At 34.3% G+C, this 72089-nt stretch overlaps 1 protein-coding gene and 1 pseudogene across 4 annotated transcripts; one reads left to right on the top strand and one right to left on the bottom strand.

Annotated features, from left to right (window-relative positions):
• The first annotated feature begins 37749 nt into the window (after positions 1 to 37749).
• Positions 37750 to 48875, top strand: LOC138311589 (UV-stimulated scaffold protein A-like). Of its 4 annotated transcripts, none has more exons than XM_069252884.1 (7): positions 37750 to 38009; positions 38841 to 39011; positions 39361 to 39421; positions 40223 to 40238; positions 45722 to 45815; positions 46353 to 46445; positions 47157 to 48875. In XM_069252884.1, the coding sequence occupies exons 3-7, from the start codon at positions 39363 to 39365 to the stop codon at positions 47255 to 47257; spliced, it is 363 nt and encodes a 120-aa protein (XP_069108985.1). In that variant the 5' UTR covers positions 37750 to 38009; positions 38841 to 39011; positions 39361 to 39362; the 3' UTR covers positions 47258 to 48875. The 4 variants fall into 4 exon arrangements, 3 of the variants coding, with proteins under 3 accessions (XP_069108985.1, XP_069108984.1, XP_069108986.1); XM_069252883.1 differs by having other exon boundaries at positions 40194 to 40238; XM_069252885.1 differs by lacking the exon at positions 40223 to 40238.
• Positions 48876 to 56015: 7140 nt separating this feature from the next.
• On the bottom strand, positions 56016 to 56669 carry LOC138311588 (uncharacterized; annotated as a pseudogene).
• Between the last annotated feature and the right edge of the window lie 15420 nt (positions 56670 to 72089).

Raw genomic sequence — 72089 nt, 5'->3', positions numbered from 1 at the left:
TGACGGAGTCATGAAACTCAAAGAAGAAGACCTTAACTAGTAAGAACACAATTCCGGATATTCTTGTTCGTGTGCTGTAAGTGTGCTCGACTGTGTTTATTTGTCAGTGTGTCAAGTCCCTGTGCAATGTTGCGTGTCATCTGTCCTTGACTGTCGCCTGTAATACACGTGTTCTTTCTGTAATTTCTCGTGCAATGTTGTCTTGTTAGGTATTCTTCGTTGTGATTAGTCTATACTCTGGTGTTGAGTGTATAAGTGTTAGTGTAAAGGCGAGATTGGGGCAGAACGTTGGATAAAATTCCTGAGACTGATATTAGTATACAGGTAAATACTATGGGGAATGTTTATTGTTAGGTTTTTTAGGTAAAAATCGAATGTAACTCTATTTCGATAATGTTTATTGTTAAGTGCTGTATCCACAGTTAGCACTATCAGTTGGTCTAACGTTCTTGTAAATTGTCACGGGAACGAGTTAGGAATGAAAGAGCCAATTAATTCTAATGGTGATAATATGTCATTTAAACTTATGACAGCGACAGTAGCGAAAGTTTTGGTTTCGGTAACGAAGGTATTCACTTACCTGTGACTACAGAATTGGCGCCCAACTGAATATGCCACGGTGGTGGTGTTTGGAAGGGTCTCGTAATTATAAGTCTTCGAGGGCGAAGGCTTCGCGAAAGGAGGATTGGACTGGGTCGATCATCGGTGGCCTATGGGTTATGGGGTATGATGGGTGACATAATAACATTTCTAAATGCATTGTTGTCATTGTAACGAAATATATGCTCCCGGATTGGTCAGTATTAAGATTCGCTTTGTGGTGATGGTATTATTTTGAGATTAAATATATTTTATTTCAAAATCAAATGTAACTCCGTCAGCCTCTTTAATATTTTAGATAGATAATATTGATTTGTATCTTTTGAGACTGAGTTGCTGACAAAAAATATATTTCTTTCCAATAATTGTTTGATTTCTGATATTAATAATCTGATGATGGTGGGCTAAAAAGCGTAACAACTAGACATATGCTTTTGCGTGAAACAAATAGTTCCCTTATTAATATCAGAAATCAAACAATTATTGGAAAGAAATATATTTTTTGTCAGCCCACCATCATCAGATGGTTGGCCCTGCAGGTAGGGCGTTAGAATTGTACCTGCTGCCCCTATTGTATGATCGTAAAAGGCGACTAAATTTAGGATCTTATCTTTTCTCCTCTTCCTAACTGAACTTAATCTTTCCTAATGCCTCCCTTGGCACCACCTCACTTTTGGCCTTGAGTTGAGCGTTCGCCCCTGTGAGGAAGGCTCTGGGTTCTGTCCCCTGGCCGAGACACACCAAAGTCTGTAAAAGTGGTAGTTTCTGCTCCTGCTTAGCGCTCAGCAAAAAGGGAGTGGGACGACTGGTTCGCCCGTTGTCAGTATAATGTGACCGGGTGGGGTGTGTTGCTTGGTGTCTTCGGCGGCATGCTTCAGTGATATAGCACTATAAAAAGGGCAAAAGTTCCACTATACAAGAAGACACAACATGAATATACCGCAGTCTCCCGAAACACGCACGCACCTTACACAACATACAAGCAACACACCGCAAACATGGGAAGCCGTCCTTACATGACCATAGCTGTTAATAGGACGTTAATTAATCAAACAAACAAACAAACAAACATCAGATGGTGGGCTATTCAAATCGCCCTGCGTCCGTGGTCCGTGGTCCGTGGTCCGTCGTCTGTCCGTAAACAATGCTTGTTATCACTATTTCTTAAAAACTGCTGCAGGGATTTTGTTCAAACTTCACATGGAGGGTCCCCTTGGTCCATATTTGTGCCATACAGATTTTGAGGCTGATCGGAAAAACAAGATGGCCGCCAGGCAGCCATCTTTGATTTTGGCAGTTGAAGTTTGTTATCGATTTTTCTTGAGAACTACTGAAGGGATTTTTGTTCAAACTTCACATGGAGGTTACCCTTGGTCCCTAGTTGTGCTATACAGATTTTGAGGCTGATCGCAAAAAAACAAGATGGCCGCCAGGCAGCCATCTTTGATTTTGGCAGTTGAAGTTTGATATCAATATTTCTTGAGAACTACTGAAGGAATTTTGTTTAAACTTCACATGGAGGTTACCCTTGGTCCCTATTTGTGCCATACAGATTTTGAGGCTGATAGGAAAAACAAGCTGGCCGCCAGGCGGCCATTTTGGATTTTGATAGTTAAGGTTTGATATCCCCATTTCTCAAAAGTGCTGAAGGGATCTTTCTCAAATTTAATATGTAGGTTCCCCTAGGGCCCTTGTTGTGCATATTGCATTTTTGGACCAATCGGAGATTAAGATGGCCGCCAGGCCGCCATCTTGGATTTCGATAATTAAAGTTTGTTATGGCTATTTCTCAGATAGTACTGAAGGGATCTGTCTCAAATTTCATATGTAGGTTCCCCTAGGGACCTTGTTGTGCATATTGCATTTTGGGACCGATCGGTTAACAAGATGGCCGCCAGGCAGCCATCTTGGATTTTGTTATTCAAAGTTTGTTATCGCTATTTCTCAGAAAGTACTGTAGGGATCTGTCTCAAAATTCATATGTAGTTCCCCTAGGACCCTATTTGTGCATATTGTGATTTGGGACTGATCGGTTAACAAAATTACTGCCAGGCAGCCATCTTGGATTTTTATATTCAAAGTTTGTTATCGCTATTTCTCAGAAAGTATTGAATGGATCTTTCTCAAATTTTACATGTAGGTTCCCCTAGGGCTCTAGTTGTGCATATTGTGATTTGGGACAGATTGATCAACAAGATGGCAGCCAAGGAGTCATCTTGGATTTTGATAGTTGAAGTTGTTACCGCTATTTCTCAAAAGGTACTGAAGCGATCTGTCTCAAATTTTATATGTAGTATGTTTGAAAAAGTTTAAAAAGTAGAGAAAAGATACATCTTTCCTTTGTCAGATATAGATCATTCTTTGGTGGGCGCCAAGATCCCTCTGGGATCTCTTGTTTGTACTGTTAGGGGAAATGCGAGAATATAGTTTAATTTAACAGTATATATATATAATTTACAAAATTCTATCACTAACTATTGTTTTATCATGATGTCTATGATCAAATGAATTCACACTCATCTAGGGCAAATATTGATTTTTCTAAAAATTCTTCTGGCTACATTTCAGCCTATGAAATGCCATTTTCCAGGATTTCATTTTTTTGAAAAGGTATCTACTATAAGATTTTACTATGAACATGTATATATAGCATATTTTCAAAATGGTTCAAAAATGTGGGCAAAATCGATAACATATCAAATATTTCGACCAAACACAACATGCTCAATTTTTATCCTATCAAAAATTTGATTATTTTTTTGTACTTGAAAATCAATTTTTAGTAAAAATAAGTAATAAATATCATGATCAATGGGTATGAATAATAAAGAATGAAGTATCTTTTATTTAACATAAATTAATTAAAAATTAAAACCATGTTCAAAAGGAGGACACAAGGGGTCCCCTTGCCACATGCCCAACGTTTTGTTAGAAAACATCAATTTATGCCCTTTATGCCTTTTTGAGAATATAAACTAGATGAAGAAACACAAAGTAGTTATGTACCTAGACCTTTAACACTGCAAAATTTGAAAAAAATGGAGGGTGGGCGGATATCCAGATCGAGTTATTAACTGGAGTGTTTATTGACGTAATCTTCATTATTGAAGTAGTCATGAAACTCAAAAAAGAAAACCATAGCGAGTATCGGCACATTTCCGGATATTCTTGTTCGTGTAGCGGGGGACATATTTACTTGTAATTGATTGTGACTGAAAGTGGCTCAGATGGCGTATGATAGCTGTAAGTGTGCTCGACTGTGTTTATTTGTCAGTGTGTCAAGTCCCTGTGCAATGTTGCGTGTCATCTGTCCTTGACTGTCGCCTGTAATACACGTGTTCTGTCTGTAATTTCTCGTGCAATGTTGTCTTGTCAGGTATTCTTCGTTGTGATTAGTCTATACTCTGGTGTTGAGTGTAAAGGCGAGAGTGGGGCAGAAATTTGGATAAAATTCCTGAGACTGTCATTAGTATACGGGTAACTACCATGGGGAATGTTTATTGTTAGGTTTGTTAGGTAGGTGTTGTATCCACAGTTAGCACTATCAGTTGGTCTAACGTTCTTGTAAATTGTCACGGGAAAGAGTTAGGAGTGATAGAGCCAATTAATTCTAATGATGATAATACCGCTTTATGTCATATAAACATATGACTGCGAGATTTTTGGTTTTGGTAACGAAGGTATTCACTTACATGTGACTACAGAATTGGCGCCCAACTGAATAACCCACGGTGGTGATGTTTGGAAGGGTCTCGTATGTCTTCGAGGGCGAAGGCTTCGAGAAAGGAGGATTGGACTTGGTCGATCATCGGTGGCCTATAGGTTATGGGGTATGATGAGTGAGATAGTAACATTTCTAAATGCATTGTTGTCATTGTAACGAAATAAATGCTCCCTGATTGGTCAGTATTAAGATTGCCTTTGTGGTGATGGTATTATTTTGAGATTAAATATATTTTATTTCAAAATCAAATATAAATCTGTTTGCCTCTTTAATATTTTTGATTCAATTTGAAATAGTTTTATCTACATAAGAAAGATAGATAATCTTGATTTGTATCTTTTGAGACTGAGTTGCTGACAAAAATATATTTCTTTCCAATAATTGTTTAATTTCTGATATTAATAAGGGGACTTTTTGTTTCACGCAAAAGCATATGTCTAGTTGTTACGCTTTTTTGTACTGTTAGGGGAAATGCGAGAATATAAATGCACTATTTTTACAGTATTATATATTAGTTTACAAAATTCTATCACTAATTATTGTTTTATCATGGTGTATATGATCAAATGACTTTACAGTCATCTAGGGCAAATTTTTATTTTTCTAAAAAAATATTTGGCTACATTTCAACCTATGAAATGCCATTTTTCCAGGATTTCATTTTTTTGAAAAAGTGTCTGCTATAAGATAATACCTATGTATATGTATATATAGCATATTTTTGAAATGGTATAAAAATGTGGGCAAAACCGATAACATACCAAATATTTCGACCAAACCCAACATCCTCAATTCTTATCATGCCAAATATTTGATTATTTTTTTGTACTTGAAAATCAATTTTTAGTAAAAATAAGTAATAGATATCATGATCAATGGGTATGAATAATAAAGAATGAAGTATCTTTTATTTAACATAAATTAATTAAAAATTAAAACCATGTTCAAAAGGAGGACACAAGGGGTCCCCTTGCCACATGCCCAACGTTTTGTTAGAAAACATCAATTTATGCCCTTTATGCCTTTTTGAGAATATAAACTAGATGAAAAAACACAAAGTAGTTATGTACCTAGACCTTTAACACTGCAAAATTTGAAAAAAATGGAGGGTGGGCGGATATCCAGATCGAGTTATTAACTGAGGTGTTTATTGACGTAATCTTCATTATTGCAGTAGTCATGAAACTCAAAGAAGAAAACCATAGCGAGTATCGACACATTTCCGGATATTCTTGTTCGTGTAGCGGGGGACATATTTACTTGTATTTGATTGTGACTGAAAGTGGCTCAGATGGCGTATGATAGCTGTAAGTGTGCTCGACTGTGTTCATTTGTCAGTGTGTCAAGTCCCTGTGTAATGTTCCGTGTCATCTGTCCTTGACTGTCACCTGTAATACACGTGTTCTTTCTGTAATTTCTCGTGCAATGTTGTCTTGTTAGGTATTCTTCGTTGTGATTAGTCTATACTCTGGTGTTGAGTGTATAAGTGTTAGTGTAAAGGCGAGAGTGGGGCAGAACGTTGGAAAAAAATCCTGAGACTGATATTAGTACACAGGTAAATACTATGGGGAATGTTTATTGTTAGGTTTGTTAGGTAGGTGTTGTATCCACAGTTAGCACTATCAGTTGGTCTAACGTTCTTGTAAATTGTCACGGGAAAGAGTTAGGAGTGATAGAGCCAATTAATTCTAATGATGATAATATGTCATTTAAACTTATGACAGCGACAGTAGCGAAAGTTTTGGTTTTGGTAACGAAGGTATTCACTTACCTGTGACTCCAGAATTGACGCCCAACTGAATAACCCACGGTGGTGGTATTTGGAAGGGTCTCGTATGTCTTCGAGGGCGAAGGCTTCGGAAAGGAGAATTGGACTGGGTCGATCATCGGTGGCCTATGGGTTATGGGGTATGATGAGTGAAATAGTTTTATCTACATAAGAAAGATAGATAATATTGATTTGTATCTTTTGAGACTGAGTTGCTGACAAAAATGAATTTCTTTCCAATAATTGTTTGATTTCTGATATTAATAAGAAAACTATTTGTTTCACACAAAGGCATATGTCTAGTTGTTACGCTTTTTTGTACTGTTAGGGGAAATGCGAGAATATAAATAGTTTAATTTAACAGTATATATATTAATTTACAAAATTCTATTCACTAACTGTTGTTTTATCATGATGTCTATGATCAAATGAATTTACACTCATCTAGGGCAAATCTTGATTTTTCTAAAAATTCTTCTGGCTACATTTCAGCCTATGAAATGCCATTTTCCAGGATTTCATTTTTTTGAAAAGGTATCTACTATAAGATTATAGCTATGAACATGTATATATAGCATATTTTAAAAATGGTTTAAAAATGTGGGCAAAATCGATAACATATCAAATATTTCGACCAAACCCAACATCCTCCATTTTTATCCAACCAAAACTTTGATTATTTTTTGTACTTGAAAATCACATTTTAGTAAAAATAAATAATAAATATCATGATCAATGGGTATAAAATAAAGAATGAAGTATTTTATAAAATTACATTTAAAACCATGTTCAAAAGGAGAAGACACAAGGGGTCCCCTTGCCACATGCCCAACGTTTTGTTAGAAAACATCAATTTATGCCCTTTATGCCTTTTTGGAATATAAACTAGATGAAAAAAACACATAAAGTAGTTATGTACATAGACCTTTGAAACAGCGTAATTTGAAAAAAAAATTGGAGGGTGGGCGGGTATCCAGATCGAGTTATTAACTGAGGTGTTTATTGACGTAATCTTCATTATTGAAGTAGTCATGAAACTCAAAGAAGAAAACCATAGCGAGTATCGACACATTTCCGGATATTCTTGTTCGTGTAGCGGGGGACATATTTAACTTGTATTTGATTGTGCCTGAAAGTGGCTCAGATGGCGTATGATAGCTGTAAGTGTGCTCGACTGTGTTCATTTGTCAGTGTGTCAAGTCCCTGTGTAATGTTCCGTGTCATCTGTCCTTGACTGTCACCTGTAGTACACGTGTTCTGTCTGTAATTTCTCGTGCAATGTTGTCTTGTTAGGTATTCTTCGTTGTGATTAGTCTATACTCTGGTGTTGAGTGTATAAAGTGTTAGTGTAAAGGCGAGAGTTGGGCAGAACGTTGGATAAAATTCCTGAGACTGTCATTAGTATACAGGTAAATACTATGGGGAATGTTTATTGTTACATGTAGGTTTGTTAGGTAGGTGTTGTATCCACAGTTGGCACTATCAGTTGGTCTAACGTTCTTGTAAATTGTCACGGGAAAGAGTTAGGAGTGATAGAGCCAATTAATTCTAATGATGATAATATGTCATTTAAACTTATAACAGCGAGAGTAGCGAAAGTTTTGGTTTTGGTAACAAAGGTATTCACTTACCTGTGACTACAGAATTGGCGCCCAACTGAATATGCCACGGTGGTGGTGTTTGGAAGGGTCTCGTATGTCTTCGAGGGCGAAGGCTTCGAGAAAGGAGGATTGGACTGGGTCGATCATCGGTGGCCTATGGGTTATGGGGTATGATGAGTGAGATAGTAACATTTCTAAATGCATTGTTGTCATTGTGAACGAAATAAATGCTCCCTGATTGGTCAGTATTAAGATTGGCTTTGTGGTGATGGTATTATTTTGAGATTAAATATATTTTATTTCAAAATCAAATGTAACTCTGTTAGCCTCTTTAATATTTTTTGATTAAATTTGAACTAGTTTTATCTACATAAGAAAGATAGATAATATTGATTTGTATCTTTTGAGACTGAGTTGCTGACAAAAATATATTTCTTTCCAATAATTATTTGATTTCTGATATTAATAAGGGAACTATTTGTTTCACGCAAAAGCATATGTCTAGTTGTTACGCTTTTTTTGTACTGTTAGGGGAAATGCGAGAATATAAATAGTTTAATTTAACAGTATATATATTAATTTACAAAATTCTATCACTAACTGTTGTTTTATCATGATGTCTATGATCAAATGAATTTACACTCATCTAGGGCAAATATTGATTTTTCTAAAAATTCTTCCGGGTACATTTCAGCCTATGAAATGCCATTTTCCAGGATTTCATTTTTTTGAAAAGGTATCTACTATAAGATTATAGCTATGAACATGTATATATAGCATATTTTAAAAATGGTATAAAAATGTGGGCAAAATCGATAACATATCAAATATTTCGACCAAACCCAACATGCTCAATTTTTATCCTATTATTTTTTGTATTTGAAAATCAATTTTTTAGTAAAAATAAGTAATAAATATCATGATCAATGGGTATGAATAATAAAGAATGAAGTGTCTTTTATTTAACATAATTAATTACAAATTAAAACATGTTCAAAAGGAGGACACAAGGGTCCCCTTGCCACATGCCCAACGTTTTGTTAGAAAACATCAATTTATGCCCTTTATGCCTTTTTGAGAATATAAACTAGATGAAAAACACAAAAGTAGTTATGTACCTAGACCTTTAACACGCAAAATTTGAAAAAAAATGGAGGGTGGGCGGATATCCAGATCGAGTTATTAACTGAGGTGTTTATTGACGTAATCTTCATTATTGCAGTAGTCATGAAACTCAAAGAAGAAAACCATAGCGAGTATCGACACATTTCCGGATATTCTTGTTCGTGTAGCGGGGGACATATTTACTTGTATTTGATTGTGACTGAAAGTGGCTCAGATGGCGTATGATAGCTGTAAGTGTGCTCGACTGTGTTCATTTGTCAGTGTGTCAAGTCCCTGTGTAATGTTCCGTGTCATCTGTCCTTGACTGTCACCTGTAATACACGTGTTCTGTCTGTAATTTCTCGTGCAATGTTGTCTTGTTAGGTATTCTTCGTTGTGATTAGTCTATACTCTGGTGTTGAGTGTATAAGTGTTAGTGTAAAGGCGAGAGTGGGGCAGAACGTTGGATAAAATTCCTGAGACTGTCATTAGTATACAGGTAAATACTATGGGGAATGTTTATTGTTAGGTTTGTTAGGTAGGTGTTGTATCCACAGCTAGCACTATCAGTTGGTCTAACGTTCTTGTAAATTGTCACGGGAAGAGTTAGGAGTGATAGAGCCAATTAATTCTAATGATGATAATATGTCATTTAAACTTATGACAGCGACAGTAGCGAAAGTTTTGGTTTTGGTAACGAAGGTATTCACTTACCTGTGACTACAGAATTGGCGCCCAACTGAATATGCCACGGTGGTGGTGTTTGGAAGGGTCTCGTAAGTCTTCGAGGGCGAAGGCTTCGAGAAAGGAGGATTGGACTGGGTCGATCATCGGTGGCCTATGGGTTATGGGGTATGATGAGTGAGATAGTAACATTTCTAAATGCATTGTTGTCATTGTGGCGAAATAAATGCTCCCTGATTGGTCAGTATTAAGATTGGCTTTGTGGTGATGGTATTATTTTGAGATTAAATATATTTTATTTCAAAATCAAATGTAAATCTGTTTGCCTCTTTAATATTTTTGATTAAATTTGAAATAGTTTTATCTACATAAGAAAGATAGATAATATTGATTTGTATCTTTTGAGACTGAGTTGCTGACAAAAATATATTTCTTTCCAATAATTATTTGATTTCTGATATTAATAAGGGAACTATTTGTTTCACGCAAAAGCATATGTCTAGTTGTTACGCTTTTTTGTACTGTTAGGGGAAATGCGAGAATATAAATAGTTTAATTTAACAGTATATATATTAGTTTACAAAATTCTATCACTAACTATTGTTTTATCATGAAGTCTATGATCAAATGAATTTACACTCATCTAGGGCAAATATTGATTTTTCTAAAAAAATCTTCTTTGGCTACATTTCAGCCTATGAAATGCCATTTTTCCAGGATTTCATTTTTTTTGAAAAGGTATCTACTATAAAATTTTACCTATGAACATGTATATATAGCATATTTTTAAAAATGGTTTAAAAATGTGGGCAAAATCGATAACATATCAAATATTTCGACCAAACCCAACATGCTCAATTTTTTATCCTACCAAAAATTTGATTATTTTTTTGTACTTGAAAATCAATTTTTAGTAAAAATAAGTAATAAATATCATGATCAATGGGTATGAATAATAAAGAATGAAGTATCTTTTATTTAACATAAATTAATTAAAAATTAAAACCATGTTCAAAAGGAGGACACAAGGGGTCCCCTTGCCACATGCCCAACGTTTTGTTAGAAAACAACAATTTATGCCCTTTATGCCTTTTTGAGAATATAAACTAGATGAAAAACACAAAGTAGTTATGTACCTAGACCTTTAATGAAAATTTGAAAAAAATGGAGGGTGGGCGGATATCCAGATCGAGTTATTAACTGAGGTGTTTTATTGACGTAATCTTCATTATTGCAGTAGTCCATGAAACTCAAAGAAGAAAACCATAGCGAGTATCGACACAGTTTCCGGATATTCTTGTTCGTGTAGCGGGGGACATATTTACTTGTATTTGATTGTGACTGAAAGTGGCTCAGATGGCGTATGATAGCTGTAAGTGTGCTCGACTGTGTTCATTTGTCAGTGTGTCAAGTCCCTGTGTAATGTTCCGTGTCATCTGTCCTTGACTGTCACCTGTAATACACGTGTTCTTTCTGTAATTTCTCGTGCAATGTTGTCTTGTTAGGTATTCTTCGTTGTGATTAGTCTATACTCTGGTGTTGAGTGTATAAGTGTTAGTGTAAAGGCGAGAGTGGGGCAGAACGTTGGATAAAATTCCTGAGACTGTCATTAGTATACAGGTAAATACTATGGGGAATGTTTATTGTTAGGTTTGTTAGGTAGGTGTTGTATCCACAGTTAGCACTATCAGTTGGTCTAACGTTCTTGTAAATTGTCACGGGAAAGAGTTAGGAGTGATAGAGCCAATTAATTCTAATGATGATAATATGTCATTTAAACTTATGACAGCGACAGTAGCGAAAGTTTTGGTTTTGGTAACGAAGGTATTCACTTACCTGTGACTACAGAATTGGCGCCCAACTGAATAACCCACGGTGGTGGTGTTTGGAAGGTCTCGTAAGTCTTCGAGGGCGAAGGCTTCGAGAAAGGAGGAATTGACTGGTCGATCATCGGTGGCCTAATGGGTTATGGGTATGATGAGTGAGATAGTAACATTTCTAAATGCATTGTTGTCATTGTGAACGAAATAAATGCCTCCCTGATTGGTCAGTATATAAGATTGGCTTTGTGGTGATGGTATTATTTTGAGATTAAATATATTTTATTTCAAAATCAAATGTAACTCTGTTAGCCTCTTTAATATTTTTTGATTAAATTTTGAAATAGTTTTATCTACATAAGAAAGATAGATAATATGATTTGTATCTTTTGAGACTGAGTTGCTGACTAAAAATATATTTTTTTCCAATAATTATTTGATTTCTGATATTAATAAGGAAAACTATTTGTTTCACACAAAAGCATATGTCTATTTGTTACGCTTTTTTTGTACTGTTAGGGGAAATGCGAGAATATAAAAAGTTTAATTTAACAGTATATATATATTAATTTACAAAATTCTATTCACTAACTGTTGTTTTATCATGATGTCTATGATCAAATGAATTTACACTCATCTAGGGCAAATATTGATTTTTCTAAAAAAATCTTCTCGCTACATTTCAGTCTATGAAATGCCATTTTCCAGGATTTCATAAAATGATTTATTTTGAAAAGGTGTCTACTATAAGATTATTCCTATGAACATGTATATATAGCATATTTTTAAAATGGTTTAAAATGTGGGCAAAATCGATAACATATCAAATATTTCGACCAAACCCAACATGCTCTATTTTTATCCTACCAAAAATTTGATTATTTTTTTGTACTTGAAAATCACATTTTAGTAAAAATAAATAATAAATATCATGATCAATGGGTATGAAAATAAAGAATGAAGTGTCTTTTATTTAACATAAATTAATTACAAATTAAAACCATGTTCAAAAGGAGAAGACACAAGGGGTCCCCTTGCCACATGCCCAACGTTTTGTTAGAAAACAACAATTTATGCCCTTTATGCCTTTTTGAGGAATATAAACTAGATGAAAAAACACAAAAGTAGTTATGTACCTAGACCTTTGAATTTTTGAAAAAAATGGGAGGGTGGGCGGATATCCAGATCGAGTTATTAACTGAGGTGTTTATTGACGTAATCTTCATTATTGCAGTAGTCATGAAACTCAAAGAAGAAAACCATAGCGAGTATCGACACATTTCCGGATATTCTTGTTCGTGTAGCGGGGGACATATTTACTTGTATTTGATTGTGACTGAAAGTGGCTCAGATGGCGTATGGTAGCTATAAGTGTGCTCGACTGTGTTCATTTGTCAGTGTGTCAAGTCCCTGTGTAATGTTCCGTGTCATCTGTCCTTGACTGTCACCTGTAATACATGTGTTCCTGTCTGTAATTTCTCGTTCAATGTTGTCTTGTTAGGTATTCTTCGTTGTGATTAGTCTATACTCTGGTGTTGAGTGTATAAGTGTTAGTGTAAAGGCGAGAGTGGGGCAGAACGTTGGATAAAATTCCTGAGACTGATATTAGTATACAGGTAAATACTATGGGGAATGTTTATTGTTAGTTTTGTTAAGTAGGTGTTGTATCCACAGTTAGCACTATCAGTCGGTCTAATATTCTTGTTAATTGTCACGGGAAGAGTTAGGAATGTGATAGAGCCAATTAATTCTAATGATGATAATATGTCATTTAAACTTATGAACAGCGACAGTAGCGAAAATATTGGTTTTGGTAACGAAGGTATTCACTTACCTGTGACTACAGAATTGGCGCCCAACTGAATATGCCACGGTGGTGGTGTTTGGAAGGGTCTCGTAATGTCTTCGAGGGCGAAGGCTTCGAGAAAGGAGGATTGGACTGGGTCGATCATCGGTGGCCTATGGGTTATGGGGTATGATGAGTGAGATAGTAACATTTCTAAATGCATTGTTGTCATTGTGGCGAAATAAATGCTCCCTGATTGGTCAGTATTAAGATTGGCTTTGTGGTGATGGTATTATTTTGAGATTAAATATATTTTATTTCAAAATCAAATGTAACTCTGTTAGCCTCTTTAATATTTTTTGATTAAATTTGAAATAGTTTTATCTACATAAGAAAGATAGATAATATTGATTTGTATCTTTTGAGACTGAGTTGCTGACTAAAGATATATTTTTTTCCAATAATTATTTGATTTCTGATATTAATAAGGGAACTATTTGTTTCACGCAAAAGCATATGTCTAGTTGTTACGCTTTTTTGTACTGTTAGGGGAAATGCGAGAATATAAAAAGTTTAATTTAACAGTATATATATTAATTTACAAAATTCTATCACTAACCGTTGTTTTATCATGATGTCTATGATCAAATGAATTTACACTCATCTAGGGCAAATATTGATTTTTCTAAAAAAATTCTTCTCGCTACATTACAGCCTTTGAAATGCCATTTTCCAGGATTTCATTTTTTTGAAAAGGTATCTACTATAAGATTTTACCTATGAACATGTATATATAGCATATTTTCAAAATGGTTTAAAAATGTGGGCAAAATCGATAACATATCAAATATTTCGACCAAACCCAACATCCTCAATTTTTTTATCCAACCAAAAAAATTTGATTATTTTTTTGTCCTTGAAAATCAATTTTTAGTAAAAATAAGTAATAAATATCATGATCAATGGGTATGAATAATAAAGAATGAAGTGTCTTTTATTTAACATAAATTAAAAAAAATTAAAACCATGTTCAAAAGGAGGACACAAGGGGTCCCCTTGCCACATGCCCAACGTTTTGTTAGAAAACAACAAATTTATGCCCTTTATAGCCTTTTTGAGAATATAAACTAGATGAAAAAACACAAAGTAGTTATGTACCTAGACCTTTAATTTTGAAAAAAATGGAGGGTGGCGGATATCCAGATCGAGTTATTAACTGAGGTGTTTATTGACGTAATCTTCATTATTGCAGTAGTCATGAAACTCAAAGAAGAAAACCATAGCGAGTATCGACACAGTTCCGGATATTCTTGTTCGTGTAGCGGGGGACATATTTACTTGTATTTGATTGTGACTGAAAGTGGCTCAGATGGCGTATGATAGCTGTAAGTGTGCTCGAACTGTGTTCATTTGTCAGTGTGTCAAGTCCCTGTGTAATGTTCCGTGTCATCTGTCCTTGACTGTCACCTGTAATACACGTGTTCCGTCTCTGTAATTTCTCGTGCAATGTTGTCTTGTTAGGTATTCTTCGTTGTGATTAGTCTATACTCTGGTGTTGAGTGTATAAGTGTTAGTGTAAAGGCGAGATTGGGGCAGAACGTTGGATAAAATTCCTGAGACTGATATTAGTATACAGGTAAATACTATGGGGAATGTCTATTGTTAGGTTTTGTTAAGTAGGTGTTGTATCCACAGTTAGCACTATCAGTCGGTCTAATATTCTTGTTAATTGTCACGGGAAGAGTTAGGAATGATAGAGCCAATTAATTCTAATGATGATAATATGTCATTTAAACTTATGACAGCGACAGTAGCGAAAATATTTGGTTTTGGTAACGAAGGTATTCACTTACCTGTGACTACAGAATTGGCGCCCAACTGAATATGCCACGGTGGTGGTGTTTGGAATGGTCTCGTAAGTCTTCGAGGGCGAAGGCTTCGAGAAAGGAGGATTGGACTGGGTCGATCATCGGTGGCCTATGGGTTATGGGGTATGATGAGTGAGATAGTAACATTTCTAAATGCATTGTTGTCATTGTGACGAAATAAATGCTCCCTGATTGGTCAGTATTAAGATTGGCTTTGTGGTGATGGTATTATTTTGAGATTAAATATATTTTATTTCAAAATCAAATGTAACTCTGTTAGCCTCTTTAATATTTTTGATTAAATTTGAAATAGTTTTATCTACATAAGAAAGATAGATAATATTGATTTGTATCTTTTGAGACTGAGTTGCTGACAAAAATATATTTCTTTCCAATAATTATTTGATTTCTGATATTAATAAGGGAACTATTTGTTTCACGCAAAAGCATATGTCTAGTTGTTACGCTTTTTTTGTACTGTTAGGGGAAATGCAAGAATATAAATAGTTTAATTTAACAGTATATATATTAGTTTACAAAATTCTATCACTAACTGTTGTTTTATCATGATGTCTATGATCAAATGAATTTACACTCATCTAGGGCAAATATTGATTTTTCTAAAAAAATCTTCTTCTCGCTACATAATTACAGCCTTTGAAATGCCATTTTCCAGGATTTCATTTTTTTGAAAAGGTATCTACTATAAAATTTTACCTATGAACATGTATATATAGCATATTTTCAAAATGGTTTAAAAATGTGGGCAAAATCGATAACATATCAAATATTTCGACCAAACCCAACATGCTCAATTTTTATCCTACCAAAAATTTGATTATTTTTTTGTCCTTGAAAATCAATTTTTAGTAAAAATAAGTAATAAATATCATGATCAATGGGTATGAATAATAAAGAATGAAGTGTCTTTTATTTAACATAAATTAATTAAAAATTAAAACCATGTTCAAAAGGAGGACACAAGTGGTCCCCTTGCCACATGCCCAACGTTTTGTTAGAAAACAATCAATTTATGCCCTTTATGCCTTTTTGAGAATAAAAACTAGATGAAAAAACACAAAGTAGTTATGTACCTAGACCTTTAATTTGAAAAATAATGGAGGGTGGGCGGATATCCAGATCGAGTTATTAACTGAGGTGTTTATTGACGTAATCTTCATTATTGCAGTAGTCATGAAACTCAAAGAAGAAAACCATAGCGAGTATCGACACAGTTTCCGGATATTCTTGTTCGTGTAGCGGGGGACATATTTACTTGTATTTGATTGTGACTGAAAGTGGCTCAGATGGCGTATGATAGCTGTAAGTGTGCTCGACTGTGTTCATTTGTCAGTGTGTCAAGTCCCTGTGTAATGTTCCGTGTCATCTGTCCTTGACTGTCACCTGTAATACACGTGTTCTGTCTGTAATTTCTCGTGCAATGTTGTCTTGTTAGGTATTCTTCGTTGTGATTAGTCTATACTCTGGTGTTGAGTGTATAAGTGTTAGTGTAAAGGCGAGAGTGGGGCAGAACGTTGGATAAAAATTCCTGAGACTGATATTAGTATACAGGTAAATACTATGGGGAATGTCTATTGTTAGGTTTTGTTAAGGTAGGTGTTGTATCCACAGTTAGCACTATCAGTCGGTCTAATATTCTTGTTAATTGTCACGGGAAAGAGTTAGGAATGATAGAGCCAATTAATTCTAATGATGATAATATGTCATTTAAACTTATGACAGCGACAGTAGCGAAAATATTGGTTTTGGTAACGAAGGTATTCACTTACCTGTGACTACAGAATTGGCGCCCAACTGAATATGCCACGGTGGTGGTGTTTGGAAGGGTCTCGTAAGTCTTCGAGGGCGAAGGCTTCGAGAAAGGAGGATTGGACTGGGTCGATCATCGGTGGCCTATGGGTTATGGGGTATGATGAGTGAGATAGTAACATTTCTAAATGCATTGTTGTCATTGTGACGAAATAAATGCTCCCTGATTGGTCAGTATTAAGATTGGCTTTGTGGTGATGGTATTATTTTGAGATTAAATATATTTTATTTCAAAATCAAATGTAACTCTGTTAGCCTCTTTAATATTTTTTGATTAAATTTGAAATAGTTTTATCTACATAAGAAAGATAGATAATATTGATTTGTATCTTTTGAGACTGAGTTGCTGACTAAAGATATATTTTTTTCCAATAATTATTTGATTTCTGATATTAATAAGGGAACTATTTGTTTCACGCAAAAGCATATGTCTAGTTGTTACGCTTTTTTGTACTGTTAGGGGAAATGCGAGAATATAAAAAGTTTAATTTAACAGTATATATATTAATTTACAAAATTCTATCACTAACCGTTGTTTTATCATGAAGTCTATGATCAAATGAATTTACACTCATCTAGGGCAAATATTGATTTTTCTAAAAAAAATCTTCTCGCTACATTACAGCCTTTGAAATGCCATTTTCCAGGATTTCATTTTTTTGAAAAGGTATCTACTATAAGATTTTACCTATGAACATGTATATATAGCATATTTTCAAAATGGTTTAAAAATGTGGGCAAAATCGATAACATATCAAATATTTCGACCAAACCCAACATGCTCAATTTTTATCCTACCAAAAAATTGATTATTTTTTTGTCCTTGAAAATCAATTTTTTAGTAAAAATAAGTAATAAATATCATGATCAATGGGTATGAATAATAAAGAATGAAGTGTCTTTTATTTAACATAAATTAATTACAAATATTAAAACCATGTTCAAAAGGAGGACACAAGGGGTCCCCTTGCCACATGCCCAACGTTTTGTTAGAAAACAACAATTTATGCCCTTTATGCCTTTTTGAGAATATAAACTAGATGAAAAAACACAAAGTAGTTATGTACCTAGACCTTTAATTTGAAAAATAAATGGAGGGTGGGCGGATATCCAGATCGAGTTATTAACTGAGGTGTTTATTGACGTAATCTTCATTATTGCAGTAGTCATGAAACTCAAAGAAGAAAACCATAGCGAGTATCGACACAGTTCCGGATATTCTTGTTCGTGTAGCGGGGGACATATTTACTTGTATTTGATTGTGACTGAAAGTGGCTCAGATGGCGTATGATAGCTGTAAGTGTGCTCGACTGTGTTCATTTGTCAGTGTGTCAAGTCCCTGTGTAATGTTCCGTGTCATCTGTCCTTGACTGTCACCTGTAATACACGTGTTCCGTCTGTAATTTCTCGTGCAATGTTGTCTTGTTAGGTATTCTTCGTTGTGATTAGTCTATACTCTGGTGTTGAGTGTATAAGTGTTAGTGTAAAGGCGAGAGTGGGGCAGAACGTTGGATAAAATTCCTGAGACTGATATTAGTATACAGGTAAATACTATGGGGATGTCTATTGTTAGGTTTGTTAAGTAGGTGTTGTATCCACAGTTAGCACTATCAGTCGGTCTAATATTCTTGTTAATTGTCACGGGAAAGAGTTAGGAATGATAGAGCCAATTAATTCTAATGATGATAATATGTCATTTAAACTTATGACAGCGACAGTAGCGAAAATATTGGTTTTGGTAACGAAGGTATTCACTTACCTGTGACTACAGAATTGGCGCCCAACTGAATATGCCACGGTGGTGGTGTTTGGAATGGTCTCGTAAGTCTTCGAGGGCGAAGGCTTCGAGAAAGGAGGATTGGACTGGGTCGATCATCGGTGGCCTATGGGTTATGGGGTATGATGAGTGAGATAGTAACATTTCTAAATGCATTGTTGTCATTGTGACGAAATAAATGCTCCCTGATTGGTCAGTATTAAGATTGGCTTTGTGGTGATGGTATTATTTTGAGATTAAATATATTTTATTTCAAAATCAAATGTAACTCTGTTAGCCTCTTTAATATTTTTTGATTAAATTTGAAATAGTTTTATCTACATAAGAAAGATAGATAATATTGATTTGTATCTTTTGAGACTGAGTTGCTGACTAAAGATATATTTTTTTCCAATAATTATTTGATTTCTGATATTAATAAGGGAACTATTTGTTTCACGCAAAAGCATATGTCTAGTTGTTACGCTTTTTTGTACTGTTAGGGGAAATGCGAGAATATAAAAAGTTTAATTTAACAGTATATATATTTATTTACAAAATTCTATCACTAACCGTTGTTTTATCATGAAGTCTATGATCAAATGAATTTACACTCATCTAGGGCAAATATTGATTTTTCTAAAAAAATCTTCTCGCTACATTACAGCCTTTGAAATGCCATTTTCCAGGATTTCATTTTTTTTGAAAAGGTATCTACTATAACATTTTACCTATGAACATGTATATATAGCATATTTTCAAAATGGTTTAAAAATGTGGGCAAAATCGATAACATATCAAATATTTCGACCAAACCCAACATGCTCAATTTTTATCCTACCAAAAATTTGATTATTTTTTGTATTTGAAAATCAATTTTTAGTAAAAATAAGTAATAAATATCATGATCAATGGGTATGAATAATAAAGAATGAAGTATCTTTTATTTAACATAAATTAATTAAAAATTAAAACCATGTTCAAAAGGAGGACACAAGGGGGTCCCCTTGCCACATGCCCAACGTTTTGTTAGAAAACATCAATTTATGCCCTTTATGCCTTTTTGAGAATATAAACTAGATGAAAAAACACAAAGTAGTTATGTACCTAGACCTTTAACACTGCAAAATAAAAAAATGGAGGGTGGGCGGATATCCAGATCGAGTTATTAACTGAGGTGTTTATTGACGTAATCTTCATTATTGCAGTAGTCATGAAACTCAAAGAAGAAAACCATAGCGAGTATCGACACAGTTCCGGATATTCTTGTTCGTGTAGCGGGGGACATATTTACTTGTATTTGATTGTGACTGAAAGTGGCTCAGATGGCGTATGATAGCTGTAAGTGTGCTCGACTGTGTTCATTTGTCAGTGTGTCAAGTCCCTGTGTAATGTTCCGTGTCATCTGTCCTTGACTGTCACCTGTAATACACGTGTTCTTTCTGTAATTTCTCGTGCAATGTTGTCTTGTTAGGTATTCTTCGTTGTGATTAGTCTATACTCTGGTGTTGAGTGTATAAGTGTTAGTGTAAAGGCGAGAGTGGGGCAGAACGTTGGATAAAATTCCTGAGACTGATATTAGTATACAGGTAAATACTATGGGGAATGTCTATTGTTAGGTTTGTTAAGTAGGTGTTGTATCCACAGTTAGCACTATCAGTCGGTCTAATATTCTTGTTAATTGTCACGGGAAGAGTTAGGAATGATAGAGCCAATTAATTCTAATGATGATAATATGTCATTTAAACTTATGACAGCGACAGTAGCGAAAATATTGGTTTTGGTAACGAAGGTATTCACTTACCTGTGACTACAGAATTGGCGCCCAACTGAATATGCCACGGTGGTGGTGTGTTTGGAATGGTCTCGTAAGTCTTCGAGGGCGAAGGCTTCGAGAAAGGAGGATTGGACTGGGTCGATCATCGGTGGCCTATGGGTTATGGGGTATGATGAGTGAGATAGTAACATTTCTAAATGCATTGTTGTCATTGTGACGAAATAAATGCTCCCTGATTGGTCAGTATTAAGATTGGCTTTGTGGTGATGGTATTATTTTGAGATTAAATATATTTTATTTCAAAATCAAATGTAACTCTGTTAGCCTCTTTAATATTTTTTTTATTAAATTTGAAATAGTTTTATCTACATAAGAAAGATAGATAATATTGATTTGTATCTTTTGAGACTGAGTTGCTGACTAAAGATATATTTTTTTCCAATAATTATTTGATTTCTGATATTAATAAGGGAACTATTTGTTTCACGCAAAAGCATATGTCTAGTTGTTACGCTTTTTTGTACTGTTAGGGGAAATGCGAGAATATAAAAAGTTTAATTTAACAGTATATATATTAATTTACAAAATTCTATCACTAACCGTTGTTTTATCATGAAGTCTATGATCAAATGAATTTACACTCATCTAGGGCAAATATTGATTTTTCTAAAAAAATCTTCTCGCTACATTACAGCCTATGAAATGCCATTTTCCAGGATTTCATTTTTTTGAAAATGTATCTACTATAAGATTATAGCTATGAACATGTATATATAGCATATTTTCAAAATGGTTTAAAAATGTGGGCAAAATCGATAACATATCAAATATTGCGACCAAACCCAACATGCTCTATTTTATCCTACCAAAAATTTGATTATTTTTTTGTACTTGAAAATCAATTTTTAGTAAAAATAAGTAATAAATATCATTATCAATGGGTATGAATAATAAAGAATGAAGTATCTTTTATTTAACATAAATTAATTAAAAATTAAAACCATGTTCAAAAGGAGGACACAAGGGGGTCCCCTTGCCACATGCCCAACGTTTTGTTAGAAAACATCAATTTATGCCCTTTATGCCTTTTTGAGAATATAAACTAGATGAAAAACACAAAGTAGTTATGTACCTAGACCTTTAATTTGAAAATAATGGAGGGTGGGCGGATATCCAGATCGAGTTATTAACTGAGGTGTTTATTGACGTAATCTTCATTATTGCAGTAGTCATGAAACTCAAAGAAGAAAACCATAGCGAGTATCGACACAGTTCCGGATATTCTTGTTCGTGTAGCGGGGGACATATTTACTTGTATTTGATTGTGACTGAAAGTGGCTCAGATGGCGTATGATAGCTGTAAGTGTGCTCGACTGTGTTCATTTGTCAGTGTGTCAAGTCCCTGTGTAATGTTCCGTGTCATCTGTCCTTGACTGTCACCTGTAATACACGTGTTCTTTCTGTAATTTCTCGTGCAATGTTGTCTTGTTAGGTATTCTTCGTTGTGAATAGTCTATACTCTGGTGTTGAGTGTATAAGTGTTAGTGTAAAGGCGAGAGTGGGGCAGAACGTTGAATAAAATTCCTGAGACTGTCATTAGTATACAGGTAAATACTATGGAGAATGTTTATTGTTAGGTTTGTTAGGTAGGTGTTGTATCCACAGCTAGCACTATCAGTTGGTCCAACAATCTTGTAAATTGTCACGGGAAAGAGTTAGCAGTGATAGAGCCAATTAATTCTAATGATGATAATATGTCATTTAAACTTATGACAGCGACAGTAGCGAAAGTTTTGGTTTTGGTAACGAAGGTATTCACTTACCTGTGACTACAGAATTGGCGCCCAACTGAATATGCCACGGTGGTGGTGTTTTGGTCTCGGACTAATAAGTCTTCGAGGGCGAAGGCTTCGAGAAAGGAGGATTGGACTGGGTCGATCATCGGTGGCCTATGGGTTATGGGGTATGATGAGTGAGATAGTAACATTTCTAAATGCATTGTTGTCATTGTAACGAAATAAATGCTCCCTGATTGGTCAATATTAAGATTGGCTTTGTGGTGATGGTATTATTTTGAGATTAAATATATTTTATTTCAAAATCAAATGTAACTCTGTTAGCCTCTTTAATATTTTTTTATTAAATTTGAAATAGTTTTATCTACATAAGAAAGATAGATAATATTGATTTGTATCTTTTGAGACTGAGTTGCTGACAAAAATATATTTCTTTCCAATAATTGTTTGATTTCTGATATTAATAAGGGAACTATTTGTTTCACGCAAAAGCATATGTCTAGTTGTTACGCTTTTTTGTACTGTTAGGGGAAATGCGAAATATAAAAAGTTTAATTTAACAGTATATATATTAATTTACAAAATTCTATCACTAACCGTTGTTTTATCATGATGTCTATGATCAAATGAATTTACACTCATCTAGGGCAAATATTGATTTTTCTAAAAAAATCTTCTCGCTACATTACAGCCTTTGAAATGCCATTTTCCAGGATTTCATTTTTTTGAAAAGGTATCTACTATAAATTTTTACCTATGAACATGTATATATAGCATATTTTTAAAATGGTATAAAAATGTGGGCAAAACCGATAACATACCAAATATTTCGACCAAACCCAACATCCTCAATTTTTATCATGCCAAATATTTGATTATTTTTTTGTCTTGAAAATCAATTTTTAGTAAAAATAAGTAATAAATATCATGATCAATGGGTATGAATAATAAAGAATGAAGTGTCTTTTATTTAACATAAATTAATTACAAATTAAAAACATGTTCAAAAGGAGGACACAAGGGTCCCCTTGCCACATGCCCAACGTTTTGTTAGAAAACATCAATTTATGCCCTTTATGCCTTTTTGAGAATATAAACTAGATGAAGAAACACAAAGTAGTTATGTACCTAGACCTTTAACACTGCAAAATTTGAAAAAAATGGAGGGTGGGCGGATATCCAGATCGAGTTATTAACTGAGGTGTTTATTGACGTAATCTTCATTATTGCAGTAGTCATGAAACTCAAAGAAGAAAACCATAGCGAGTATCGACACATTTCCGGATATTCTTGTTCGTGTAGCGGGGGACATATTTACTTGTATTTGATTGTGACTGAAAGTGGCTCAGATGACGTATGATAGCTGTAAGTGTGCTCGACTGTGTTCATTTGTCAGTGTGTCAAGTCCCTGTGTAATGTTCCGTGTCATCTGTCCTTGACTGTCACCTGTAATACACGTGTTCTTTCTGTAATTTCTCGTGCAATGTTGTCTTGTTAGGTATTCTTCGTTGTGAATAGTCTATACTCTGGAGTTGAGTGTATAAGTGTTAGTGTAAAGGCGAGAGTGGGGCAGAACGTTGGAAAAAATTCCTGAGACTGATATTAGTATACAGGTAAATACTATGGAGAATGTTTATTGTTAGGTTTGTTAGGTAGGTGTTGTATCCACAGCTAGCACTATCAGTTGGTCCAACAATCTTGTAAATTGTCACGGGAAAGAGTTAGGAGTGATAGAGCCAATTAATTCTAATGATGATAATATGTCATTTAAACTTATGACAGCGACAGTAGCGAAAGTTTTGGTTTTGGTAACGAAGGTATTCACTTACCTGTGACTACAGAATTGGCGCCCAACTGAATATGCCACGGTGGTGGTGTTTGGAAGGGTCTCGTATGTCTTCGAGGGCGAAGGCTTCGAGAAAGGAGGATTGGACTGGGTCGATCATCGGTGGCCTATGGGTTATGGGGTATGATGAGTGAGATAGTAACATTTCTAAAATGCATTGTTGTCATTGTGAACGAAATAAATGCTCCCTGATTGGTCAGTATTAAGATTGGCTTTGTGGTGATGGTATTATTTTGAGATTAAATATATTTTATTTCAAAATCAAATGTAACTCTGTTAGCCTCTTTAATATTTTTTGATTAAATTTGAAATAGTTTTATCTACATAAGAAAGATAGATAATATTGATTTGTATCTTTTGAGACTGAGTTGCTGACAAAAATATATTTTTTTCCAATAATTGTTTGATTTCTGATATTAATAAGGGAACTATTTGTTTCACGCAAAAGCATATGTCTAGTTGTTACGCTTTTTTGTACTGTTAGGGGAAATGCGAGAATATAAATAGTTTAATTTAACAGTATATATATTAATTTACAAAATTCTATCACTAACTGTTGTTTTATCATGATGTCTATGATCAAATGAATTTACACTCATCTAGAGCAAATATTGATTTTTCTAAAAAATTCTTCTGGCTACATTTCAGCCTATGAAATGCCGTTTTCCAGGATTTCATTTTTTTGAAAAGGTATCTACTATAAGATTTTACCTATGAACATGTATATATAGCATATTTTCAAAATGGTTTAAAAATGTGGGCAAAATCGATAACATATCAAATATTTCGACCAAACCCAACATGCTCAATTTTTATCCTACCAAAAATTTGATTATTTTTTTTGTACTTGAAAATCAATTTTTAGTAAAAATAAGTAATAAATATCATGATCAATGGGTATGAATAATAAAGAATGAAGTATCTTTTATTTAACATAAATTAATTAAAAATTAAAACCATGTTCAAAAGGAGGACACAAGGGGTCCCCTTGCCACATGCCCAACGTTTTGTTAGAAAACATCAATTTATGCCCTTTATGCCTTTTTGAGAATATAAACTAGATGAAAAAACACAAAGTAGTTATGTACCTAGACCTTTAAACTTGAAAAAAATGGAGGGTGGGCGGATATCCAGATCGAGTTATTAACTGAGGTGTTTTATTGACGTAATCTTCATTATTGCAGTAGTCATGAAACTCAAAGAAGAAAACCATAGCGAGTATCGACACACATTCCGGATATTCTTGTTCGTGTAGCGGGGGACATATTTACTTGTATTTGATTGTGACTGAAAGTGGCTCAGATGGCGTATGATAGCTGTAAGTGTGCTCGACTGTGTTCATTTGTCAGTGTGTCAAGTCCCTGTGTAATGTTCCGTGTCATCTGTCCTTGACTGTCACCTGTAATACACGTGTTCCGTCTGTAATTTCTCGTGCAATGTTGTCTTGTTAGGTATTCTTCGTTGTGATTAGTCTATACTCTGGTGTTGAGTGTATAAGTGTTAGTGTAAAGGCGAGAGTGGGGCAGAACGTTGGATAAAATTCCTGAGACTGATATTAGTATACAGGTAAATACTATGGGGATGTTTATTGTTAGGTTTGTTAGGTAGGTGTTGTATCCACAGTTAGCACTATCAGTTGGTCTAATTCTTGTAAATTGTCACGGGAAAGAGTTAGGAGTGATAGAGCCAATTAATTCTAATGATGATAATATGTCATTTAAACTTATGACAGCGACAGTAGCGAAAATTTTTGGTTTTGGTAACGAAGGTATTCACTTACCTGTGACTACAGAATTGGCGCCCAACTGAATATGCCACGGTGGTGGTGTTTGGAATGGGTCTCGTATGTCTTCGAGGGCGAAGGCTTCGAGAAAGGAGGATTGGACTGGGTCGATCATCGGTGGCCTATGGGTTATGGGGTATGATGAGTGAGATAGTAACATTTCTAAATGCATTGTTGTCATTGTGACGAAATAAATGCTCCCTGATTGGTCAGTATTAAGATTGGCTTTGTGGTGATGGTATTATTTTGAGATTAAATATATATTTTATTTCAAAATCAAATGTAACTCTGTTAGCCTCTTTAATATTTTTTGATTAAATTTGAAATAGTTTTATCTACATAAGAAAGATAGATAATATTGATTTGTATCTTTTGAGACTGAGTTGCTGACAAAAATATATTTCTTTCCAATAATTGTTTGATTTCTGATATTAATAAGGGAACTATTTGTTTCACGCAAAAGCATATGTCTAGTTGTTACGCTTTTTTGTACTGTTAGGGGAAATGCGAGAATATAAATAAGTTTAATTTAACAGTATATATATTAATTTACAAAATTCTATCACTAACTGTTGTTTTATCATGATGTCTATGATCAAATGAATTTACACTCATCTAGGGCAAATATTGATTTTTCTAAAAATTCTTCTGGCTACATTTCAGCCTATGAAATGCCGTTTTCCAGGATTTCATTTTTTTGAAAAGGTATCTACTATAAGATTTATAGCTATGAACATGTATATATAGCATATTTTTAAAATGGTTTAAAATGTGGGCAAAATCGATAACATATCAAATATTGCGACCAAACCCAACATGCTCTATTTTATCCTACCAAAAATTTGATTATTTTTTTGTACTTGAAAATCAATTTTTAGTAAAAATAAATAATAAATATCATGATCAATGGGTATGAATAATAAAGAATGAAGTATTTAACATAAATTAATTAAAATAAAACCATGTTCAAAAGGAGAAGACACAAGGGGTCCCCTTGCCACATGCCCAACGTTTTGTTAGAAAACATCAATTTTATGCCCTTTATGCCTTTTTGGGAATATAAACTAGATGAAAAAACACATAAAGTAGTTATGTACCTAGACCTTTAAACAGCGTAAATTTGAAAAAAAAATGGAGGGTGGGCGGTATCCAGATCGAGTTATTAACTGAGGTGTTTATTGACGTAATCTTCATTATTGAAGTAGTCATGAAACTCAAAGAAGAAAACCATAGCGAGTATCGACACATTTCCGGATATTCTTGTTCGTGTAGCGGGGGACATATTTACTTGTAATTGATTGTGACTGAAAGTGGCTCAGATGGCGTATGATAGCTGTAAGTGTGCTCGACTGTGTTTATTTGTCAGTGTGTCAAGTCCCTGTGCAATGTTGCGTGTCATCTGTCCTTGACTGTCGCCTGTAATACACGTGTTCTGTCTGTAATTTCTCGTGCAATGTTGTCTTGTCAGGTATTCTTCGTTGTGATTAGTCTATACTCTGGTGTTGAGTGTAAAGGCGAGAGTGGGGCAGAAATTTGGATAAAATTCCTGAGACTGTCATTAGTATACGGGTAACTACCATGGGGAATGTTTATTGTTAGGTTTGTTAGGTAGGTGTTGTATCCACAGTTAGCACTATCAGTTGGTCTAACGTTCTTGTAAATTGTCACGGGAAAGAGTTAGGAGTGATAGAGCCAATTAATTCTAATGATGATAATACCGCTTTATGTCATATAAACATATGACTGCGAGATTTTTGGTTTTGGTAACGAAGGTATTCACTTACATGTGACTACAGAATTGGCGCCCAACTGAATAACCCACGGTGGTGATGTTTGGAAGGGTCTCGTATGTCTTCGAGGGCGAAGGCTTCGAGAAAGGAGGATTGGACTTGGTCGATCATCGGTGGCCTTTAGGTTATGGGGTATGATGAGTGAGATAGTAACATTTCTAAATGCATTGTTGTCATTGTAACGAAATAAATGCTCCCTGATTGGTCAGTATTAAGATTGCCTTTGTGGTGATGGTATTATTTTGAGATTAAATATATTTTATTTCAAAATCAAATATAAATCTGTTTGCCTCTTTAATATTTTTGATTCAATTTGAAATAGTTTTATCTACATAAGAAAGATAGATAATCTTGATTTGTATCTTTTGAGACTGAGTTGCTGACAAAAATATATTTCTTTCCAATAATTGTTTAATTTCTGATATTAATAAGGGGACTTTTTGTTTCACGCAAAAGCATATGTCTAGTTGTTACGCTTTTTTGTACTGTTAGGGGAAATGCGAGAATATAAATGCACTAATTTTACAGTATTATATATTAGTTTACAAAATTCTATCACTAACTATTGTTTTATCATGGTGTATATGATCAAATGACTTTACAGTCATCTAGGGCAAATTTTTATTTTTCTAAAAAAATATTTGGCTACATTTCAACCTATGAAATGCCATTTTTCCAGGATTTCATTTTTTTGAAAAAGTGTCTGCTATAAGATAATACCTATGTATATGTATATATAGCATATTTTTGAAATGGTATAAAAATGTGGGCAAAACCGATAACATACCAAATATTTCGACCAAACCCAACATCCTCAATTTTTATCATGCCAAATATTTGATTTTGTTTTTACTTGAAAATCAATTTTTAGTAAAAATAAGTAATAGATATCATGATCAATGGGTATGAATAATAAAGAATGAAGTATCTTTTATTTAACATAAATTAATTAAAAATCAAAACTATGTTCAAAAGGAGGACACAAGGGGTCCCCTTGTCACATGCCCAACGTTTTGTTAGAAAACATCAATTTATACCCTTTATGCCTTTTTGAGAATATAAACTAGATGAAAAAACACAAAGTAGTTATGTACCTAGACCTTTAACACTGCAAAATTTGAAAAAAATGGAGGGTGGGCGGATATCCAGATCGAGTTATTAACTGAGGTGTTTATTGACGTAATCTTCATTATTGCAGTAGTCATGAAACTCAAAGAAGAAAACCATAGCGAGTATCGACACATTTCCGGATATTCTTGTTCGTGTAGCGGGGGACATATTTACTTGTATTTGATTGTGACTGAAAGTGGCTCAGATGGCGTATGATAGCTGTAAGTGTGCTCGACTGTGTTCATTTGTCAGTGTGTCAGGTCCCTGTGTAATGTTCCGTGTCATCTGTCCTTGACTGTCACCTGTAATACACGTGTTCTGTTTGTAATTTCTCGTGCAATGTTGTCTTGTTAGGCATTCTTCGTTGTGATTAGTCTATACTCTGGTGTTGAGTGTATAAGTGTTAGTGTAAAGGCGAGAGTGGGGCAGAACGTTGGAAAAAAATCCTGAGACTGATATTAGTACACAGGTAAATACTATGGGGAATGTTTATTGTTAGGTTTTTTAGGTAGGTGTTGTATCCACAGTTAGCACTATCAGTTGGTCTAACGTTCTTGTAAATTGTCACGGGAAAGAGTTAGGAGTGATAGAGCCAATTAATTCTATTGATGATAATATTTTATTTAAACTTATGACAGCGACAGTAGCGAAAGTTTTGGTTTTGGTAACGAAGGTATTCACTTACCTTTGACTCCAGAATTGACGCCCAACTGAATAACCCACGGTGGTGGTATTTGGAAGGGTCTCGTATGTCTTCGAGGGCGAAGGCTTCGGGAAAGGAGATTTGGACGGGGTCGATCATCGGTGGCCTATGGGTTATGGGGTATGATGAGTGAAATAGTTTTATCTACATAAGAAAGATAGATAATATTGATTTGTATCTTTTGAGACTGAGTTGCTGACAAAAATGAATTTCTTTCCAATAATTGTTTGATTTCTGATATTAATAAGAAAACTATTTGTTTCACACAAAGGCATATGTCTAGTTGTTACGCTTTTTTGTACTGTTAGGGGAAATGCGAGAATATAAATAGTTTAATTTAACAGTATATATATTAATTTACAAAATTCTATTCACTAACTGTTGTTTTATCATGATGTCTATGATCAAATGAATTTACACTCATCTAGGGCAAATCTTGATTTTTCTAAAAATTCTTCTGGCTACATTTCAGCCTATGAAATGCCATTTTCCAGGATTTCATTTTTTTGAAAAGGTATCTACTATAAGATTATAGCTATGAACATGTATATATAGCATATTTTAAAAATGGTTTAAAAATGTGGGCAAAATCGATAACATATCAAATATTTCGACCAAACCCAACATGCTCCATTTTTATCCAACCAAAACTTTGATTATTTTTTGTACTTGAAAATCACATTTTAGTAAAAATAAATAATAAATATCATGATCAATGGGTATAAAATAAAGAATGAAGTATCTTACATTAAAACTATGTTCAAAAGGAGAAGACACAAGGGGTCCCCTTGCCACATGCCCAACGTTTTGTTAGAAAACATCAATTTATGCCCTTTATGCCTTTTTGGGAATATAAACTAGATGAAAAAACACATAAAGTAGTTATGTACATAGACCTTTGAAACAGCGTAATTTGAAAAAAAATTGGAGGGTGGGCGGGTATCCAGATCGAATTATTAACTGAGGTGTTTATTGACGTAATCTTCATTATTGAAGTAGTCATGAAACTCAAAGAAGAACACCTTAGCGAGTATCGACACATTTCCGGATATTCTTGTTCGTGTAGCGGGGGACATGTTTACTTGTATTTGATTGTGACTGAAAGTGGCTCAGATGGCGTATGATAGCTGTAAGTGTGCTCGACTGTGTTCATTTGTCAGTGTGTCAAGTCCCTGTGTAATGTTCCGTGTCATCTGTCCTTGACTGTCACCTGTAGTACACGTGTTCTGTCTGTAATTTCTCGTTCAATGTTGTCTTGTTAGGTATTCTTCGTTGTGATTAGTCTATACTCTGGTGTTGAGTGTATAAGTGTTAGTGTAAAGGCGAGAGTGGGGCAGAACGTTGGATAAAATTCCTGAGACTGTCATTAGTATACAGGTAAATACTATGGGGAATGTTTATTGTTACATGTAGGTTTGTTAGGTAGGTGTTGTATCCACAGTTGGCACTATCAGTTGGTCTAACGTTCTTGTAAATTGTCACGGGAAAGAGTTAGGAGTGATAGAGCCAATTAATTCTAATGATGATAATATGTCATTTAAACTTATAACAGCGAGAGTAGCGAAAGTTTTGGTTTTGGTAACGAAGGTATTCACTTACCTGTGACTACAGAATTGGCGCCCAACTGAATATGCCACGGTGGTGGTGTTTGGAAGGGTCTCGTATGTCTTCGAGGGCGAAGGCTTCGAGAAAAGAGGATTGGACTGGGTCGATCATCGGTGGCCTATGGGTTATGGGGTATGATGAGTGAGATAGTAACATTTCTAAATGCATTGTTGTCATTGTGGCGAAATAAATGCTCCCTGATTGGTCAGTATTAAGATTGGCTTTGTGGTGATGGTATTATTTTGAGATTAAATATATTTTATTTCAAAATCAAATGTAACTCTGTTAGCCTCTTTAATATTTTTGATTAAATTTGAAATAGTTTTATCTACATAAGAAAGATAGATAATATTGATTTGTATCTTTTGAGACTGAGTTGCTGACAAAAATATATTTCTTTCCAATAATTGTTTGATTTCTGATATTAATAAGGGAACTATTTGTTTCACGCAAAAGCATATGTCTAGTTGTTACGCTTTTTTTGTACTGTTAGGGGAAATGCGAGAATATAAATAGTTTAATTTAACAGTATATATATTAATTTACAAAATTCTATCACTAACTGTTGTTTTATCATGATGTCTATGATCAAATGAATTTACACTCATCTAGGGCAAATATTGATTTTTTCTAAAAATTCTTCTGGCTACATTTCAGCCTATGAAATGCCATTTTCCAGGATTTCATTTTTTTGAAAAGGTATCTACTATAAGATTATAGCTATGAACATGTATATATAGCATATTTTAAAAATGGTTTAAAAATGTGGGCAAAATCGATAACATATCAAATATTTCGACCAAACCCAACATGCTCAATTTTTATCATACCAAAAATTTGATTATTTTTTGTACTTGAAAATCAATTTTTAGTAAAAAATAAGTAATAAATATCATGATCAATGGGTATGAATAATAAAGAATGAAGTATCTTTTATTTAACATAAATTAATTAAAAATTAAAACCATGTTCAAAAGGAGGACACAAGGGGTCTCAGACCTTGCCACATGCCCAACGTTTTGTTAGAAAACATCAATTTATGCCTTTTTGAGAATATAAACTAGATGGAAAAACACAAAGCAGTTATGTACCTAGACCTTTAACACTGCAAAATTTGAAAAAAATGGAGGGTGGGCGGATATCCAGATCGAGTTATTAACTGAGGTGTTTATTGACGTAATCTTCATTATTGAAGTAGTCATGAAACCCAAAGAAGAAAACCATAGCGTGTATCGACACATTTCCGGATATTCTTGTTCGTGTAGCGGGGGACATATTAACTTGTATTTGATTGTGCCTGAAAGTGGCTCAGATGGCGTATGATAGCTGTAAGTGTGCTCGACTGTGTTCATTTGTCAGTGTGTCAGGTCCCTGTGTAATGTTCCGTGTCATCTGTCCTTGACTGTCACCTGTAATACACGTGTTCTGTTTGTAATTTCTCGTGCAATGTTGTCTTGTTAGGCATTCTTCGTTGTGATTAGTCTATACTCTGGTGTTGAGTGTATAAGTGTTAGTGTAAAGGCGACAGTGGGGCCGAACGTTGGAAAAAATTCCTGAGACTGATATTAGTATACAGGTAAATACTATGGGAAATGTTTATTGTTAGGTTTTTTAGGTAAAAATCGAATGTAACTCTATTTGGATAATGTTTATTGTTAAGTGTTGTATCCACAGTTAGCACTATCAGTTGGTCTAACGTTCTTGTAAATTGTCACGGGAACGAGTTAGGAGTCAAAGAGCCAATTAATTCTAATGGTGATAATATGTCATTTAAACTTATGACAGCGACAGTAGCGAAAGTTCTGGTTTCGGTAACGAAGGTATTCACTTACCTGTGACTACAGAATTGGCGCCCAACCGAATAAGCCACGGTGGTGGTGTTTGGAAGGGTCTCGTAATTATAAGTCTTCGAGGGCGAAGGCTTCGAGAAAGGAGAATTGGACTGGGTCGATCATCGGTTTGCCTATGGGTTATGGGGTATGATGAGTGAGATAGTAACATTTCTAAATGCATTGTTGTCATTGTAACGAAATAAAGGCTCCCTGTTTAGTCAATATTATGATTGGCTTTGTGGTGATGGTATTATTTTGAGATTAAATATATTTTTTATTTCAAAATCAAATGTAACTCTGTTTGCCTCTGTAATACTTGATTCAATTTGAAATAGTTTTATCTACATAAGAAAGATAGATAATCTTCATTTGTATCTTTTGAGACCGAGTTGCTGACAAAAATATATTTCTTTCCAATAATTGTTTGATTTCTGATATCAATAAGGGAACTATTTGTTTCACGCAAAAGCATATGTCTAGTTGTTACGCTTGTTTGTACTGGTAGGGGAAATGCGAGAATATAAATGCACTAATTTCACAGTATTATATATCAGTTTACAAAATTCTATCACTAACTGTTGTTTTATCATGGTGTCTTTGATCAATTGAATTTACATTCATCTAGGGTAATTTTTGATTTTTTTTTTAAATTCTTCTGGCTACATTTCAGCCTATGAAATGCCATTTTCCAGTATTTTTTTTTTTTAAATATCTGCTATAAGATTAAACCAATGTATATGTATATATAGCATATTTTTAAAATGGTCTACAAATGTGGGCAAAATCGATAACATACCGAATATTTCGATCAAACCCAACATCTTCAATTTTTATCCTGCCAAAAATTTGATTTTGTTTTTACTTGAAAATCAATTTTGAGTAAAAATAAGTAATAAATATCATGATCAATGGGTATAAAATAAAGTATCTTTTATAAACATAAGATAATTAAAAATTAAAAATATGTTCAAAAGGAGGACACACACAAGGGGTCCCCTTGCCACATGCCCAACGTTTTGTTTTCAATTGATGCCTTTTATGCCTTTTTGAAAATATAAAAAAGATGAAAAAACACATATAAAGTAGTTATGTACCTAGACCTTTAAAACTGTAAAATTTGAAAAACAATTTGGAGTATGGGCAGATTTCGCAACTCAATCTTTTAATGTGTTTGTCTTTCCTTTTTCCAGATCCTTATTTTATGAAAGCTTATATTTAATATATGTAATGTGACATTAATAACTGAGGTGTTTATTGACGTAATCTTCATTATTGACGGAGTCATGAAACTCGAAGAAGAAGACCATAACGAGTAACGACACAATTCCGGATATTCTTGTTCGTGTATCGGGGACATGTTTACTTGTATTTGATTGTGACTGAAAGTAGCTCAGATGGCGTATGATAGCTGTAAGTGTAATCGACTGTGTTTATTTGTCAGTGTGTCAAGTCCCTTTGCAATGCTCCGTATCATCTGTCCTTGACCGTCACCTGTAATACACGTGTTCTTTCTGTAATTTCTCGTGCAATGTTGTCTTGTTAGGTATTCTTCGTTGTGATTAGTCTATACTCTGGTGTTGAGTGTATAAGTGTTAGTGTAAAGGCGAGAGTGGGGCAGAACGTTGGATGAAATTCCTGAAACTGTCATTGGTATACAGGTAAATACTCTGGGGAATGTTTATTGTTAGGTTTGTTAGGTAGATGTTGTATCCACAGTTAGCACTATCAGTTGGTCTAACGTTCTTGTAAATTGTCACGGGAAAGAGTTAGGAGTGAAAGAGCCAATTAATTCTATTGATGATAATATTTCATTTAAACTTATGACAGCGACAGTAGCGAAAGTTTTGGTTTTGGTAACGAAGGTATTCACTTACCTTTGACTACAGAATTGGCGCCCAACTGAATAAGCCGGTACAGCACTCGGCTAGTGTTCGGAGGGTCCCGGGTTCAAATTCCGGTCTGGCCGCTACATTTTCTCCTCTCCTGGTTTAATACCTACCTTATAGCTTCACTGAAAATTTCCGGTTTGCTTGTTTGTGTTTTTATATTTTTGTCACATACAAATGCTGAAAGCGTCAATTTTAGCACTGATTCCCGTACAGGGAATTGCGGTCAAATATAAATTTATAGTAATATTTGGTAGCTGATTTTAGTTTTCGATTTCTGTAGTACAACAGTCTGTGACGCTTTTTTCACTGCTAGTCATTTGGGCTAGTAAATACCAAAATTTTACTAGTTCAAGTATTTAATCACTAGTCCTTATTAAATATACAGTCATCCTTCAGTACTTCGAATTCATTCCAGTCATGATCAGTTTACAATTTGTTACCCAAATTACAGTCTACTGTCTGGAGGCTTTCGTGAAACACAAATTCTCACAAAATGATGCATCCAAACCGAAATAATCGCATTGGTCGAATTCCTGAAAACGAATGTGTTGATCTGAAAGTGTAGCTGAGATGGAGAAATTAGCAGATCAGTTGACAGAGTATGGGAAACCAGTACTGAATGCTGATATGATGAATCTTTTCAGATAATATGCAGGTTAATGTTAAACATGCCATATATCAAGATAAAATTGCAGTGAATTTTTTACTGTAGTTGTAATAAACAATATATTATCAATAGCACATGACATTTACGAATATGTATGTATATATACATGGCTGGTCAAAGAAGTAATATCAACTGGATTTTACTTAAGGATCAATAATCAGAAATAATATATATACATGTACATATATTAATTATTAAACAAGAACATAAAAAGCGGGAGGGGGGCAGGAGGGGTAATTGCCCCCTCCATTCCCCTGGACAGAGGAAGCAACACGTCTATTTGCCTTTGTCCTGAAATGTTCTAAACATGCACATTTGACGAAAAAGCGGCCCTCCTGCATATTTTTCGTACTTCCTTTTAGAATATTTCCGGTCTATAAAAGTGGTAGTTTCTGCTCCTGCTTAGCGTTCAGCATACAGGGTGGGACGACTGGTTCGCCGTTGTCAATAATGTGACCGGGTGGAGTGTGTTGCTTGGTGTCTTTGGCGGCATGCTTCAGTGATATAGCACTATAAAAAGGGCAACAGTTCCACTATACAAGAAGACACAACACGAACATACCGCAGTCTCCCAGTACACTCACCTCGCACAACATACACGCAGCACACCGCATACATGGGAGGCCGTCCTTACATGACCATAGCTGTTAATAGGACGTTAATAAATCAAACAAACAAACAAACAAACCTATAACGCTCAAGTACGCAATGTTTAAACCTTTGATGATAAAATTCAACACGCATAACCTAGACTAAAAATGTCTATCAAGGGATTCTACTATTTCATAAAATGTATCTTAAAAGATTATGTTGATTATATGTCTTTGCAAGACAATTGATTCATTATTATTAGGTCATTTAACCCAAAGGGTCAGGATGACTATTTTCATCAAACTTCGTCCATCTCCGTGCGTTATCTGCGGTCCATTGTGCGTAAAATTTTCATTCAATGACTTCTTCTCATAAACGGAAAGGTCAAGGGTAATCATTTTGTCCCTGCGATATGCTGGGATGAAGGCTACCATTTTTGTTCAAATGAATGACGTTGATCTTCAATCACGGTCACAGGGGTCAAAATAGGCTAAAATCTTTTAACAGCTTCTTATGAATAACTAAAAGGCCTACAGACCTGATATTGGGCCTGTGACATGAAGGGCTACAAAGTTTTTAGCCCACCGTCATCAGATGGTGAGCTATTTAAATCGCATTTTGTCCGTAGTCCGCGGTCCTTCCTTCTCCTTCCGTCCGTCCATCCGTTAACAATTCTTGTTATCACTATTTCTCAGAAGTGCCCAAGGGATGTTTCTCAAATTTCATATGTAGGTTCCCCTAGGGCTCTAGTTATGCCTATTGCATTTTCGGACCATGCAATCATTCAACAAGATGACCACCAGGCAGCTATCTTGGATTTTGATAGTTAAATTTTGTTATCGCTATTTCTCAGAAAGTACTGAAGGGATCATTCTCAAATTGCATATGTAGGTTCCCCTTGAGTATTTGTAGAGCATATTACATTTTGGAACCAATCGGCAGCCATCTTGGATTTTGGTTGTTAAAGTTTAAATAATGGAGAAAAGATTCATCTGACAATTGTCAGACATATATGGGCGCCAAGCTGGGATCTCTTGTTCAAATAAATGACCTTGATCTCTATGTAAGGTCACATGGGTCAAATAGGCTAGGTTAAATCTTTTAATGACTTTTTGTGAATAACTAAGAGGCATAGAGACCTAAAGGGCTACCATGTGGATTCAAATGAATGATCTTGACTTTCATTCAAGGTCACTGGGATCAAATAGGCTAAAATAAGTAAGAGGCCTAGAAAATGGATATTGGACTTGTAGTATGGTGAGGATCAAGGGACCTTCATTCATGGTATATAATTTATCAAATATATCAAAACCCGAACTTCTTCTAAAGTTCTTTTGTATCGCTTTAATTGTTTGCCACTAATATATTCTTTGAGGTGTTGTATTGTGCCAATAGTACAAGTGACCATTAAGGCCCATGGGCCTCTTGTTATTTATCATTTTCAGATCACAGTGAGTAACAATTTTAATAAGTTCCTAAGAAGGAAGGAAGTATATGAGCAACATATTCCAGCTCATCTATGTACTTAGCATGGTACAGTACAAGGGCAGATAATACATTGATTAATTCATTCAATAAATTTATGGAAATTTCGATTTATATAACTATACATACTATTCTGAAGTTTATTGTGTTTAACAGTTGTTGATTTGAATCAGACTTGTACCCATTCTTAAAGAGTGGTTTCCAATGTATGGAAATATAAATAATGGAACTCTTTTTTTTATTAAAAGCCATTAATTTATCAAGGAAACAAAGAACTTTGTTCTGTTAAATTGGGAGTGATAAATATAAGCTGTACATCACACATGCAATTTTGTATATTAAAGGATTAGAGCCTCTATCTGGAACTAGTATATCAGAGCAGAACCGTGCAGTATGGGACAGTTCGTTTAAAGATGCCACTGGTCAAAAACACAAACATGCACAAGGTCAGAGCCTGAGTACCCCGAGTTAGAAAGGTTCGCCACCGTAGTGGGACATCAAATGTCGTGTGGAGGAGGACAGCACCGAAGATCCAGCATTTCTAAAGGCCATCCTCAAACGTCTGGTGAAGGATATCCTAAGTCCTGGACCTAGGTATTGTTGTTAATTGTTCATGAGGATGTCATATAGTAATCAGGTTGTTTGTCTTGCTCTTTTGTCCTCTGTCCATTTGTTTATTCTTTTGTACAATTGGCATAAAAAATGAATGCTTTGAACCTTACTGATGCATAATTACGAGGACTTGCTTGCAGTAGTCCGATACACTATCATGTCGGTTATAATTAGGCGGTGCTCTTCCTGACTTGTCATTAATCTAGTTCATGCATACAAGGAAAAAATTATTATCAAGAATATATATATCTATCAAGCATAAGGGATATTAATTCTGTACATCTATCTAAATAGGGTCAAAATTATTATTCCTACATTAATGATTTCATTACGATCTAAACCTACTCATTTAAAGTTTTATTGCAGATAATTAGATGGAGGTCCAAGAAAAGTTATATTCACTTCTGAATTTTCCCCTTTGATTGTACACTGAAGTATTTTTATGAGAACAAATATTTTTTTGGCAAATTTAGATGACTCTTTTATGATTGCTATGATTTCGAGTAATGCTATAACAGGTACTTTATTAAAAGGTTCTACTGTATCAACATTGTAGTTTGCGCAAGGTGGATTTTTTTTCGATAATTAAGCGAAAATCACAAAAAATTACCCTGCATAAATTAGCTTGTACAGGTATGAACTCTAAAAGTGTATCTGTCGCGAAAATAGCAACTAGTGAATGTTTTATGCATGCAATATATGAAATGATTTACTCATAAAAATGTCAAAGTTTACACTTAAATAAAGTATGGTAAGAATTTTACAGATGGATGAAACACATTTTCATATGTTATTTTCTTTGTAATTTTCCAGTGGAACAAAGACAGTTTCTCATTCTATAAGTAATGAACAGCCTGGTACATCTAGTCAAGGAGAAATCTCCAGGAAAGAGAGACTTCTACAAAAAGCACCATTGATCTCGTATGGCATCGACTTGGAACATTGGGAGAATCCAGAGAGTATAGTTATACCGATGGTGGAAAAGTAAGACTTAAATATAAATATTATGTATTAACATATTACCGGTACAGAGTTGTTTGCCCTTGTAGCTTGGTATTGATTGTTGTGGCGTGTGTTTCTAAACATCCAATTGTTTAGAGAAAACAAAGCAATTTTCACTCACGAATCAAGAATTTCACAATAAATACCTACCCCCAAAGGGCAGATAACTCTGTAATATGCAAAGCTGAACTATGAAATCTTTCAAAAAGGTAACAATGTTACTTAGCGTGAAAACATGTTTTTACCCTTGAGATTAAAATAATGCTCTACCCATATATGAAACATATAAAGTTTTGTTCATGTTAAGAACAGAATTCCTTCCTTGTTTTAGGTATGAATCCCTGCTCAGATTCTGGACACCATCCGAAGACGTTTCTGTTGTCCCAGAAAAGGTTTGTGACAGAAAAGGGAACTTTAGATTTACTTTAAACGGACAATTCAATCAGGCTAATTCTGTCACATACCGGTAACCACAAAGCGAAATATGACATAAATGTATTGGTCTATATTCCTTATGAAACATGTAACAAGAAATATTGACAAATTCCTTGACATTGTTAAGTATTTTGATTGATAACGTTGAATATGATAACGTAACAATTCCAAATTGTTGATCAATACAATTAAGCAAGTATAACATGTATGCTGTACCCATACCCGAGCCAAAGTTATGTATGTTAAACAGGTGCAATACATAACCACTATGAGGAGATGGTGAAATTGTATTTAGACAAAATTTTTTTTTAACATTAAAACCAAGATGGTGCCTTGACATTATAACCTTTTGCAGATCACTTTGCAGATCACTGTTGATCATCATTGATCAAGGTTAAAGGGTCAAAGTTCAATAAATAGTGACTTCTGAAAACTTTATAAGATATATAAATATGAATAAAAAAATGTATCATACATTATGAAGGAGAATAAACATTCATTTGTTAAATATTCATACATATTGTATTAAATATAAAGTATCTCTAGAACATGTAGTACCACTCATTGACAATTCATTATATGTACAATCAAGGTAAAATTTTACCAAGAATAAAATAAGGTAGGTAATACAAAAATAATTGCATGACAACTTAAAAATTGTGAACTTTTAAATAGATAATCAAACTGAAATTAAATTTGTTAAATCATTTGTTTTTGTTGGAAGGAAAGGCTGATATAAGAAAACGTAACCTTTACAGGAAATACAGGTTCAAGGTAAAATATTCATCTGTTTTATCTTTTTGGAACTCTCTCTAATTAAAATCAATGTTTTATTTTATAAACCCAGAAAGTGAATGCGTGGACTGATTTCTATCTTGATGCGTTTTGGCCAGGAAAATTTGTTGAGACTGTTGCTGACAATATGTAATAAATGGCCAAAACATTTTGTTATATCAGTTTCAAATACAAAAAAACTTTCACGAAATTACCAAAATTGCAAAAATTGCGAAAGTAAATCGCATGCGAAAAAATGACGGTTTAGTGTTCGAGTCCACTGATTGATGATACATTTTCTTAACTAGAAATGTCACAAGTCTTTTCTAGGTAATTATCATAATATTATATCATATATTATTGTTTCAGTTGAATATTTACTATAAAATATACAACCTTCTTTGGAAGAGAAATCTTACCAGAAATTACTAAGTGTACCCTGGTACTGTAAACGTGTTTTGTGGCTACTAAATATTCGTGATTTCCATTTCAAAAAACAAGTTCATGAAAATTAACTTAAGAGTGGTGAATTTTAATCAATATAGATCATGTTCAGTTCAGTTCTTTATTACTTTAAACCAATTGGATTATCAGTACAGTGCAGACAGGAAAAACAATACAATATGTACAGACACACAACACACTCGCAGCATACACGTATGTAGTGTAAAGAGATATCTCACATTACGATATATTTACATTCGTCACATTTATTTTCTAACTTTCATATTATATTTTCATCCATTATTAACATATACCATTAATATGTTATTGTCACAAAACACGTTTTAAATTTCTCATATTACATTTATACATTACTTACAGAAAAACTTGTTTTTATTGTTGTACTCATATATCTATTTTACTCATAATACATTCATTTATAATCCTATGTTACATTTGAACGTTACTCGATATATATCCAATAATGTTCTTACATTACATCTACACTTACATCTTACATTCATAAACCAGCGCATATTACATTGAAACGTTACATTGTATTAACTATATATTATAATACATTGGACGTTACTAGCACATTACATTAATATTATTTCATGTTATCTCATTCTTACGTTGCATTACGTATACATGATCTTGTTCGCATAATATTACATTTACATTACTCAAATTACATCAATAGTATTTTCACGTGTAAATGTAACATTACATTCTATATTTTTACAAATTAATTTAATCATTCAAATAAAACCTTTAACCACGGCATTGATAGTACATGTACGTTAGAATTAATACGGTATGCCATTATTCATGCTAAACTTTCTCTCTTTTTGCTGCTCAATCTGATAAATTTGGCTAAATTTGATAGATCTTTTATAATATCTGTGTTCATTAATTGCACAAATTTAAACATACTAGGGTTTTGAAAATATATCTCTTGATACACTTACTTCTTATATCTTTAAAACTTTCGCATTAAATAATAAAATGATATTCATCCTCGATGTCCTCGGTATTGCATGATGTTCAAATTCGACGACTTCTATCTGTATTGTTATAACGACCTCTCTCGATATTTAACTTACATGTATGTGACAACATACAAATTTTGTATATTTCTTTCAAATTTTGAGTCCCTATAGATTTTGTTAAATATTTCTGTAGACCAAAACCTTCGCGAATATATTTGTACAATGAGCACTCAGAAGATAACTATACATGTATCTGTTCACTGCAGTCTTGTTGGAATATATCATACATTCTACGTTTGATGATATCGATATCTTTGTCAATTATTTTATCACTATGCCAAATATAACCTAACCCCATTCTGTATAATTCATCTCTGACACTATCCGACCAATCACTCCCCTTCTCAAGCATTTGTTGATAGATAGCATTTAAAATACAGTTATTTGAAGTCTTTAATTTAATCCAATATTTAAAAATTCTTAATTATCTCACAATAGCCATCGGTTATCTGCCTAATTCTTGATATACCATACAATTTGCTGTACTTTTCTTAACTCCTAATAATTGTTTGCAAAAACTCAAGTGCAATTTTTTCTATGCTTGGTGCTTTGTGAAACCCCCATACTTCACTACTGTAATTTAAAATACTAGCAACATAGGTATCAAATACATGAAGTAGTGTTTCAATGTTAAAACAAGTTTTTCTTACATACATTTGACACTGCAAAAAGAGCTTTCTTACCCTGTTCAGAAATTCTATCTCGTGCTTTCCTGAATTTACCGTTAAAATTTAGAAGAATACCAAGGTAATTAAAATCGTTTACAATCTCTAACTGGCAACCGTTATAAAACCAAATATCATCCTCTCTTAGTTTTCCCCCGTTTCTGAAAACTAATACTTTAGTTTTATCAGTATTTACAGTTAAGTTCCATTTTTTGGTGTAAGTAGAAAGTTAATCTAGCATTTTTTGTAAACCCTCTGCAGTTTCGGATAAAAGTACCATGCCGTCCGCGTATATCAATAGAAATAAATTAAATGTTTGCAATTCAATAGACGGACAGTCATCTGTTAAAAAACTCATCTCACAATCATTAATGTACACTGAGAACATTAAAGATGACAATATATCGCCTTGGAATAAACCGTTCTTGCACTCAAAAAAAATCAGACATTTTATTATTATACTTAACACAACATTTGACATCATTTGACGTATCATACGTAGCATTTTCCCTTCCACGCCCTCTTCGATTAAATTAAACCATAAATTCTGCCGATTTACAAAATCAAATGCTTTCCTAAAATCAATGAAACAGCAGTACAATCTTTTTCTGTTTTTTAATGTTTTGCTTATTAAAGATTGTAAGACAAATATAGCATCAACTGTTGACATATGTTTTTTAAAACCAAATTGTGCATCACTTATTTTTGAATATTCATAATCAAAATCAACTAGTCTATTGTTCAAAATTGAGGTGAAAAGTTTCCCCAAACAACTTATTAAAGTAATGCCTCTATAATTATTAGTGTCATCCTTATTTCCCTTCTTGAAAACAGGAACAATGTTACCTATTGACCAGGATGTTGGATAGTTGCCAGACTTAAACATATTATTAAACAATACAACTAGGCAAGGCAAAAGAACATATTTACACTTAATAAAATACTCAATTATTAGTAGATCCTGACCACATGCTTTAGATGTGCTTAAATTATTAATAGCTTTAAGTATTTCTTTCTCAGTAATATCGGCATCTAATTAATTAAAAACTGAATTAGAAATATTGTTACATGTATCATAATCGTGTAAAAAGCCAGTTACCATTTCATTCTCTTAAGGTGCAGTGGAAGATAATTCATGAAAGTATTTGTAAAAAGCATGTTCGTCCAATAACAAGCAAACATGTAAGTATCAGTGTCGGCGTTAGCGGTCGTTCGAGATAACTTCATTAATACAATATTGTCGTTAATGTTATCGATAATACGACAGTGCATGGGCAATTATGATTTGATTAAAATAACAATACCACCACCTTTGCCATGCTGTCTAGGAAAAGTATGGCAATCGTAACCTTCTACTTCCAGCACATCATCTTCTTTCACCCAGCACTCGTACAAACAAACAACATCATATTTACAAATAATATTTACAAAGTCTTGTGACTCTAACTTTTCTGCAATACCTCTTCAAATGTTCCATGATGTGATGGAGACTCCCTCCACACTATCCTAATAGCTGGTATATATGGTGCTGGTTCCATCTAGGTGCGGGACCATGTCCGGATGATGATCCAGAACCATCGATAGGTCCATACACCACTGATGGATGACTCGGATCTCTCACGATACGGTCATAATCGACTTGGGGTCGATACCTCACAGTACGATCTAGATCGACGGTCATAATCGACTTGAGGTCGATCCCTCACGATACGGTCTTGATCAGCTTGAGGCCGATGTGCAAAGCTTTTCGACTCTCCGGAGACTCGCGGCACGTGAACATCAGCCTATATTAGTAATGTCTCATTATCCCTAGGGATTAAGTTCGATCGTGATGAACCAGTCGATGTATTACTGCGATTTAAATTCTCTTCTCTAGTGGTGTTGCGGGCAGACGCTTCGTTAGCTGTCGATCGGCTTGAACCGGAAGTTGTCTCCCGCGGCGAAGACGCAAGACGACGTCGGTTCGCGTTATAACTTTCTGGGGTATTACTAGTCTCGGGCAGATCAGATGCAACCGACTGCACAACTTCACTATATGACCCCCGGTTCCATTGTTGTTGGACCTGGTCATTGTCGCGTGCTTCTAACTCTTCTCCTGCTCCAGTATACAGCTCATTGTTTATATATAAACGATCACGTATTACCTTCACGTTGCAGTTCTATGATCTGTAATACTTCTGTATGGGATAGAGGAATTTGCGGCGTTCTTCGAACGAAGGGGGGAATTGTTCGGTTATTCCAAAGCAGACACCCTCGTTCTTTCACAGCCTGTCTATCGGCGAAGTAAATGAAACTAGCAAATATTGGGCGTGTGCGACACTGTATGCGTTTCTTGAACCTGTGCACGTTACCAAACTCAATGTTACTTTGTATGCCCAGTTCATTCCAAATGAATTCCCTAAGGTTTTTCTCTGTGTTTTCATTAAATTGTTCCCGAAGACCGGTAAATACCAAGTTATTCTTCATCGATCGACACTGCAGGTCTTCCACCATATTAATAAGTTCATCACAATCTTTTTTCGTAGAGTTGGATTCGTTGACCAAATTTACATTGTCCATGCGCTGCTTATCAACTTCCGACTGCAGTTGTCGTATTGTCATTTCGTTGACGGAGGTTTGCTTCTTGACTTCGTCGAAAATGTCGCTCATCGACTGAGCTGAAGCTTCTATTTCCTCGGTTCTCTTACGGACCTTGTTAATAACCCGTTCGATTCCTGTAACACGACTTGCCAAGAACGTGATAGAATATTCGATTCCTGATAGTCGGTTATCTAGTCCTTTAATCATCAACGCCAAATCGTCAAGTGTCCAATTGCCTTGGCCATGACGGGCCCCGTTGGCCTCTTCCAAAGTAATAGATGTCATCGCTATTATAGTACATACACCATGCGCTCCAATAGACCGTGACGGATTTTCGGCGATGATCAATGTTCACCTGACATGTAAGCGTACATACATGTAGGTGAATTGGGCTATATATACTATATACGTTATATAGGAGCTCACTGGACGAAGTTTAAAATGCACTCAAAATGTCTAGAGTAAAATAAGGCATCAACATTACGGGTAAAGTCACACTGTTCAAAAACTCACGTATACACATGGTTATCCTCCAGTAAAACACACATAAAGCACATAAATAGTTGACATTTTCCCCACAGATGTAAACAGCGACCGCCATGAAACACCGGAAGTACCACATGTAGATATCAATATTCGTTGAGATTAACTTTTGCTAATTTTCTCGGATCACATAATTTCGAAAGTAAATCGCACACGAAAGAAGTTTATAGTATGATCTGAACATCATTCTTTGTTACAGTGTCCCTCTTATGGTAAGGTGATTCGGAGAGATGGAAATCCAACAGAACCTGAGGACATCGCCAGACTGGTCAGTAAAGAATCGGATACTACAGGTTTGTAATTCTATTTGTAGCTCATTAGTCTCTGCCTTGGTGGGAGAGACATATTATAATGTGGGCCATGTCCTGTCCTCCTGATTCCTTATGAATCATATGATAGAGGGGATATTTATGAACATCTATACCATTACATCAATTTATTAAGAAATTGAGTAAATTACAAAAAATCTATGGCAAATAATTGTTCCATCTCTAGCTAAGAGGTCAATGGTTATTTTCATTTTTAACATTTTAGTTAACCTGATCCAAAGTGTCTGCATCTGATGGCATGCAGTAAAGTGTTTCACTGTAGATCTGGTTATATTTTTCTTTCACTATACCTCATTTTGGTCGAATCAAACACAATCTCTGGTTGAATTAATTTGACGATGACTGACCTTTCAAAAATTGAAGAAAAGGAAATAAAGGATGAGCTATTTTAATGCTGTACAATTACAAGCTACAAAAAAATCTATGAAACTTAAGCTTAAATATTTAATAATTGTATACAAGTTTAATGAGTAGTAATTATTACCCAATTATAAATTCTAGATGAGATTCCTGCCTTGCAAGACCCGAAACTCCAGGCAGATAGAGAGGCCGCCCTTGGTGTTGACCTTGACTCTGGAAAGTCAAAGAGCAAAGGTAAAGGGAAAGGCAAGGGCAAGGGCAAAGGTAAAGGGAAGCAACCCAAAAATCCAAACCTAACCTAACCAACATCAAGCAGTCTACAAATAAGATCGTAACAGACTTGAGGCAAAAGTATTCAAATTTTACGTATCATCCTATCAAGGACAATAGTTCTCAAACTTGTAACAAAGATTTGATTAGTTTCCCCTCTAAATACATGTAGCTGGTAAATTTTAAAAGAATTTCTCTTTACAGACTCTAAAAATCTAAACCACACATTTAAATGAGTACCATAATTAAAGACAATGAAGACATTATATTTTTCCAACGATTTAACTCATTCACCCATGAAGAAATTTAAAAATTAAAGATTAAACAAATTCTTGTAAACATTAGACCATGACCGATCCATTATGGATTTCAGGGATGAATGATATTAATAAGCTTTTTACTCTGAACAACATATTGATACCTGATAACTACATATTCAGTTTATTGTGAAAACATGTACAGTGTACCGTATTTCCCGGAAAATCAGCCGCGACTTTTTTCCCTAAAATCGGGAGTGCGGCTTATACACCAATGCGGCTTATTTGTGGACGAAAACCAAAATCTGACGATGTTTTTGAATTATTACGTCTTGATTGACATGTGAAAATCGTAAGTTTTACTCGCCAGATTTGTAAAATATGTATAAACAATGTATGTCTACGTCTGTAATTTCAGGTTGGCACTTAAGGGAGTTGCTGCGGCTCAAAATGAAATTGCATACAAGAAAGTTTGAGACAAGTTTGGGAACCAGTTCAACAATGTCCTCAAGACTCTAGACTGTGAATAGTATTACAAACTTCATGAGCAGCCTATCAGCAAGCAATGTTGTTACTTTGGGATTTTCAGAAAGCGGTAAACCTTTATGAATTAAAGAATGTTGTAACTGTTTGTACATCCAGAATGTATTCACAAGAAATGTGAACAAAAAACTTAAAAACTGTGTCGTCCTATGGAAGGCTGTGTCGGTTGAAATGACGACAAGGAGTAGGGTAGAAGCTTGTTGACGGCTTATTTATTCAATGTGAAGTGTAGACAAGAGTTATCTCTTTCCCTCTCTAATATGTGGCCCTAGAGGAGGCGGTGACGTAGGTAGACGTGAAGTGTATGTAAGGCGGAAGTACCCAGTCAAGTCTTAGTCTGAGTCTAATCTCCGTCTAGTTTCCGTCTAATGTCCGTCTGACTAGGGTCTATTGCGGCCTTCTATTTATAATGATTGGGTACGTGACTGGTGCACGTGCCGTTGGGACAATGCTTGCCCCAAAGGTTACCCAGCTCATCATAAACAGTCAAAATTTACTAATTTTAATTCAGAATACAGCCTTACCGGCGCCTAATGCAGGCTTCACAAAATAGAAATGTTTGATTTTCTGACTGGACTTGGTTGAGGCTGGACATGAAATTAAACACAGCCTAATAAATATATACATGGTTATTATTAAATAACTAATACTTGTACTCTTATAAGATACACTGTAGTTTAACTCAGCCCCGCGATCCACAATTATACACGGCTAATATGACAACTTCTGTCAAGATTCAACAGGTACCCCACTTCCTGTTTACCTAGCGGGAATATTCAAATATCATATCTATTAATGATATTCATGGGGACTTAAGCAGGGCTACTAGCCTGCCTATCTCTAAAGGGTTACAATCGTTCTATCACCAATAATTTCATTGTGGCTTAAGCAAGGCTACCAGCCTGCCTACCTCTATAGGGTTACAATCGTTCTATCACCAATAATTTCATTGGGACTTAAGCAAGGTTACCAGCCTGCCTACCTCTATAGGGTAACAACTGGAAAGATGATCAAGAAAACAAGGAAGTTTCAACCGTCAATGTGATCATGCTTAGTTTTACTTGTTGCCTTAATGACCATCTCTGATAAAGACCACCTCTGTATATTGGGCACCTTTGTATAATGACCACCTCGAGTCTGTTTAATGGCCACTTTTGTATAATGGTAACCTCTGTATAATGATCACCTCTCTATAATTACCACCTCTGTATAATGGCCACATCTGTATAATGACCACATTTGTATAATGACCACCTCTGTATAATGACCACATCTGTATAATGACCACATTTGTATAATGACCACCTCTGTATAATGACCACCTCTATATAATGACCACATCTGTATATTGGGCACATCTGTATAATGGTCACCTCTGTATAATGACCACATTTGTATAATGACCACCTCTGTATAATAGCCACCTGACTAATTGTCTGTTATAAATTATACCTCATATGTTGTCATAATATGGCATCATTGATTATTGATTTATGTTATTTAAAATATACATGTACATAGTGTGTTTATTTAATAAAAAGTGTATATTTAATTTACCCTTTACTTTTCTTAAAATAATACACATTAAATGTTACATGAGGGTTTTAGATAAATAAGATAATTTTTTTTGAACAGTGTAACAATGGATTATTGTAATTTAAGAATTTGATATGAAGTTTCTCGTTTTTTTTTCGTATCCTATGTATCCATGATGTTGGATATCAAAATCCCTTTAGGATGTCGTGTTAGTATGTGTATGACACACAGTAAACAAATATGATAGCTGTTAGTGTTTGTAATTTTCCATTTTCCATAAAGGGCATTATTTCTGATGATTTATTTACTTTATCTCAATGTATTATTATATAACTAGAGAAATACATTGCTGTGGCCTGTTTTACTAAGCTTCATACGTTAGGATAAAAAATTCATCAAAATGTATCTGTTTTACTAAAGCGTTCACACATTTAGTCTTCGTCGTAAACTTAACTTACAAACATTCGGAAAATACAATTATGGAACTCTATAACACAGGGAGCTGAGAATTAATTACAGTTTATATCATTATGGACCCACCAGATTGCCCATATACTATTTATAGGCATTTAAGGGGTCTAGATAAACAAGAGGTTCAAAGGGCCTGTATCGCTCACCTGGTTTGTAATGCCAAGTAATGTTCTGAATACAGGTTCCATTGTTTCTTTTCTGAAGGAATTTTAATATTAACCTCTTAATCCCCTATTGGGCCCCACCCGTCCTGCCCCCGGGGGGCCAGGGCCAAAATTTATACAAGTTCTGTTTCCCTTCCCTCAAGGATGTTTATGGCCAAATTTGGTTACAATCCATGCAGAACTCTATCACTAGTAGCGATTTATAGGATTTACCTCTATTTCCCCTATTGGGCCCCACCCGTCCTGCCCCCGGGGGCCAGAGCCAAAATTTATACAACTTCTGTTCCCCTTCCCCCAAGGATGTTTGTGGCCAAATTTGGTTACAATCCATGTAGAACTCTATGACTAGTAGCGATTTAAAGGATTTACCTCTACTTCCCTTATTGGGCCGGCGCCCCGCCCCTCCTGCCCCCGGGGGTCAGAGCCAAAATTTATACATGCTCTGTTCCCCTTCCCTCAAAATTTTTATGGCCAAATTTGGTTACACTCCATGCAGAACTCTAGGACAAGTACCGATTTATAGGATTTACCTATAATTCCCGTATTTGGCCCCGCCCCTCCTGCCCCCTGGGACCAGAGCCAAAATTTATACAAACTCAGTTCTTATTCTCCCAAGGATATTTCTGGCCAAATTTGGTAACATTCCATGCAGAACTCTATGACTGGTAGCGATTTAAAGGATTTACCTCTATTTCCCCTATTGGGCCCCACCCCTCCAGTCCCGGGGTGCCAGAGCCAAAATTTATACAATTTCTGTTCCCCTTCCCCCAAGGATGTTTGTGGCCAAATTTGGTTACAATCCATGTAGAACTCTATGACTAGTAGCGATTTAAAAGGATTTACCTCTATTTCCCCTATTGGGCCCCACCCCTCCAGCCCCCGGGGGGCCAGAGCCAAAATTTATACAATTTCTGTTCCCCTTCCCCCAAGGATGTTTGTGGCCAAATTTGGTTACAATCCATGTAGAACTCTATGACTAGTAGCGATTTAAAGGATTTACCTCTACTTCCCTTATTGGGCCGGCGCCCCGCCCCTCCTGCCCCCGGGGGTCAGAGCCAAAATTTATACATGCTCTGTTCCCCTTCCCTCAAAATTTTTATGGCCAAATTTGGTTACACTCCATGCAGAACTCTAGGACAAGAACCGATTTATAGGATTTACCTATAATTCCCGTATTTGGCCCCGCCCCTCCTGCCCCCTGGGACCAGAGCCAAAATTTATACAAACTCAGTTCTTATTCTCCCAAGGATATTTCTGGCCAAATTTGGTAACATTCCATGCAGAACTCTATGACTGGTAGCGATTTAAAGGATTTACCTCTATTTCCCCTATTGGGCCCCACCCCTCCAGTCCCGGGGTGCCAGAGCCAAAATTTATACAATTTCTGTTCCCCTTCCCCCAAGGATGTTTGTGGCCAAATTTGGTTACAATCCATGTAGAACTCTATGACTAGTAGCGATTTAAAAGGATTTACCTCTATTTCCCCTATTGGGCCCCACCCCTCCAGCCCCCGGGGGGCCAGAGCCAAAATTTATACAATTTCTGTTCCCCTTCCCCCAAGGATGTTTGTGGCCAAATTTGGTTACAATCCATGTAGAACTCTATGACTAGTAGCGATTTAAAGGATTTACCTCTACTTCCCTTATTGGGCCCCACCCCTCCAGCCCCCGGGGGGCCAGAGCCAAAATTTATACAAACTCTGTTCCCCTTCCCCCAAGGATGTTTGTGGCCAAATTTGGTTACAATCCATGTAGAACTCTATGACTAGTAGCGATTTAAAAGGATTTACCTCTACATGTACTTCCATTATTGGGCCCCGCCCCTCCTGCCCCCGGGGGACCAGAGCCAAAATTTATACAAGTTCTGTTCCCCTTCCCCAAAGGATGTTTGTGGCCAAATTTGGTTACAATCCATGTAGAACTATATGACTAGTAGCGATTTAAAAGGATTTACCTCTACATGTACTTCCCTTATTGGGCCCCGCCCCTCCTGCCCCCGGGGGACCAGAGCCAAAATTTATACAAGTTCTGTTCCCCTTCCCCAAAGGATGTTTGTGGCCAAATTTGGTTACAATCCATGTAGAACTCTAGGACAAGTAGCGATTTAAAGGAAATGTTGACGGACATGACGGATTTCATGTATTTTAACTTAATTAAGGTGACTATAAATTTGTAACTTACGAAGCTTAGTCAAACAGGCCACAGATGGTGTATATTAGATATGTGCCATGATGAAAATTGATTTTGATGTTGAACATCTAAAAATATGTTGCATTGTAATTTGATATTTTGATAAGTTGATTATATTATTTCTAACTCATTACACGTTTCTAAATATATAAATGATTGTTCAGACAGAAATTAAGATTTGCTATTTATTATTTAAGAATCTTTGTATTAAATAAAAGGTTACACTTGTTATCATGACTCGGACTTGTCATGTTTGTACTTGTCAGTGACATTTATTTGGAACTCACCATTCACCATGAACATCATTCATGGAACTATGCGGAGATCTAGATAGGATTTAAATCAGATTGACTTAGAAACACATTACTGTACTTGACTCCATAAGCTGCCGGGCGTTAAAACATTGAAGCGGTTTGGTATGAGATAAATCTTGTCTTGATAAAAATTCATAGTGCACGTAAGCAACATACATGTTATTAATATACTTAATAAGACCTTGCATAGATAGACAGATATGTTATATCACAGATTAGTGACTTATCACATTTAACGTGGTATCAGAAAGAAAGAACATTGATTTCTATTGTCATTATTAAACACGTGTAATGAAAATGCACACAATTAGTTCTAGGTCGAATTAGCCGAGTGGATAAGGTTCTGGAGTCTTGACTAGAAGGTTGTGAGTTCTAATCTTGCTAAGGCAGGGTTTTTTCTTTTTCTTTTTTACATGCGTCTATGAAACAGTCACAGCACAGTCGGAATGGACACGCCCCACCCTTCCACATACCCTGCAAAATCTTTCATTTCACTTATAATTGGGAGAAAACTTCTTCTTTGTGGTCATGTCTGATTTGCATATTTGGCACACATACATGGGAGATAATTCCATAACATGAATGGGAGATAACTCTTCCTACTTCCCACAATAGACAATAAATCACTACTACCACAGTTTATTGCACAAATCATCCAACTTCATAACTTTGAAAAAATAAAAGGGTAATTTTCAGACCAAATTTGGGCTTACCTTTCACAAAATCATTGCACAAAGTAAGCCATTTATCATTTTGCGAAAAAAAAATCAAATAGACAAACCTTGTTTAACATTATATGTCTGCATTCAATTTGAAGTAAGTGAAATTGAGGCCTCAAAAATGGGATGGGGTTGTTTATAGGAATAGGGGAGCCCATCGGGTCGAATATGGTATGCAATGGTCTTCAATTGTTTAAAATAAGCATACATTACATATATATAATGTGCGTTGTGAGTCATGATAATACCAGTCTGGTATGTGATGTTTGATTTCTCCAAAAACACTACGCTTACCGCTAATAATAACAACATAACTCACAAATAAAATGCAAGGGCTCGACCACGCCGAGGCTGATTTAATTAACCAAAAACTAATCACCTTTCACAATACACAAATCCATACTATCCTAAATACACATGAATAATTGCCAAAAACTTGAATATAAAAAAAAATAAAAAAATTCCTGTAAACTAGCGTGTGAACCGGTCAACGTGGTCTCGCTGAATGAAAAAAGCACGTGCCTCGCACTAGTCATAGGTATGCCACATGATTTTTTTAAAGAATAATTATTGATTATAATGAAAGTGTACATTGAACTGAGCAGTGCATTTTTTAAATTTTTAAAATATCTTTTATACATCAAAAGTTATCAGTATTTGAAGTTCGGAAAATATGACAGTTTTTCGGACAATTTCGATTATATTAGGTGAAAAAGGAACAAAACCCACTTTTCAAACTCTCATAAAATCTTTATTTTCATGAGAAATTATCCAAAACATTAAATCAAACATTTAACAAACTTTGGTCAATAAATCTCTCAAACATAAACTTATTTATTCTAAAAATAGAAAAAATACATGAACGTAAAGTATGCTCTATGAGCAATTATTTACCGCGTCCAAGCTGAAAATATGGCAGTCCATCTAATTAATATGCATAATTGATGTTACTTCAACATTTCTCAACTGATCTGTATGAAATTTTGTGTGCTTGTAAAATTAATAACATTTTATGATATTAGGACAGTGAAATATGGATATATCATATTTTCATTACATAATTTGAATTTTATTGTTCAGAATTCTGTCAAAACCCAAAAAATCGACAAAATCTACCTAATTAATATGCGAAATTGATATAACTCCAAAATTTCTCAACAGATCAGTATAAAATTTTGTGTGCTCGTAAAGTTAATACCTTTTTTATGATATTAGTACACAGAAATATGAATTTATCATATTTTCAGTGCATTATTTGAATTTTATTGTTCAGAATTATGTCCAAACCCAAATAATCGATAAAATCTACCTAAATAATATGCGTAATTTATATAACTTCAAAATTTCTCAGATCTGTACAAAATTTTGTGTGCTTGTAAAGTTAATACCATTTTATGTAGTTCATGAGTTAAACTTGTACTGTAAACAATTTTCTTTCACTTATTTAAAATATTAAAAGAAATATTTTGCAACAAATTGTCTTTGCTTCAAATTTATTTCATCAACATCAGGAATGATCCAGAACCTTAAACCCGGAGAAGGGAGGATGTCAAAATTTGAAAATACAACAAACTTTTTTTCTACATATTGAACATCATCAATTTCTGGCCAAATTAATGTAACTGCACCTTTCTTTTTCCTAGCCAAAAACTTGACTTTGTAAACATCACTATCCTCAATACTTAACACTTCACCAGGGTACCAGTCATCTTCATAGGAAATGGCTACCCATGTACCTGTTTCAACAGTTTTTTCTTTGTCAAGATTTAATAGGCCAACAAGAGTCTCTTTCATATGAACAACAGTTCTATTCATTGGATAATCATATGCAGATACTTGTATATCTAAAAAATGCTTACAAAATAGCAGTTGATATCTGAGTCTTTCTTTTTTTTGTTTTGATTGTTTTACTAGTATTAATAAGACTATCTAAATCATTTAAATCATTTCTAGATCTTACAACCCCACCCATTCTCGAACACTGCGCTCAATTTTATTCTTTTCTTGTTGGATTTTTTGTTTAGCTTTCGTTTTTTTCTGTTTTGTTTCCTTGAGCATGTTTTTCCTGTCCTCTATCACCTGTTTTTCATACAACTGTCTTTTAATTTCAAAAGATTTTTTCCTTGCCTGAAGTAAAACTAATTTTCTTGATGCCACTGACTTTTTCTTAACCAAGCAGAAGTGTGATTCCTTTTAAACATTGTAGCAGAGCTATGGTGTCTCAAAGTAGCATTTGGCTTTCTTTTCATACTAGAGTCTAAATCACCAAATAAATTTTCTGAAGGAATATTTGTCAGTTTACTCTGGATTGTTCTCTGTCTTTCCTCTATGTTTGCGGCTTCTCCAAAAATACCAGAAGGAAGCTGATCTTTAAGCTGCCTTTCGACAACTTTAACCAAACTAGTGCATATACATTGTAAAATTTCTTTTATATCTGGAAATGTCTTACATTTTTTGGAAATTCTAGCATATTGGTCTGAATTTTGTGGATACTTTTCAAAAATTGGTTCAATATTATCTTTTAGCAATTCATCCGCTGATTCAGACCACAATTTCAGTTTTTGGTGTAAAGGGCCAATATATTTGTATAAATCTAAATAATGTTCATCACTATTGATTAAATTCCAAAAAGGTTCTGCAATAACAATAGATACAAGTGCCAGAGCAGCAACTTGAGACAATACCTCAGAAGAAGAAATATCTAACATTACAGATTGTAATTTTAGATTTGGTGTCTCCATATAGTTGCCTAAAAAATCTTCAATATCTGACGAATGATAAAGGATGGAGACAGCACCAGTGAAAATATTATTAAAACGATTACCTCGATAATTAATTATTTTACTATTTTTATTTTTCAGTGACATATATGCAAGCCATTGTTGGCGACATCCATTTTTTTCATCCCCCCTAGGCCCCAAGATTTCAGAAGCTGTTCAAGTCTAACAGCAGGGGGCTCTGAAGTACTATTAAACCTGGCAAATTTAGCATCTGAGTCTCTACCAATAGGATTGGATTTCATACTTTTAAAACAGGCAACAATTTCATTGTGGAATCCTAACAATAAAAGAAATTTAACTTAGTAATATCACATTCATTTTCAGATTGTAATTGTTCTGTTCGCCATTCATCTAATATTTGATTAGCTTTCTTCATTACACTGGATCTATCTGACATCATAGCGGCCAATGATGAAAGTACAGAACTAACTGAAGTATGGATTATATCCGCAGACTCTGAAATATAATCTTTAATTACATGTGCGACAGTTTCACTGTCCTTGCGCGCCACAGCCTTAAACCCAAATACTAATGTTGAATCTTGAGTGTGAATTCCCGCGTTCAAAACTTTTTTCCGTCTCTTCCTGTTCCATCTGAAAATATATCATAATTTTTTACAGAATTTAAAACTTCACTGACGTGTTGTTTAGCAACAACATGGCTTTCATCACAAATATTTTACACTGTTGTTCTAGATGGTACACGACACTCACGATGAAACATAGAGTTGCTCACAGATTTAATTACATTTGAAATTTTATTTGTTGGTATATCCAATCCATGCAACTCCATAACGCAGGAACGAACATCATCTGTATATCTATTATTTTCCATTGTTGGAACAGATTTATTATCATCTTTTGAAATATTGATTTCTTCATTTAAGTAGATTTTTGTTTAATGTTATCACTTCCTGTTTTTTTTTCTTCAAAATCAACACTTTTCTTCAAATTTTCTTCCTTTAGTTTAAGTTTTTTTATGTCATGTAAGACATTTTATTGGCCTGTTTATGAGTTTTTCTTATTATAAAGAATTCTCAAGTCTTCAAGATGTTTATCCAAGTTCTTTACTTTCTTCTTCAAATTTTTCACTTTACTTTTCCACTTTATTTCTTTTCCGTACATTTTCTCCTTTCTTTCTCCTTCATTTTCTATTTTTTTCTGCCGATTCTATTTTTTTTTGTGTAATTTTCTTTTTTGAGACTTGTCAGTTGCTGTTTTAATGGGGTATGATGAGTGAGATAGTAACATTTCTAAATGCATTGTTGTCATTGTAATAAATAAATGTCCTGATTGGTCAGTATTAAGATTGGCTTTTGTGGTGATGGTATTATTTTGAGATTATATTTATTTTATTTCAAAATCAAATGTAAATCTGTTTGCCTCTTTAATATTTTTGATTCAATTTGAAATAGTTTTATCTACATAAGAAAGATAGATAATCTTGATTTGTATCTTTTGAGACTGAGTTGCTGACAAAAATATATTTCTTTCCAATAATTTGTTTAATTTCTGATATTAATAAGGGGTACTCTTTTTGTTTCTCGCTAAAGCATCATATGTCTTGTTGTTACGCTTTTTTTCTTGTACCTGTTGGGGAAATGCGGGGAGAATATAAATGCACTTTTTTACAGTATTTCAAATATTAGTAGTTTACAAAATTCTAAACTATATTGTTTTATGCTTGATGTATATGATTCAAATTGTCTTTTACAGTCATCTAAGGGCAAATTTTTTATTTTTATAAAAAAAAATATTTTGGGCTACATTTTTCAACCTCATGAAATGCCATTTTCCAGGCATTTCATTTTTTTGAATAGTGTCTGCTATAAAGATAATTAACTATGTATATGTATATATAGCATATTTTTTGAAATGGTATAATAAAAATGTGGGCAAAAATCGATAAACATAACCAAATATTTCGACCAAACCCAACATCCTCTCAATTTTTATCATGCCAAATATTTGATTTGATTTTTTGTACTTGAAAATCAATTTTTAGTAAAAATAAAGTAATAAATATCATCGATCAATGGGTAATAATTAATAAAGAATGAAGTATCTTTTATTTAACATAAATTAATTAAAAATTAAAAAACTATGTTTCAAAAGGAGGAACACAAGGGCTCCCCTTGCCACATTGACAATCGTTTTGTTAGAAAACATCCAATTATTATTACATTTATGCCTTTTTGAGGAATATAAACTAGATGAAAAAAATACAATCATAAGTAGTTAGGTACCTAGACCTTTTAACACTGCAAAATTTGGAAAAAAGAAAAAAAATGGAGGGTTGGCGGATATCACCAGATCGAGTTATTAACTGAGGTGTTTATTGACGTAATCTTCATTATTGCAGTAGTCATGAAACTCAAAGAAGAAAACCATAGCGAGTATCGACACATTTCCGGATATTCTTGTTCGTGTAGCGGGGGACATATTTACTTGTATTTGATTGTGCCTGAAAGTGGCTCAGATGGCGTATGATAGCTGTAAGTGTGCTCGACTGTGTTCATTTGTCAGTGTGTCAGGTCCCTGTGTAATGTTCCGTGTCATCTGTCCTTGACTGTCACCTGTAATACACGTGTTCTGTTTGTAATTTCTCGTGCAATGTTGTCTTGTTAGGCATTCTTCGTTGTGATTAGTCTATACTCTGGTGTTGAGTGTATAAGTGTTAGTGTAAAGGCGAGAGTGGGGCAGAACGTTGGAAAAAAATCCTGAGACTGATATTAGTATACATGGTAAATACTATGGGGAATGTTTATTGTTAGGTTTTTTTAGGTTAGGTATGTGTTGTATGTGTATCCACAGTTAGCACTTTCAGTTGGTCTAATCGTTCTTGTAAATTGTCACGGGAAAGAGTTAGGAGTGAAAGAGCCAATTAATTCTATTGATGAATAATATGTCATTTAAACTTATGACAGCGACAGTAGCGAAAGTTTTGGATTTGGTAACGAAGGTATTCACTTACCTGTGACTACAGAATTGGCGCCCAACTGAATAACCCACGGTGGTGGTATGTTTGGAAGGGTCTCGTATGTCTTCGAGGGCGAAGGCTTCGAGAAAGGAGATTGGACGGGGTCGATCATCGGTGGCCTATGGGTTATGGGGTATGATGAGTGAGATGTAACATTATAAATGTTTTATCTACGAAATAAAGAAAGATAGTATTATTTTGAGATTAAATATATTTTATATTTCAAAATCAAATGTAACTCTGTTTTTGTATGATTTTGAGACTGAGTTAATCTTCTGACAAAAATGAATTTCTTTCCAATAATTGTTTGATTTCTGATATTAATAAGCTGCTGAGAGCAAAAAAAACTATTTGTTTCACACAAAGGGGCATATCACGCAAAAGCTATGTTGTTGTTACGCTTTTTGTACTGTTAGGGGAAATGCGAGAATATAAAAATGCACTAATTTAACAGTATATATATTAATTTACAAAATTCTATTCACTAACTGTTGTTTTATCATGATGTCTATGATCAAATGAATTTACACTCATCTAGGGCAAATCTTGATTTTTCTAAAAATTCTTCTGGCTACATTTCAGCCTATGAAATGCCATTTTCCAGGATTTCATTTTTTTGAAAAGGTATCTACTATAAGATTATAGCTATGAACATGTATATATAGCATATTTTTAAAAATGGTTTAAAAATGTGGGCAAAATCGATAACATATCAAATATTTCGACCAAACCCAACATGCTCCATTTTTATCCAACCAAAATTTTTGATTCTTTTTTTGTACTTGAAAATCAATTTTTAGTAAAAATAAGTATAATAAATATCATGATCAATGGGTATAAAATAAAGAATGAAGTATCTTAACATAAATTAATTTAAAACTATGTTCAAAAGGAAGACACAAGGGGTCCCCTTGCCCACATGCCCAACGTTTTGTTAGAAAACATCAATTTATGCCCTTTATGCCTTTTTGGGAATATAAACTAGATGAAAAAACACATAAAGTAGTTATGTACATAGACCTTTGAAACAGCGTAATTTGAAAAAAAATTGGAGGGTGGGCGGGTATCCAGATCGAATTATTAACTGAGGTGTTTATTGACGTAATCTTCATTATTGAAGTAGTCATGAAACTCAAAGAAGAACACCTTAGCGAGTATCGACACATTTCCGGATATTCTTGTTCGTGTAGCGGGGGACATGTTTACTTGTATTTGATTGTGACTGAAAGTGGCTCAGATGGCGTATGATAGCTGTAAGTGTGCTCGACTGTGTTCATTTGTCAGTGTGTCAAGTCCCTGTGTAATGTTCCGTGTCATCTGTCCTTGACTGTCACCTGTAGTACACGTGTTCTGTCTGTAATTTCTCGTTCAATGTTGTCTTGTTAGGTATTCTTCGTTGTGATTAGTCTATACTCTGGTGTTGAGTGTATAAGTGTTAGTGTAAAGGCGAGAGTTGGGCAGAACGTTGGATAAAATTCCTGAGACTGTCATTAGTATACAGGTAAATACTATGGGGAATGTTTATTGTTACATGTAGGTTTGTTAGGTAGGTGTTGTATCCACAGTTGGCACTATCAGTTGGTCTAACGTTCTTGTAAATTGTCACGGGAAAGAGTTAGGAGTGATAGAGCCAATTAATTCTAATGATGATAATATGTCATTTAAACTTATAACAGCGACAGTAGCGAAAGTTTTGGTTTTGGTAACGAAGGTATTCACTTACCTGTGACTACAGAATTGGCGCCCAACTGAATATGCCACGGTGGTGGTGTTTGGAAGGGTCTCGTATGTCTTCGAGGGCGAAGGCTTCGAGAAAGGAGGATTGGACTGGGTCGATCATCGGTGGCCTATGGGTTATGGGGTATGATGAGTGAGATAGTAACATTTCTAAATGCATTGTTGTCATTGTGGCGAAATAAATGCTCCCTGATTGGTCAGTATTAAGATTGGCTTTGTGGTGATGGTATTATTTTGAGATTAAATATATTTTATTTCAAAATCAAATGTAACTCTGTTAGCCTCTTTAATATTTTTTGATTAAATTTGAAATAGTTTTATCTACATAAGAAAGATAGATAATATTGATTTGTATCTTTTGAGACTGAGTTGCTGACAAAAATATATTTCTTTCCAATAATTGTTTGATTTCTGATATTAATAAGGGAACTATTTGTTTCACGCAAAAGCATATGTCTAGTTGTTACGCTTTTTTGTACTGTTAGGGGAAATGCGAGAATATAAATAGTTTAATTTAACAGTATATATATTAGTTTACAAAATTCTATCACTAACTGTTGTTTTATCATGATGTCTATGATCAAATGAATTTACACTCATCTAGGGCAAATATTGATTTTTCTAAAAATTCTTCTGGCTACATTTCAGCCTATGAAATGCCATTTTCCAGGATTTCATTTTTTTGAAAAGGTATCTACTATAAGATTATAGCTATGAACATGTATATATAGCATATTTTAAAAATGGTTTAAAAATGTGGGCAAAATCGATAACATATCAAATATTTCGACCAAACCCAACATGCTCAATTTTTATCCTACCAAAAATTTGATTATTTTTTTGTACTTGAAAATCAATTTTTAGTAAAAAATAAGTAATAAATATCATGATCAATGGGTATGAATAATAAAGAATGAAGTATCTTTTATTTAACATAAATTAATTAAAAATTAAAACCATGTTCAAAAGGAGGACACAAGGGGTCCCCTTGCCACATGCCCAACGTTTTGTTAGAAAACATCAATTTATGCCCTTAATGCCTTTTTGAGAATATAAACTAGATGAAAAAACACAAAGTAGTTATGTACCTAGACCTTTAACACTGCAAAATTTGAAAAAAATGGAGGGTGGGCGGATATCCAGATCGAGTTATTAACTGAGGTGTTTATTGACGTAATCTTCATTATTGAAGTAGTCATGAAACCCAAAGAAGAAAACCATAGCGTGTATCGACACATTTCCGGATATTCTTGTTCGTGTAGCGGGGGACATATTAACTTGTATTTGATTGTGCCTGAAAGTGGCTCAGATGGCGTATGATAGCTGTAAGTGTGCTCGACTGTGTTCATTTGTCAGTGTGTCAGGTCCCTGTGTAATGTTCCGTGTCATCTGTCCTTGACTGTCACCTGTAATACACGTGTTCTGTTTGTAATTTCTCGTGCAATGTTGTCTTGTTAGGCATTCTTCGTTGTGATTAGTCTATACTCTGGTGTTGAGTGTATAAGTGTTAGTGTAAAGGCGACAGTGGGGCCGAACGTTGGAATAAAATTCCTGAGACTGATTAGATATTAGTATTACAGGTAAATACTATAAGAAATGTTTATTGTTAGGTTTTTTAGGTAAAAATCGAATGTAACATCTATTTGGATAATGTTTATTGTAAAGTGTTGTATCACACAGTTAGCACTATCAGTTGGTCTAACGTTCTTGTAAATTGTCTCACGGGAACGAGTTAGGAGTGAAAGAGCCAATTAATTCTAATGGTGATAATATGTCATTTAAACTTATGACAGCGACAGTAGCGAAAGTTCTGGTTTCGGTAACGAAGGTATTCACTTACCTGTGACTACAGAATTGGCGCCCAACCGAATAAGCCACGGTGGTGGTGTTTGGAAGGGTCTCGTAATTATAAGTCTTCGAGGGCGAAGGCTTCGAGAAAGGAGAATTGGACTGGGTCGATCATCGGTTGCCTATGGGTTATGGGGTATGATGAGTGAGATAGTAACATTTCTAAATGCATTGTTGTCATTGTAACGAAATAAAGGCTCCCTGTTTAGTCAATATTATGATTGGCTTTGTGGTGATGGTATTATTTTGAGATTAAATATATTTTATTTCAAAATCAAATGTAACTCTGTTTGCCTCTGTAATACTTGATTCAATTTGAAATAGTTTTATCTACATAAGAAAGATAGATAATCTTCATTTGTATCTTTTGAGACCGAGTTGCTGACAAAAATATATTTCTTTCCAATAATTGTTTGATTTCTGATATCAATAAGGGAACTATTTGTTTCACGCAAAAGCATATGTCTAGTTGTTACGCTTGTTTGTACTGGTAGGGGAAATGCGAGAATATAAATGCACTAATTTCACAGTATTATATATCAGTTTACAAAATTCTATCACTAACTGTTGTTTTATCATGGTGTCTTTGATCAATTGAATTTACATTCATCTAGGGTAATTTTTGATTTTTTTTTTAAATTCTTCTGGCTACATTTCAGCCTATGAAATGCCATTTTCCAGTATTTTTTTTTTTTAAATATCTGCTATAAGATTAAACCAATGTATATGTATATATAGCATATTTTTAAAATGGTCTACAAATGTGGGCAAAATCGATAACATACCGAATATTTCGATCAAACCCAACATCTTCAATTTTTATCCTGCCAAAAATTTGATTTTGTTTTTACTTGAAAATCAATGTTTTTTGAGTAAAAAATTGAAAAAAGTAATAACAATATCATGATCAATGGGTATAATGAAATAAAGTATCTTTTATAAACATAAGATAATTAAAAATTAAAAATATGTTCAAAAGGAGGACACACACAAGGGGTCCCCTTGCCACATGCCCAACGTTTTGTTTTCAATTGATGCCTTTTATGCCTTTTTGAAAATATAAAAAAGATGAAAAAAACACATATAAAGTAGTTATGTACCTAGACCTTTAAAACTGTTAAAATTTGAAAAAAAAATTTGGAGTATGGGCAGATTTCGCAACTCAATCTTTTAATGTGTTTGTCTTTCTTTGTTCTCAGATCCTTATTTTACAGATGAACAGCGTTATATTATAATATATGTTAATGTGACATTAATAACTGAGAGTGTTTATTGCGTAATCTTCATATATTGACGAGTCATTGAAACTCGAAGAAGAAGACCTAACGAAGTAACGACACAATTCGATATTCTTGTTACGTCGTATCGCGGGGACATGTATATTGTTTTGATTCGTGACTGAATAGTAGCTCAGTGGCGTCTATGATAGCCTGTAAGTGTTAAACGACTGTGTTTATTGTCAGTGCTGTACAAGTACCCTTTGCAATGATCCGTATCATCTGTCCTGTGACCGTCAACCATGTAATACACCGCTGTTCTTTCTGTTAATTTCTCTGTGCAATGTTGTCTTGTTAGGTATTCTTCCGTTGTGATTAGTCTTACTCTGGTGACGTTGAGTGTAATAGACGTGTTTAGTTGTAAAGGCAGTGCTACGTGGGGCAGAACGTTGGATGAAATTCACTCGAAACTGTCATTGGTATACAGGTAAATACTCTGGGGAATGTTTATTGTATGGTTTGTTAGGTAGATGTTGTATCCATCAGTATAGCACTATCAGTTGGGTCTTTCTAACGTTCTTGTAAATTGGTCACGGGAAAGAGTTAGGATGGAGTGAAGAGCCAATTAATTCTATTGATGATAATATTTCATTTAAACTTATGACAGCGACAGTAGCGAAAGTTTTTTGGTTTTGGTAACGATTGGTATTTCACTTACCTTTGACTACAGAATTGGACGCCCAACTGAATAAAGCCGGTACAGCACTCGGCTAGTGTTCGGAGGGTCCCAGGGTTCAAATTCCGGTCTGGCGCTACATTTTCTCCTCATCCTGGTTTAATACCTACCTATTAGCTTCACTGAAACCATTTCCGGTTTGCTTGTTTGTGTTTTTTATATTTTTGTCACATTACCAAATGCTGAAAGCGTCATGATTTTAGCCACTGATTCGCGTACAGGGAATTGCGGTCAAATATAAATATTTATAAGTAATATTTGGTAGCTTGAATTTTAGTTTTCGATTTCTGTAGTACAACAGTCTGTGACGCTTTTTTCACTGCTAGTCATTTGGGCTAGTAAATACCAAAAATTTTACTAGTTCAAGTATTTAATCACTAGTCGCGTTATTAAATATACAGTCATCCTTCAGTACTTCGAATTCATTTCCAGTCATGATCAGTTTACAATTTGTTACCCAAATTACAGTCTACTGTCTGGAGGCTTTCGTGAAACACAAATTCTCCACAAAAAATGATGCATCCAAACGGAAATAATCGCATTGATCGAATTCTCTTGAAAACGAATGTCTTAATCTGAAAGTGTTGATCGAGATGGAGAAAGTTAGCAGATCAGTTGACAGAGTATGGGAAAACCAGTACTGAATGCTGATATGATGAATCTTTTCAGATAATATGCAGGTTAATGTTAAAAGAATGCAATATATCAAGATAAAATTGAGCAGTGAATTTTTTACTGTAGTTGTAATAAACAATATATTATCAATAGCACATGACATTTTTACGAATATGTATGTATTATATACAATGGGTGGTCAACTAGAAGTCAATATCAAACTGGATTTTACTTAAGGATCCAGATAATCAGAAATAATATATATAGCATGTACATATATTAATTATTAAACAAGAACATAAAAAGCGGGGAGGGGGGCAGGAGGGGTAATTGGCCCCCTCCATTCCCTGGACCTGGGAGATGGAAGAAATTCAACAATGTATTGTTGTATTTTGCCATTTCTTTGTCCGTTGAAATGTTCTAAACATGCACATTTGACGAAAAAGCGGCCCTCCTGCATATTTTTCGTACTTCCTTTTAGAATATTTCCGGTCTATAAAAGTGGTAGTTTCTGCTCCTGCTTAGCGTTCAGCATACAGGGAGTGGGACGACTGGTTCGCCCGTTGTCAGTATAATGTGACCGGGTGGAGTGTGTTGCTTGGTGTCTTTGGCGGCATGCTTCAGTGATATAGCACTATAAAAAGGGCAACAGTTCCACTATACAAGAAGACACAACACGAACATACCGCAGTCTCCCAGTACACTCACCTCGCACAACATACACGCAGCACACCGCATACATGGGAGGCCGTCCTTACATGACCATAGCTGTTAATAGGACGTTAATAAATCAAACAAACAAACAAACAAACCTATAACGCTCAAGTACGCAATGTTTAAACCTTTGATGATAAAATTCAACACGCATAACCTAGACTAAAAATGTCTATCAAGGGATTCTACTATTTCATAAATGTATCTTTAAAGATTATGTTGATTATATGTCTTTGCAAGACAATTGATTCATTATTATTAGGTCATGTAACCCAAAGGGTCAGGATGACTATTTTCATCAAACTTCGTCCATCTCCGTGCGTTATCTGCGTTCCATTGTGCGTAAAATTTTCATTCAATGACTTCTTCTCATAAACGGAAAGGTCAAGGGTAATCATTTGGTCCCTGCGACATGCTGGGATTGTAGGCTACCATTTTTGTTCAAATGAATGACGTTGATCTTCAATCACGGTCACAGGGGGTCAAAATAGGCTAGAAGCGATCGCTTTTAACAGCTGCTTCTTATGAATAACTAAAAGGCCTACAGACCTGATATTGGGCCTGTGACATCCTGGGACGAAGGGCTACCAAGTTTTTAGCCCACCATCATCAGATGGTGAGCTATTTAAATCGCATTTCGTCCGTAGTCCGCGGTCCTTCCTTCTCCTTCCGTCCGTCCATCCGTTAACAATTCTTGTTATCACTATTTCTCAGAAGTGCCCAAGGGATGTTTCTCAAATTTTCATATGTAGGTTCCCCTAGCGCCCTAGTTATGCATATTGCATTTTGGGACCATGCAATCATTCAAACAAGATGACCACCAGGCAGCTATCTTGGGATTTTGATAGTTAAATTTTGTTATCGCTATTTCTCAGAAAAGTACTGAAACTGGATCATTCTCAAATTGCATATCGTCAAGGTTCCCCTTGAGTATTTGTAGAGCATATTACATTTTGGAACCAATCGGCAGCCATCTTGGATTTTGGTTGTTAAAGTTTAAATAATGGAGAAAAGATTCATCTGACAATTGTCAGACATATATGGGCGCCAAGCTGGGATCTCTTGTTCAAATAAATGACCTTGATCTCTATGTAAGGTCACATGGGTCAAATAGGCTAGGTTTAATCTTTTAATGACTTTTTGTGAATAACTAAGAGGGCATAGAGAGACCTAAAGGGCTACCATTAGGATTCCAAATGAATGATCTTGACTTTCATTCAAGGTCACTGGGATCAAATAGGCTAAAATAAGTAAGAGGCATAGAAAATGGATATTGGACTTGTAGTATGGTGAGGATCAAGGGACCTTCATTCATGGTATATAATTTATCAAATATATCAAAACTCGAACTTCTTCTAAAGTTCTTTTGTATCGCTTTAATTGTTTGCCACTAATATATTCATTGAGGTGTTGTATTGTGCCAATAGTACAAGTGTCCATTAAGGCCCATGGGCCTCTTGTTATTTATCATTTTCAGATCACAGTGAGTAACAATTTTAATAAGTTCCTAAGAAGGAAGGAAGTATATGAGCAACATATTCCAGCTCATCTATGTACTTAGCATGGTACAGTACAAGGGCAGATAATACATTGATTAATTCATTCAATAAATTTATGGAAATTTCGATTTATATAACTATACATACTATTCTGAAGTTTATTGTGTTTAACAGTTGTTGATTTGAATCAGACTTGTACCCATTCTTAAAGAGTGGTTTCCAATGTATGGAAATATAAATAATGGAACTCTTTTTTTATTGACAGCCATTAATTCATCAAGGAAACAAAGAAATTTGTTCTGTTAATTTGGGTGTGATAAATATAAGCTCTACATCACACATGCAATTTTGTATATTAAAGGATTAGAGCCTCTATCTGGAACTAGTACATCAGAGCAGAACCGTGCAGTATGGGACAGTTCGTTTAAAGATGCCACTGGTCAAAAACACAAACATGCACAAGGTCAGAGCCTGAGTACCCCGAGTTAGAAAGGTTCGCCACCGTACTGGGACATCAAATGTCGTGTGGAGGAGGACAGCACCGAAGATCCAGCATTTCTAAAGGCCATCCTCAAACGTCTGGTGAAGGATATCCTAAGGTCCTGGACCTAGGTATTGTTGTTAATTGTTCATGAGGATGTCATATAGTAATCAGGTTGTTTGTCTTGCTCTCTTTTGTCCTCTGTCCATTTTGTTTTTTTCCTTTTGTACAATTTGGCATAAAAAATGAATGCTTTGAACCTTACTGATGCATAATTACGAGGACTTGCTTGCAGTAGTTTGATACACTAGCATGTCGGTTATAATTAGGGCGGTGCTCTTCCTGACTTGTCATTAATCTAGTTCAATGCATACAAGGAAAAAAATTATTATCAAGAATATATATATCTATCAAGCATAAGGGATATTAATTCTGTTACATCTATCTAAATAGGGTTCAAATATTATTATTCCTAACAATTAATGATTTCATTACGATCTAAACCTTCTCATTTAAAGTTTTATTGCAGATAATTAGATGGAGGTCCAAGAAAAGTTATATTCACTTCTGAATTTTCCCCTTTGATTGTACACTGAAGTATTTTTATGAGAACAAATATTTTTTTGGCAAATTTAGATGACTCTTTTATGATTGCTATGATTTCGAGTGATGCTATAACAGGTGCTTTATTAAAAGGTTCTACTGTATCAACATTGTAGTTTGCGCAAGGTGGATTTTTTTTCGATAATTAGGCGAAAATCACAAAAATATTACCCTGCATAAATTAGCTTGTACAGGTATGAACTCTAAAAGTGTATCTGTCGCGAAAATAGCAACTAGTGAATGTTTTATGCATGCAATATATGAAATGATTTACTCATAAAAATGTCAAAGTTTACACTTAAATAAAGTATGGTAAGAATTTTACAGATGGATGAAACACATTTTCATATGTTATTTTCTTTGTAATTTTCCAGTGGAACAAAGACAGTTTCTCATTCTATAAGTAATGAACAGCCTGGTACATCTAGTCAAGGAGAAATCTCCAGGAAAGAGAGACTTCTACAAAAAGCACCATTGATCTCGTATGGCATCCGGACTTGGAACATTGGGAGAATCCAGAGAGTATAGTTATACCGATGGTGGAAAAGTAAGACTTAAACATAAATATTAAGTATTAACATATTACCGGTACAGAGTTGTTTGCCCTTGTAGCTTGGTATTGATTGTTGTGGCGTGTGTTTCTAAACATCCAATTGTTTAGAGAAAACAAAGCAATTTTCACTCACAAATACAATAATTTCACAATAAATACCTACCCCCAAAGGGCAGACACACTCTGTAATATGCAAAAGCTGAACTATGAAATCTTTCAAAAAGGTAACACCAATGTTTACTTAGCATGAAAACAATATGTTTTTACCCCATGAAATTAAAATAATGCTCTACCCCATATATGAAACATATAAAGTTTTGTTCATGTTAAGAACAGAATTCCTTCCTTGTTTTAGGTATGAATCCCTGCTCAGATTCTGGACACCATCCGAAGACGTTTCTGTTGTCCCAGAAAAGGTTTGTGACAGAAAAGGGAACTTTAGATTTACTTTAAACGGACAATTCAATCAGGCTAATTCTGTCACATACCGGTAACCACAAAGCGAAATATGACATAAATGTATTGGTCTATATTCCTTATGAAACATGTAACAAGAAATATTGACAAATTCCTTGACATTGTTAAGCGTTTTGATTGATAACGTTGAATATGATAACGTTACAATTCCAAATTGTTGATCAATACAATTAAGCAAGTATATCATGTATGCTGTACCCATACCCGAGCCAAAGTTATGTATGTTAAACAGGTGCAATACATAACCACTATGAGGAGATGGTGACATTGTATTTAGACAAAATCAAGTTGTTTTGTAACATTAAAACCAAGATGGTGCCTTGACATTATAACCTTTTGCAGATCACTTTGCAGATCACTGTTGATCATCATTGATCAAGGTTAAAGGGTCAAAGTTCAATAAATAGTGACTTCTGAAAACTTTATAAGATATATAAATATGAATAAAAAATGTATCATACATTATGAAGGAGAATAAACATTCATTTGTTAAATATTCCTACATATTGTATTAAATATAAAGTATCTCTAGAACATGTAGTACCACTCATTGACAATTCATTATATGTACAATCAAGGTAAAATTTTACCAAGAATAAAATAAGGTAGGTAATACAAAAATAATTGAATGACAACTTAAAAATTGTGAACTTTTAAATAGATAATCAAACTGAAATTAAATTTGTTAAATCATTTGTTTTTGTTGGAAGGAAAGGCTGCTATAAGAAAACGTTACCTTTACAGGAAATACAGGTTCAAGGTAAAATATTCATGTGTTTTATCTTTTTGGAACTCTCTCTAATTAAAATCAATGTTTTATTTTATAAACCCAGAAAGGGAATGTGTGGATTGATTTCTATCTTGATGCGTTTTGGCCAGGGAAATTTGTTGAGACTGTTGCTGACAATATGTAATAAATGGCTAAAACATTTTGTTATATCAGTTTTAAATACAAAAAAAACTTTCACGAAATTACCAAAATTGCAAAAATTGCGAAAGTAAATCGCATGCGAAAAAACGACGGTTTAGTGTTCGAGTCCACTGATTGATGATACATTTTCTTAACTAGAAATGTCACAAGTCTTTTCTAGGTAATTATCATAATATTATATCATATATTATTGTTTTTAGTTGAATATTTACTATATAAATATACAACCTTCTTTGGAAGAGAAATCTTACCAGAAATTACTAAGTGTACCCTGGTACTGTAAACGTGTTTTGTGGCTACTAAATATTCGTGATTTCCATTTTAAAAAACAAGTTCATGAAAATTAACTTAAGAGTGGTGAATTTTAATCAATATAGATCATGTTCAGTTCAGTTCTTTATTACTTTAAACACAATTTGGATTTCAGTACAGTGCAGACAGGAAAAACAATACAATATGTACAGACACAACAACACACTCGCAGCGTACACGTATGTAGTGTAGAGAGATATCTCACATTACGATATATTTACATTCGTCACATTTATTTTCTAACTTTCATATTATATTTTCATCCATTATTAACATATACCATTAATATGTTATTGTCAGACAACACGTTTTAACACTCTCATATTACATTTATACATTACTTACAGAAAAACTTGTTTTTTATATTGTTGTACTCATATCTCTATTTTAACTCATAATACATTCATTTATAATCCTATGTTACATTTGAAACGTTACTCGATATAATATCCAATATTGTTCTTACAATTAACATCTATACACTTACATCTTACATTCATAAACCAGCGCATATTACAATTGAAACGTTACATTGTATTAACTATAAATTAATATGGATAATACATTGGACGTTACTAGCACATATAATTACATTAATATTATTTCATGTTATCTCATTCTTACGTTACATTACGTATACATGATCTTGTTCGCATAATATTACATTTACATTACTCAAATTACATTAATTAGTATTTTCACGTGTAAATGTAACATTACATTCTATATTTTTTTTACACATTAATTTAATCATCTCGAATAAAACCTTCAACCACGGGCATTGATAGTACATGTACGTTAGTATTAATACGGTATGCCTTTATTCATGCTAAATTTCATCTCTTTTTGCTGCTCAATCTGATAAATTTGGCTAAATTTGATAGATCTTTTATATTATCTGTTTTCATTAATTGCACAAATTTAAACATACTAGGGTTTTGAAAATATATCTCTTGATACACTTACTTCTTATATCTTTAAAACTTTCGCATTAAATAATAAAATGATATTCATCCTCGATATCCTCGCTATTGCATGATGTACAGATTCGACGACTTCTATCTGTATTGTTATAACGACCTCTCTCGATATTTAACTTACATGTATGTGACGACATACGAATTTTTTATATTTCTTTCAAATTTTGAGTCCCTATAGATTTTGTAAAATATTTCTGTAGACCAAAACCTTCGCGAATATATTTGTACAATGAGCACTTAGAAGATAACTATACATGTATCTGTTCACTGCAGTCTTGTTGGAATATATCATACATTCTACGTTTGATGATATCAATATCTTTGTTTATTATTTTATCACTATGCCAAATATAACCTAACCCCATTCTATATAATTCCTCTCTGACACTATCCGACCAATCACTCCCCTTCTCAAGCATTTCTTGATAGATAGCATTTAAAATACAGTTATTTGAAGTCTTTAATTTAATCCAATATTTAAAAATTCTTAATTTTCTCACAATAGCCATCGGTTATCTGCCTAATTCTTGATATACCATACAATTTGCTGTACTTTTCTTAACTCCTGATAATCGTTTGCAAAAACTCAAGTGCAATTTTTCTATGCTTGGTGCTTTGTGAAACCCCCATACTTCACTACTGTAATTTAAAATACAAGCAACATAGGTATCAAATACATGAAGTAGTGTTTCAATGTTAAAAAAGTGTTTCTTACATAACATTTGACACTTGCAAAAAGAGCTTTCTTACCCTGTTCAGAAAAATTCTATCTTCTGCTTTCCTGAATTGTTACACGTTAAAATTTAGAAGAATACCAAGGTAATTAAAATCGTTTACAATCTCTAACTGGCAACCGTTGATAAAAACCAAATATCATCCTCTCTTAGTTTTCCCCCGTTTCTGAAAACTAATACTTTAGTTTTTATCAGTATTTACAGTTAAGTTCCATTTTT

Source organism: Argopecten irradians, unplaced genomic scaffold (genome assembly GCF_041381155.1).
Source record: "Argopecten irradians isolate NY unplaced genomic scaffold, Ai_NY scaffold_0057, whole genome shotgun sequence".
In the NCBI taxonomy this organism is placed as follows: Eukaryota; Metazoa; Mollusca; class Bivalvia; order Pectinida; family Pectinidae; genus Argopecten; species Argopecten irradians.
The sequence above is the reverse complement of the archived record's forward strand: the minus strand, read 5'-3'. Positions and strand labels throughout refer to the sequence as shown.

What these genes read in the sequence shown, in the direction of transcription:
- LOC138311589 (XM_069252883.1), top strand. An exon ending in TAAAGAATCGGATACTACAG is followed by an intron (nt 45,816 to 46,352) that starts GTTTGTAATTCT and finishes TATAAATTCTAG; the next exon opens with ATGAGATTCCTGCCTTGCAA. An exon ending in TGGAAAGTCAAAGAGCAAAG is followed by an intron (nt 46,446 to 47,156) that starts GTAAAGGGAAAG and finishes CTGTAATTTCAG; the next exon opens with GTTGGCACTTAAGGGAGTTG.